Raw genomic sequence first — 72,089 nt, 5'->3', positions numbered from 1 at the left:
GTGTTTTTCTGAATTAATAGTAGTTCCTTTAATTTAGGTTTCTGTGACTAGTTCAATTAAGCTCAATGCCTATAGATTTAATTATATTCCCATAGGAATCTAGGCGGCCAACTTTAAGCCATTTTCTACACACAGCACTCATGTAAAAGCAAACCCATGAGGCCAGAGCAAATAATGGGGCTTTGTACAGACAAATAATAATGAATAATAGTTACTCATTTTCCACAGATGCCTACCACATGCTTTGCACTCTGCTAAGTTTTGATATAACTCATGTCATCTTAAAACCAAAGAGCAAGCTCTCATATTTCCCATGTTTACAGATGATCAAACAGAGGTTCAAATATAAAGCATCTATCTGACTTTGTATAGATGCTCTTTTCCTTTCACAACTGTGCATCTCGTTATAGGCACTGGTTAAGACACTGATGAGAGGGAAATGAATAAATGAATGAATGAAAGGGTGTAGAAATTAACTGAATGTATATTATCCAATTTTTATATATATCTGGTAGTTTAAAAATTACACATCTAATACTTCAATTAAAATAATATATATCAACTTTATATCTTATAACATTCATTTCAGTCATTTTAACTAAATCAACTATAATAACATTTTTATAAAATAAGTTTATTCAATGATTTTAAAAAGTAGAATATTAGCCTCCTCAAGTGAATTAAATACCATGGCTTAAATGTTGCTTTTACATGGTGAGAAATAACAAGAATAACAAGAATACAAATAGGAAAAAAAAAAGTTTTGTTTTGTTTTTTTTTTCCTGGATTCCTACCTTCACTTATCATGAGTCATGGTAAACAATTTTTTTTTTAATATCACAAGGTTATCTTTTCCAACATAAACAGAAAGTATTAAGAATATTTTAGGTTTCATTAAAATTTTACTAATTATCTGTTATGTATGTTTTGAAGTATATTTTATTGGAAATACTTGCATTCAAAGTCATAACACCAAAGTTAAAGTATGTAGAATATTTGCACATGTCTAAATACTCTAGTATAGGTGAGAAAAAAACAAGAGCACTCTTTTTTTTTTTTTTCATATACTCTAAAATTTCCACTTATATCTGAGGATAAATCTAATGTCCTGGATTCTGATTTTTAATCTTTCTGATAAATATTGTTAATTTTAATTAAGAGTTAACCTTCTAATATTGAGGGTGGGTTGTACGTTGATTTTTTAGTCACTTAGTAATTTGGGTTTGGAGAATATAGTTCATTTGGGCTTAGAGAATCTAATTTCATTTCTGCCATATTCAGATTTCTGTAAAATGAGCTGTCTTTTTACTGACAGAATGCCTAGCGCTGTTCAGGACAATTAGTACAAAATTGAGTGACTAAATTAACCAATGTTATGATCCTAATATTATGAGCTGTAGGTTTCATTATTTGAAAGAGTTTTAACTAACTGCAGATATTTATTGTGCAGTTGGGTTTTATGAAAACTTCCTGGCATAGTTAAATGTGTAAGTCAGCATATCAGTAAACGTAGTTGGAGGAGGTTAACAATTTATACTAATAAATTTGTCAATTGAAGTATTATTTATGTTTATGTTGTCACTTTTTGTTAAAGGACATTTCATCAAATTATAAATATAGTTCAGCAGAGACATTTGAATTTAATAATTTAAAAATTAGTTTAATCACCTTCAATTTATAGTTTTAAGGTTAAAACAGTATTCAAAAAAATAAACAGAATTTGTTCTTTCCTAATTTCACCCTTCACTACTATTTGGTTTTATACTATAGTGTTTATATACCTAAGATTTCTAATTTTTATTAAATCTTCTAATCAGCTCATTGTTGAGAAAAAAACTTCTAAAATTTTTCCTTTTTTTTTTCCATATTCCCAAAGTATGAGTTTCAATTGATGAATAAAGAAATATATTGCAATGGGTTTAACCATTCTTTGGTCAAGGTTTAATAACCCTATAACTTCTTCATAAGTAGAGATTTCCCTCATTTCCAGAAGCACATCAATACATATTTACAACATAAATCTGGCTGTTTACTCATCTGTCCACATTTGAACTCTATGTAATCAATGAAAAAAATATAATGAAATATAAGTAATTTTTGAGACTCAATTATTTGATGGTTTTATTATAAAATACAAACTTACCTTCAAAAGTGATATGAAATGATAGTGGAAAAAAACAAATATAAGATTTTTGAGAACAGAGACTTCCCAAAGACCTGAGAGAACAGATGTACAGTCAGCATCACTGTGTGAGTATCAGTACTCAAGAGGTACAAGCAGTAGATTTCTCCACCCTCTGCTGCTCTTGTGAGAACAAATCTCAAAATGCATTCCACAGAGATTTCACAAGTTAGTAGCCCATGCAAAGTATTTTTGGAGAAAACAGGAGGAGGGCAGAATAATAACAGAAGAAGTCATAGTACCTGGGTAACAACTACAACCTCTGCTTAAAAGGATACTAGATTCAATCAAATAATTGTGCATATTTGGTCAATGACCTTTTTATGTGAACATACAAATGTCATAATGATGTTTTGGAGAGACTTTGCCAACACTTTGTAACAATTAATACCAAATTGGTGTTGCTCATTATTCAGTGGGTAGGTCATGGCTTTGCTAGGCTCAGTTTAAAGATTAGCTGGGCTTGCTCAGTTGAAGTCTTTGTGTCAGAGGGTGGTCTACTTTATTTGCTCATTCTCTTGAAGCAGTGGCTTTCTGGAGCATATCCTTCTCAAAGTGAAAGGCAAAAAGGCAAGAGTGAAAACAAGACAATCAGAGCACATTTATCCCTAAACTGACCATGCTTGCTAATACTCCATTGGCTAAAGTAAGTCACACTTTGACATCCAAACTCAATGTAGTCAAGTTTACTCCCCTGACAGAAGGCAGCCATAAGAAAGATGAAAAACAAAAGATAGATTTTAAGCAAGCAATACAATTCTGCCCTCTTGGTCACAATGGTTTATTTCCCTTCTATTTGAAAAATACATTTGTTATTTCCCCAAATCACCAGAAAATCTCCCCCCATCATGGCAATACCCACTTACGGGGATGTGTGGGTATAAGGATAAGTGAGAATAAATGTAAAGCAACCAGCACACAGCCTCAGACATGGAAGATGCACTATGTCGCTAATAAATTAGTCATATGAATGCTAAACATATTTAATTTTATTGTAGTGTTAATACAGTTAAGCATTTTTCTCTCTCCTTTTTTTTTAATCTGAGGCATTATCACTATGCTATATTAGGGAATATTTTGTGTAAATATTCCAATATTCCAATAATATGCTTACTTTTTATTTACAAACACTACTTGTGACTTGTAACTTTTTGAATGAGGAGAGAAAGAGAATTCAATCAAGTGAGTTAGACAGATGTCTTACGACTTAACTTTCAAATGGAATTGATTCCCAGGGAATGCAAAATCCGTGCAAACACAGTAAGCGAAATTTGACTGTAAAATGAATCTTACTCACGCAGTGTACTCTAAAGCGATAAAACACAGACAACTATCCCCAGCAAATATAAACTTAGATGTATATACAGTCAAAGAGAACCTACTTCATGAATTAACAGACATAATAGAACTATTGAAAATGAACAAAGAATACATGAAGCACAATTAGCAACAAACAATTGGTGATATTGCCCAGTTTTAAAAAATGATTTAGTTTTCACATCCCATGCAATAATTGAAAATGTTATTTGATACTTTGGTTGTGCCCTAATCAACTAGCTTTCAAGTGATTAAAATTATTCCAACCCCCCCTTCCTTTCTTTTCTTCTTCCCAGCTGCCAGATGGGGATGTGTGCATTGGTCTCCACCACATCATCAACATCTCTGCTTAAATTCTAGTGAGCTCTGAGTGCTCCATTACCCATTGCATTCTGCCCCATTTGATCCAGGCGCATTTGCCACTTTGATGCCTTCACAGTACAAACAAGGTGCACTAATCAAAGCTTCCCCGTTCCATCCTGTGAGAACCTCTCATCATTGCCATGGTTTCAAATCTGGTGCACAACATTACCACTTCATTTTGTTCCCTTTGATCCTATCAGTCTGACACTTTGATCCATGCATTGCACTAACTGGACTTATCAAAGCTTTCCCACTTTTGTTTTTGATGGGTAGTGACAATGATTCCGGCAAGATAAGGGACTTTTACTTTTCCTGTTTCTGTTGAGTTTTCAGTATCAGTCCTTTCTTATTTAATTCCAGTTTAAGATTATGCTCATTAATTTTATCAGCATTGTATTTTTAAATGTATACTTATTTTTTAACTAAAGCTTGCCAGAAGCAATTAAATATATCCATATCAGAGTTGTATATCGCATAATTGTTTAATGCACCATGGGTGTTTAATCAATGATTCTAAAATGCCAGCAGCTTAATGGAAACAATTAGTGGTGTGTAAAGCAACTGGACTGATATGACCTAGAATATTTTAGAACTCCGTCTTAGGAAACTATGCATTATCTAGTAACCTTTATCAGAAAATGTGTTTTGCCTTACTGTGATATAATTAGAAAGACTTCTGCATGTGTTTTAAATATACTGACTGACCAACTAAGAATGGAAAAAAAATTGCTCATGATTAGAAGTTTAGAAGATTGGCTTGCTCTATTTTTCTTGCTTATACGTATTTATTTCAGGCCTTGAAATCTTGGTTCATGTATTTTGCTGCACAGCTTTTTCATGAGCTGTTTAAAGCTATATTTATCCAATAATCTATTTGACTTATAAAACACAGTGGAAATAAAAGCTCTAGGAGTCCTATAAGATCACCAGGGATTCTATCTTTTTAAGTCCCCTAATTCTTAAATACTAGTAATATAAATTCCCAAACAGACTCTGAAGGAATTATGAAGGGAAATTTATCTTCCAGTGAACAGGTTTCTAGGGCCTCAGGATGGATAGTAAATGACAAAAGTTTATTCCTTGGAGGAATACCATGTTCAGCTGTCTATAAGAGAAAGAAAGGATATCATCAGTGAATCTGCCACTGATAAGATTGCTCTACAACATTACTTTCTGTATTAATAGTAAACATGAACAATCTTACTACTGTTTTTACAATATGAGATTAAAAATATGAGAAACAAAATGACTAGAAGGTAAACTAATACAAGGAAGTATCACCATGTATACACTGATGATCTCTTGAGATTTTTTTGACATGAAACACAAGAAGCCACTAAACTAGTAGAAACTTAGGCAAGTTTGCCTTCTCCACTTAAAGTAGAACTGTCCACAACAAAATTTGTAATTTGCTCAGTGAAATATGATGAATGTAACATACTAGCTTAGTTATAGTTTTGTGCCTCCTGGTGGGTGGCCACATAACCTCACAAATGAAGTCTACCTGTTGACCCTGTGGAACGTTCATGCAGCTGCTGTGGCTGCTGCTTTTTTTGAAAAGAAAAAAAAAAATACTGTTTATTACTTACAAGTCCTGGTAATTGCACAGCACACCTGGTGCGACACACTGAGGTTCTGGATCGAGAGAGAGAGAGAGAGAGAGAGAGAAAGTAAGCATGCTTAGACTAGGAGTTCTTCTGGAGTTGAGGGTGGGGACTGATTTCTCAGTCTCATTCTTTATTGGTCACTTTAAAACATAAGAACTAGAATTTAAATTTCCAGAAGAGAAAAAACACAGCCCAATGATCACTTACTGCAATAAAACAAGATCTCCAACACAAAGGAGCCTCAATGGGGCAGGAAACCTTGCTCTTTATGCAAGTGGCCAAATGGCAGTTTGCTTATTCAACATAGCCTCTTAGAAGTGGATGTCTCCTGAAATGGATTTCTCAGCAATCTAAACTTAAGCCAGTCCCTTGCATGAGAAAGCTAGGAAAAAAAAAAGTAATAATAAAGCAACTGTCAGGGCTTACACTACAATCCACCCTGATGATGCCAAGGCATTAAAGTCAATGACAAGGACATTAACTGCCTCGGTAGAAGCTGAGATGCCAAAAGTCAGGGGTAGAGCACATTGTAAGCTAGAAAGTACAAATCTGAGGAGGTTTATAGTACAAGTCCTATAATCATTATGCAGCAATGGTCTAAAAGATAGTTTGTAGCCATTGTTTCAAACTCAAATGAACCCACGATAAAGCTATGTCTGTAATTTCAAGGTCCCTAAGAATTTGTTCAAAGATTTGTGAAATATTTTAACATCTTGGGCTATTGAATGTAAGTAAGGTTTAGGATTGTCCTGAGTTGGTATAATGGTCCATATCTCATTGAACCAGTCTCTTAGCTCTAAGGATAGGTCAGTTTAGTTAAAAGTTTATGTTTCATTTCAGGAAATAGTGATGCAGATGCTTCCCCAAATTAGGCCTATATGGTGCAAGCAATCAGGTATTTAATAAAAGTCATTTTGTTAGTTTTGAAATTCTGGAGAGCTCAAGTAGGGAGAAAAGGACAAATGTTTCATCTTTGTTCAGAAATGTGTATCTTACCAAATTGTTGATAGCTGTAGGAACTCAAGCAGGTTCTAACCATGAATACTGCAGAAAAATTCCCTTGACCTTCTGGAAAGGTGAAGGTAAAAGGAACCATGTTGAAACATTCTAGAGCATTCTAATATTCTTAACACATGCTTTTTGATAGGCAGTAGACAGGCCTACTGGTGATAAATTGTTCATAATTAACTAATATCTCTTCTCACAAAACCAAAATATATCGAAGAAAATATGATTAGTACCTATCTTTAGTAAGCTATGTCCTTAGATGAGAACAAGGGGGAATGTATGTATTAGTTAATGAGATAGAGAATGTCTAGAATATTCACGATAATTATGAAGTAATGACCTTAAGCAAGATCTCAAAATTCACCTAGGGCATGTTGCCACACTTATCTGATGGGAAAAGGAAGAAGAGCTAGAACAAGAAGTGTCTTATGGTTTCTTCTACCTGTCTGAGAAAAGTAGAGTCCAAGTTTCTTAACAAAGGCAGTCCTAAAAATGAAATGGCATACTTGTTTTGACCTTTTAGAGTCTTAGCCACCAAGAATAAGTAAAAGGCTAAGTTTCCAAGGGTTTTTTTTTCTACCTCACATAATTTTCTTTTGATATTTTCTTCCTTCCTTAATTCTGGTAGGACTGGGAGTTAAGTCATTACAGCTCTTTCTAGAGACGTTACTTGTCCAAAGCCAGTCCTCTGAGTATAGTGATTGGTTTGCTGGGCATATTCTCAAGCAGGGTCAGAATTCCATTGGGAGAATCAAATGGTTGGTAAGAGGGCCTCTACTTTTCTTTGATCAGGAGATATAAAAACAATGCAACCCTTGTGTATGTGTTTTGGGGTAGGGGGTAATCTATCTAGAAAGCTTGCTTAGAGAATCAAGTCTACATATTACAACACAGAGCTAAAAGGTGGTAGAACATGAGAGAAGTGATGGATAATGGGAGACATTAACTGAGCTGGATCCAGCTGTGTCGAACCAGTTTAATTCTGTATGTCTTAACTATTTAAACCCATTCTCTGACTTTTAACTTAAAGATAATTTGATACTAGTTTGATTTACCTGCAATTGAAAGCTTTATTTACTAAGTACTAAATTTACTGGAATGTTTATTGGACCTCATTTGTAATATTTTAGTTTTTGTAATGCTTCAGGATGATACAGTATTTTTAAGAAAAAAAGTGATTGCCAGATGGTTTCTCAGTGTGACAGGATAAATAGGGGACAAATAACAAACATCTAACATAGAAACTTTAGGACTGGAACCACAATAAAACTGGATTAATATACCTATTTAATAATAATCTAAAGATAAAGGACATACTTTCTTCTGTATATCTAGAGGGTCCAGGATTAAATATAGAATTCACTTCTGTATAATAGACTGAAAGATATTAGTCATGAAGTTCTACAGATAAATTACATTAGACTTGCCATCTGTCATTTTTAAACCCATAATTTAATCATTCAAAATATTATTTTCTTCTTATTCATTATGACAATTAATATAACCTACTTTGATTCAAAAGAAATACATATTTATTTTTTAAACTCTAGAAATTACCAAAAGAATGCAAATCAGATAATGAAAAGCGTGCAAGTCCTACCACCTAGAAACTGTTCTGTATAGCTAAGTCTTCTTTCTTTCAACATATAAATACATTTCTGTTCTTTATACAGATTATAGTTTTTTCCTACATAGAGAAGATTATTTATCTGTAGTAGGTAGATAATGTAATATGTGGAAAACATCACATCAAATAATTAGATAATATTTAAATACATGATTTCCAATATAACAATTGAAAATAGTGTCTCCTTGATATTTTAATTCATGTTTCTTTAATTAGCAGTGAATTTAACAATTCTTCATATGTTGTGGTCTTTTTCCATTTCCCCTTTATAGGTTAATCATATTAATTTTTCTATCAGTGGTTTTCTTCATTTCCTAAATGGATATTTTATTTTTGTTAAATTTTTATTATTTTTTAAAAGATTTTATTTACTTATTTGACAGACAGAGATCACAAGTAGGCAGAGAGGCAGGCAGAGAGAGAGGAAGGGAAGCAGGCTCCCTGTCGACCAGAGAGCCCGATGCGGGGCTCGCTTCTAGGACCCTGGGATCATGACCTGAGCTGAAGGCAGAGTCTTTAACACACTGAGCCACCCAGGTGCCCCCCAAATGGATATTTTAAATGGGAAGTAGTAAACTATCAATACTTATTGACAAAACTCATATTTAGTCCTATTACTGAAACACATTTAAAATTTTTCTTTTTACACATTTCTTTACTCTTTTTCTTTAAAGATTATAATATGCTTTCTCCTTATCTTTCTAGTATTTTAAAAATGATATGATCTATTTAAAATTTTATTAATGATTTAAATAATTCCTTTAACTCCACCCTATAATTTTCACCTTGTAATTTTCAAACTGGGATAAACTAAAATATTCATTATTTACCATATGTTAGTATTATGTAATATTATCATTTATATTATTATTATATTATCATTTACTTTATCAATGGTATTATCAATGATAGTCTGTTGACATAGTCTGTTGACTATGTGTCTACTACTGTAATTTGGATTTTTCATTTGAATTAATTCAATTGGTGATAATTGTTGACATTTACATACAGATTTCTAACAGATGAATAGTATTTTTCTAAATTTATTTATTTTTTATTTTAATTGCTTTAATACAGTGATTTCTTTTGCATTCTTAAGTTCCTAATTTTGATTTTTCCCACAAGTGGATTAACAAAAATACTTAGTTTATCTATTTTTTAGAAGAGTCAGTTGAATTGTGTTTCCTTGAAACCTTAAATATGTAAGAAAACTTTATGTCAAATGACAAATGTTTATGAATTACAATTTGGCTGGTCAAAATAATCTTAAATCACAAAATTTTCCCCAAACTCACTTTGTAGGCATTGCTTCACAGATTTCTCATTTGTTTATGAAGAGACTTGTAGGGCCACATTATATTTATTCCATTCTTATTGAAATGTGACTTGTTTCTCCCCTTATTTTCACTTCTTATAATTGAAAATATTTGATGGCATCGTGTCTGTGTCTCATTACCTCTCTCAGTTATTACCTTTAGATTATTGTGAATTTGTCAATTTGCATCCAGAATTTCCTTTTCAGTTCAGATGTACTCCATCATCATAGCCAATGCCAGAATGTCTGACACATGGCAAACAAAACAGTGCTTACAATATGTGTGGCCCTTTATAGTTGCTCAATATGTACTATCAAATGAATGAATGAATAAAAGTGATATCTATAAGTAAAGAACCAGAAGTGAGGGGATTAAAAAAAAAAAGATATCATGCTTACAGTACTCCTTCCAATCAGAGTGATCAGTTTCATTAATTCAAGAATCACTGAAAAAAATCAAGAATCACAGCAGTTTAGAAAAGAAAAAAAATCACCATATATTAATTATAAAATGACTGTTAGAACCTAGTACTGAAAGTGAAGTCATGAAGATAAAACAATGCTCAAGATTCAGATAAGAAAAGGGGAATTGTTTATCACAGAAGATAAGGATTTTCCATCTATTTCCTGCCAATTTGAAAACAATTAAAAAGTAACAATAGAGTCTAGATCAAATTTGTTTTTTTTAGGGGCAAATGATTTATAATAGTTATGATAGCTAATGTCTACTTGCATACTACTTTGTGCTAGGTGTTTTATTACATGCTTTTATATATTAATTCATGTTCTATTACATCTTTAGTCAACATTCCCTTGTCCTATATGATTTATCTACAATATTTTTTCATTCTGTTATCTTTTCTCATTGTTATTTTCTTTCACTTATTCATTGTTTAATAAATGCTGTATCTTCTTGCTTTATGAAATTTCCAGTTTTTTGAAGATTTTATGACTGTTACAATAAATAAATTTCATATAGTCTTTCTTCTTTTGAAACTTCAAAATGCAGTTTTTCCACTCTTCGAATTATTTCAAAAGGCTTATTTTGGACCTGTAGAACTTTGTGAGATCTGGAGGCCAACACATGCTTGGAATCCCATCTATATTTATTTCATACCCCTGTGGACTTTGACAACTTACATAACTTCTCAGTGTTTTAACTTTCTAAATTATAATTTAGTACCTTCCAAATAATGCTATAAAGAAAAATAAAGTAAGGATATTCTATACCAATTCTACTACTCATTACTTCATACCAGTTATTTTGTACTGTCCTGTCTCTGGATATATAATGAAAACTAATAGATTGGTGAGAGAGGAAGAAGCACATAAATATTTGGGGCTGTTGCCTCAAAATTGATTCTTATGAGGTATTTAGAAAAATGCTCTGTCCAGGCCCTGTTTTTTTTTTTTTTTATTTTATAGTGTTAGAATAATTCCTATGGTAAAACCTTAAAAAATTTTCATGATTCTTACATGGCCTCACTGTTATTAACATTTCCTATCCACTATTGTATTAGATCATCCTGAAATATTAGGTTCATGGTGCTAAGTATATCCATCATTTCTGCCATATTTTTATATAAATGAGTAGCTGAAATTTTGGAAGAAAATGTTAAACCCCAAATATCAACCTTATATTTTTTGCATATATTTAAGGAAAACATATCACACTTCCTTAAGAGTTTGTCAAGAATCTAATTCATATCGCTTATGTACATTTCATTTCCTATATATAATACAAAATACATATAATTCATTTTATTATCTTTTAGCACATGCCTGCCAAACCCTCTCTCACAGTAGCCTTGTGAATTGTCAGATATCATTTATAATTCATACTTTTTATAATTGTTATGAGGAACATTGCAACATTAGAATTTGTTTATTTGCACTCTTATGTATCTATGTATGTGTATAGATGTGCTTGTATATACATATATATAAAATATATATAATGTATACATATATGTCATATATATATTATATATATGTCTCTATGTATAGACAGACATACATGCTCACACAAAATCAAGAAGCTGTTTTGTTGTTTTTACCATATGAATGGAGAATAGTGAAGAATAAGATGATGCATGTTTATACAGTTAAAAGGATGAATCTCTTTTATGTTCTAACTATTGAACATACTCAAACATTTGTAATTTGCTGCAGTGTATAAAGATCTGGGTAAGATACTTACAAACAATCATTATTTTCTTAGGTCCTCAAAGACCTACAAACCCTTCTAATCTAAACCTTGTATTAAGGAGGGCACATACTACATGGAGCACTAGCTTTTATACCCAAACAATGACTCTTGGAACACTACATCAAAAACCAATGGCATGCAATGACTAATATAACATAATAAAAAAAAAAAGTAAATAAATAAACCTTGATGTATGTACATCTGTCTTTTTAATAATTGATGATTATGGAACCGAATACCTCTCAAATACATTTGAAAAAATAAATGATTACTTAATGGTCTATTGTTTATCACTCAGAAGAATATTGGCATAACCACTCTTTTCATAAATTACCTATGATTTTGCATAGAACATAAGCAGAAATTTGAATAAATGCCATCCATATGGAAAACTACTTTATTTTTTAAAGATTTTATTTATTTTTCAGAGATAGAGCACAAGCAGGGGGAGTAGCAGGCACAAGGAGAGGGAGAAGCATGCTCCCCTCTGAGCAAGGAGCCTGATGCGGGACTTGATCCCAGGACTCTGGGATCATGACCTGAACAGACGTTTAACTGACTGAGCCACCCAGTGTCCCAAAAAACTGTTTTAAAGAAGATAGTTGATTTACATGTATGAAGACTTCTCTAAGTGCTTATAACTAAGCATAAAATATTGTTTTTCAGGTAAAAAATTGAGAAATAATTTTAGACACCTTTAGGCATTAACATTTTTGAATAAAGTGATTTAAATGAACTCATCTAAAATTCTTTGTGAAGGGGCATCTGACTGGCTCAGTCAATTAAGCGTCCAACTCTTGGTTTTGACTCAGGTCAGAATCTCAGGGGCTGACATCAAGCCCCTTGTTGGACTCCATCCACAGTGAAGGAAGTTTGAGTATTCCCTCTCTCCCTCTCCCAGTGCCCCTCCCGACTCATGCATTCTAAATAAATAAACAAATAAATTTTTAAAAAATAAAATTCTTTGCAGGTGGGCTTTTACATAGAGTTTTACAATAGTTTCAGCAAAACTGTTTTAGTCAAGTTGGCTTTAAAATGTTACTAAATAATTACAACTATTGTTTACATAATTCTGAACTTAATATTTTTTTAAAGATTATTTATCTATCTGACAGACAGAGATCACAAGTAGGCAGAGAAGCAGGCAGAGAGAGAGGAGGAAGCAGGCTCCCTGCCAAGCAGAGAGCCCGATGCGGGGCTCGCTTCTAGGATCCTGGAATCATGACCTGAGCCGAAGGCAGAGGCTTTAACCCACTGAGCCACCCAGGCGCCCCTGAACTCAGTATTTTAATTGCACTAGAGCAGTTCTTTGATCTGAGCTTTACACATGGACAAGTACACACACAGTTTTGTTGGTAGAAAAGCATTTCAGCATGACTTTAAGAAAACTCAAAGAAATTACATCTTTCTTCTCTCTGTATTTCTTGCATGTATGATATTAACACGATGTGAACCCAGTATTTTTCCTTTCAACAAAGCATAAATCTAGATCCCTCTGAATCCTATAAAGAATAGAGAATGATCTTCTTTGAAGTAATGAGTTCATGCAAAAAAAAAAAAAAATCAAAAATAGTTTCAAAGATACTTTGTGACATATCTCATATGGTGAAGAATGTCTCCAATAAAACCTCAGTTTTGGTTTTCTTTTCTTTTCTTTTTTTTTTTTTTTCCTTTTCAGAGATGGTAAAGATGTTACTCATTTCAAAGCAGTGGTTAAGAAGTAGATGTTTTTGCTAGAAAATACTTTCTTGAAGCTTCACAACAAATAATTTTTGAATAAAAATGAGGTAAAATTTTTGAAGATTTCATAAATTTAAAACTCATTTAAAAGTTTGCAGAAGTTTTTGTTGTGAAATGTGCATACTGAAATATGTGATTATAGTTTAAAGGATGATAGCAAGAATACACCTTCCACATATTAGTAGACTAAGATAAAATATTGGGAGTATTTTAGGAGCTTCAAATGGTCTCTCAATACAAACCTTTTTCTTAACCCCACAAATGTGTGTTTTTTTTCTTTTTTCTATATAATTTTTCTAATAATTCTTATTAGTGTCCTTAATACACAGTCTTCATTTTTCCTGTTGTTGAAATTTATATAAATGGGCTTTACTGAAGGAAATCATCTATGATTTCAGTCTGTCAATCAATGTCATGATTAGGATATTCACCCAAGTGGATGTATTCTATAGTAATCCTTTTGATTAGAGTGGAATATTCCATTGTATGTATAAAAAACGTATCCATAATTGTGTTAAGAATTGTATAGATTGATTCCTATACTTTGGTATCTAGAAAAATGCTCCAAGGAGAGGTGCCTAGGTTAGCTCATTTAGTTAAACATCTGACTCTTGATTTTGGCTCACGTCATGATCTCAGGGTCATGATATCAAGCCCAGCATCAGGCTTGGTGCTTAAGATTCTCTCTCTCCCTTCCCCAACCCTTGCTCACACACACATTCTCTCTCTCTCTCTTTTCTCTTTAGAAAAAAAAAAAAAGAGAGAGAGAAAAAGAAAAAGAAAAATGCTCTAAAGAATATTCTTATATTTGTTTCCTAGTGCTGTGGAGTAGAATTGCTGTATTATTTGTCAGTTCTAGGAGTAATACTAATTTATTTTCTAAAATTGTTGTGTTAGTTTATACTATCACAGTTTGGAGTTCTCATAATTGCACATCATCTACAACCGAAGATATTGTTTGACCTTTACTTTTTGTAAATTTGATTAGTGTGAAATGACATACTATTGTGAGTTTTAATTTACAGTTCTCTGATTAACAGTAGGGTAAGTGATAATGAACATGTTTGTGTGCCATTTGTATGTCTTCTTTTTAAAGTGTCTATATATGTTTACCAACTCTCCTTTTGTTTTTTCTTACTATTGAATTGAATTTATGTTGTCCATTGCTAACTTTTTACTAATTATGTTGTCAATCTCTGATTTTGACTTCAAACATTTGCACTCACTTTATAATTTTTATGAACATATATTTTTAAGTTCAATATAGTTGAATAAAAAATCTTTTGTGGTTAGAAAATAATCAAATTTTTATTTCCTTTTAATTTTTTATTAATTTTATTACTTTTAATTTCATTTACTTTGCTAGCTAAAGCCTAAAGTAAATGTTGACTAGCTAATTGACATACTTGTTTTGTTTCTGATCTTAAAGTAAATACTTTTAAATCCTTAAATACTTTCACCATTTGATATTATGATTGCTGTAAGATTTTTGTAAATGCCTTTGTTAACTTAATAATGTTTATTAACACTTCCCAGTTTTTTTCTACCACAGATGTTGAATTTTATTAGATGCTTCTGAATATGTTGTGGTGATCATTTGGGGTTTTTTTCAAATTGTTTTTTAATGTTAAATGATGTTGCTCATGTCAGGAAACTTGTGTGTTTCTATACTAAATGTTTGTATTTATTAATTTTCTCTTTTTATTTTCCTCAGTTACTTCATTTCTTGTTATTTTTTCTTTTTTGTTTGTGTGCTTTTATTATCTTCTCTTCATATGTAGTTTTTAAGTCTGTATATTTCCTCTTAATGCTTTAGTTATACCCCACATGCCTTAATGTATAATATTTTTTTTTAAGATTTGTTTATTTACTTTAGAGAGAGAGAGAATGCACATGAGTAGGAGGAACAAAGGGAGAGGAAGTGAGACTCTTAAGCAGACTCGACAGTGAGGTTGGAGCTAAATGAGGGGCTTGATCTCATGACTCTGAGATCACAGCATAAGCTGAAACCAAGAGTCAGATACTTAACCCACTGTGCTACCCAGGTGCCCCAATCTATAATATTTTTCTTTGTAGATAAGCTCCCAGAATTTTGTAGCTTCTATCAGGATTTCTCATTTGATTCATGTTTGTAGAAGTATGTTTTTAAATTTCTGAATAAAGGGAGATTTTTTTTCCTAATTATCTATTATTTATTTCAAACTTAGTTACATTGGAGTCAGAGTTTGTGGTCTGAATAAATTCAAACTTAATAAATTATTGAAAGCAACATTTTGGACCAGCACATTGATAATCATTGTTCAGTGGCAGTTTTAGACAAATAGGTGTTCTCCATTTACGGGACTCAATATTTTATGTATGTCTAGCTTAGAAAGAATAACATTCAGTTCTATAATTTTACTGATTTTGCTGTATGCTGGATCTATAAATTATTGAAGCAGAAATACTAGTATTTTTAATGGTGTATTAGTCTATTTTTCTTGTAGATGTCAGTTCTTACTCTTTTGGGGGGGGTGAGAGGGAGAGAGAGAGAGATGTGAGGAGCAGAGGGAGAAGATAGAATCTTAAGCAGGCTCAATACCCACCACAGAGCCTGACATGGGGCTCAATCTCACAACCCTAAGATCATGACCCAAACTGAAATCAAGAGTTGGATGCTTAACCAACTGAGCCACTCAGGCTCCTCTCAGTCCTTACTCTTAATAACTGAGTCTGGTATCAGGGGCATCCACTTTTTAAAACATTATTTCTTCCTTGTGAATTGAAAATTATTATTATTATGTAGTAAGCCTTCTATTGCTAGTATATCATTTTACTTATTTTTTTCTGATATTAATATAGTCACCCTAGCTTCTTTTTGCTAACACTTATTCTTTTTTCTGTGCTTGACTTTTTTAGCATTTCCAAACATTTCAATTAGAAGGGCTATATATAGTCCTTATCATGTTAATCAACCTTACTTTGAAACTGGATATTTAGTTCCTTAATATTTATTTATTTATTTGTTTATTTTTTAAAAGATTTCTTTATTTTAGAGAGAGAAAGAGAGAGAGTTCATGGAAAGGGGAAGAACAGAGGGTGAGAGAGATCAAGAATCTCAAGCAGACTCCCCACTGAGTATGGAGCTCAGTGCAGGGCTTGATCACATGACCCTGAGATCATGACCTGAGCTAAAACCAAGAGTAGGGTGCTTAACCTACTGAACGACCTAGGTCCCCCAAATTCATTCATATTTATATTTGTAATTATATATATTACATTTATGTTATATTTAAACTTTTTTCATAAGATTACAAGCTTTCTATATGTTATACTTTTTATTTTTCTGCCTTCTTTTTTCCTGTCTCCTCTTAGGTTGATTAGATCTTTGTACTTTTTTCTTTCTTCCTTATTTATTTTTTGTTCTTTATTTTATTTAGCATTTATACAACTAGGTATATTCTCTTAGTGTTTTTAGCTACTTTAACTTTAAAATTTAACTGATTTTTTTTTAGGATTTATTTATTCATTTGAGAAAGAGAGAGAGAGCAGGAGCAGAGGGAAGCAGCAGAAAGAAAGGGAGAAGCGGGCTTCCCGCTGAGCAGGAAGCCCTATGTGGGATTCGATCCCAGGCCTGGGATCATGACCCGAGCTGAAGGCAGATGCTTAACCAACTGATCCATCCAGGCGCCCAAATATTTAACTGATTTTTAAGTGAATCCTGTGGTTTGGTTTCTCCTGATTAAAACATTGACTATGAAATACCTTAATTCTGATATCCTCATTTATATGTTATTAATGCCCAGTATTTTATTTTTACTTATTTCACTACACAAATTAGATATTACCATTGTTGTTTTTAAAAGATTTTTAAAATTCCCCAGGTTTGTATCTTTTTTGCTATCCTCTTAGCTTATGATGTTTTTGTTTGTTTGTATGTTTGTTTGTTTTCAGCCTGAAGGAAATCCTCTAAAAATTCTGTAAGAGCTGGTCTATGGTTTCAGGAACCTGTTATTTTATTTTTTGTTTGATACTATGTTAATTTTACTCTAAATGAAAGAGTATATAACTGTAAGTTGACAACTGTGTTTTTCTCTCAGAAAAAATGAAAGTATTAGTCCATTTCTTTGTATATATATATTTATATTTTAGGAATTAGCATTCATTTCTCATGGAACAGTCAAGGCCAAGTAAATCAGCACAGTCTTGGCTGGGGAGCCCTAAACAAGAGACTTGAGCAGTTTTTCAGTTGTATGGAATGAGGTGGTCAGAAGGATGTGGAGAAGAGGGAAGCCCAAGATTGGGGAAAGTAGTGAGTACTGAGTCAGAGGGAGGAAAATGGTCTTTAAGTTTTTCTGTCCTCTGCCAGTAAGGAGACTTCTAAATGGAAGCACATAGGTGGGAATAGAGATATGCTCAAGAGCAGGGCAGCCAGGGGGCCCCAAAGTCCATGACTGTAACACCGTCAGGGACTTAAGGCACTGACTGTGTACTAGGTCTGGTGTGAGGAGGCAGCTTACCTGGTGAGGTCTATCAGGAAAAGCCTTTGTAACTGTCTGTGTTTGGCCTGAGAACTCAGCAATAGTTTTTTGGCAGGAGCAAGACTCCTCAACCCCATTCCTTGACTTCTTAGAACCTGAGCAAGAAACATAGCTACCCAATCATGACTCCAAATAGAACTTTAGGAACTGTGATAATAACCGTGTTAATTTGGGTTAGGAGGCGATGGCAGTTAACAAGATCACTCACAGGAGGATAATCAGGTCTGCTTGTGAGATTAATGGTAACCATCAGGCCCAACAGTTATTAAGGCAGGAAAAGATGGATCATAGCCCATTAAGGTCTACTTTAGAGAACAAAGAAGCTCCTCAAATTCTATATGAATCTTTTTTGCCTGGTTTGAAGCATCAATTCTGCACAGCATAGCTCTGACCAATAAGTTGAAGCTGACCTGAAACCTTCCAGTTCTGAGGTTCTGTCATGGTATGGAAACACATACAGAAAGTATAATCTAAGAAGGCATATGGGGTAACCCTAGAAACAAAGAGTTTACAGCGTTAGGATACCCCCAAATAAGGCATATGTTAACAGGGCCCAATGTGGCCCCATTATCAGGTCTCCAGCCCTAAGCTTTCAGTCCAGTTTAAAAAAAAACAGCTTAGTTCTTGATTTTAGAAGGACTGCCTGTGACCATCAGCTTTGAACAGTTTTTCTTGTCCATGATATCAGACATTCAGCCTCACAAGTATAGACAACATCTGGAGTGAAGTGCTTTATAAGGAACACACAGTAGCTGTTGCTTCATAGTTGGCACTGTCAGGTGTGATTATGGGGTTAAAGTCAATCTGAATCCAAAACACTACCAGCAGCATTGTGTGTGTGTGTGTGTGTGTGTGTGTGTGTGTGTGTTAGAAGACAAAAGCTTTCAGGAGCAGTTTCTAAAACAAAGATCCTTAACGTCTTCTCTTCTCCCTTCTTGTCTCCTTAAGGACCAGGATCTTAGATTTTTTATTTGTTTTTCCTGCTAATATCAGTGTGTCTTATTTAATAATCAAAGTTTATTTTTTGAAATCATCCCATATCCTCATCCAAACCTTTCATCTGGAAAGGATGATTGCAAAAGGGACAAAAAGATATCTAGAAAAAAATAGTTTAATATAACTGAGAAAGGTACATTATGTTTAAGAATTTATTTATATAATCCTGATTTTTTTAAAGATTTCAAAATGTTCTTATATAGTCTCTTGTCCTTTACTTGATGAACATTTTGATCTCTCATATATTTCAGTCTTTAGAAAAGAACTTAATGGAATGCACAGAGTCCTTACAGGATTCCCCAGGAGACTGAGGTGTCAATAATTGTAGAAAAGCATTGTAAGGAAAGTGCAGGAAGGAAAGTGCAGACCACTTAACTGGACATGTGATGGAAATAAGAAGTGTCCTTTTGGAGAACTGCTGCATGGAGACACCAGGTGGCTTACCTAAGATGCAGTCCAGACTTGGGTTATCTTATTCTCTCCCATCAGTCAATGAAGTCTGTTCTTTAATTTCATCAAAACATTCAATAAGCCGGAGCGCCTGGGTTAAGCCTCTGCCTTTACTCAGGTCATGATCTCAGGGTCCTGGGATCGAGCCCCGCATGGGGCTTTCAGCTCAATGGGGAGCCTGCTTCCTCCTCTCTCTCTGCCTGCCTCTCTGCCTACTTGTGATCTGTCTGTCAAATAAATAAAATCTTTAAAAAAAAATCAATAATCCTTGGGGTGATATGGAGCAGTGGACATTATATTTCCAATGACTGAGCCCACTGATGTGTAGCATGGGCTGCAAATCTAGGTCTGGTGTCAGATGCAATGTGCTTAGGAAACCTCAACAGGAAACAAGTGTGATCTTGTAGGCACTGAATAAGTGCTGCCTGAGTCGGTGGAATGCTTGGGGGATGTCTAAGCCAAACCCAGAGAAAGTGCCAACTGTGGTCAGGAGCCCATGAAACACTTTGAATGGGAAATCTCTGTACTTTACTCTATTTTGCAGTGAACCGAAAACTGCTTTAAAAATACTGTATTTAAAAAGAAAATGGAAGTAACCACCAAGTCTTTAACCACTATTATATTAGAAACAGGAGGCTAAAATTGAGAAAGTGCTAGCTCCCACCCCACCCTGTTTCATTTTTCTGCATGAAAATGTACACTGGTGAAGGTCAGGTGGAGTGGCATAGACATGGAGGGTCCCTAGTGCTTAGCATACTTTTAAATAGTTTTTAATAATATTAAAAAAATAAAGCAATGTGATGACAAGCTACTAAAGAATTACAAAGTCAAAGGCTAAATAGCAGTGGAGACCCAGTGAGGCAAAGGTAATTCTGAAGGCACTTTACCCTAAGTACATTAGGGTAATGTTCTTACCCCAAGAACATTAGGGTAATGTTCTTACCCTAAGAACATTTCTTAAAAGTATAAAACGTAAGCTTTGTTTACATGAAGACGGAGACAAAAGCCAGCACTCATCCAGTGTAAAGTCCAAAAGTAGAAACTAGCTAGAACACTGGTACTTAAATTTCTATATACTGTCTAAGTATAAACCAGAAATAAACTCACCAGGACCATATCCATAATATGAAAACTACTCATATATGTGCTCAGTTCTTAAGCAAAGCAAGGCAGAAAGTCCTTTAGACTTTATAATTTCAGTATTAGCAATATATATTTGTAACTCAAGTTCATATTCCATGAGTGATCAAAAAATACAAAATAATAATTTAAAGATTACTAAATTAATAGTGCATCCAGGCAATTAAAACAGAATGTAAATACAAATCCTTTCAAGGAAACAAGGCAATAGAAGCCAGAACATGTGAATTAACAGAAAATAGACACAAAAATCCTTTAGATGTTTTAATTATCAGATACATTATGTAATAATTATATTTGCAATTTCTAAAAGATAAAAACTGGGCTTGAAAATACTGGATGGAGGGGGGAGGAGTCAAGATGACGGAGAAGTAGCAGGCTGAGATGACATCGGGTAGCAGGAGATCAGCTAGATAGCTTATCTAACCATTGTGAACACCTACAAATCCAATGGGAAATCGAAGAGAAGAAGAGCAACAACTCTAGAAACAGAAAATCGATCACCTTCTCAAAGGTAGGACCTACGGAGAGGTGAATCCAAAGCGACAGGAAGATAGACCCCAGGGGGAGGGGCCGGCTCCCGGCAAGCGGCGGAGTAACGGAGCACAAAATCGGGACTTTAAAAGTCGGCTCCACTGGGAGACATCGCTCCAGAGGCTAAACCGGGGGGAAACCCAGGCGGGGTCAGCATAACCCCAGGTCCTACGAGGTCACAGAAGGACCGGGGGTGTCTGAGTGCCGCAGAGCTCGCAGGTATTAGAGCGGGGAAGCCGGCTACAGCGACAAAGCCGAGGAGTGAGCTCTAAGCCCGGGGTTACCTTGTGCCGGTCGCAGGCTGGGTGGGCTCGGAGCGCGGCCGGAGGCCACAGAGACGGAAGCAACCAGGTACTTTTCGCCAGGTTCCAGCAACTGACTGCTTTCCTACCGGTGTGATCGCAGGCCAGGGAGGCGGGGCGGTTGGGCGCTTTGCTCTGAGGGCACGCTGAGGAGCGGGACCCCAAGCTCTCGGCTCCTCTGGGCCGAGAGATTGGGAGGCCGCCATCTTCATTCCTGTCCTCCGGAACTCTACGGAAAGCTCTCAGGGAACAAAAGCTCCCAAAAGCTCCCAAAAGCAAACCCGAGGGGATTACTTAGCCCGGCCCCTGGCAAGGGCGGTGCAATTCTGCCTGCTGCAAAGACACTTGAGAATCACTACAACAGGCCCCTCCCCCAGAAGATCAACAAGAAACCCAGCCAAAACCAACTTCAGTCACCAAGAACAGCGGAATTCCACAGCAGGAGAAAGCAAATCTTATCTGGACAAAATGACAAGGCGGAAAAACTCACCTCAAAAAAAAGAACAAGAGGCCATACCAAAGGCTGGAGACCTAATCAATACGGACATTGGTAACATGACAGATCTAGAGTTCAGAATGACAATTCTCAAGGTTCTGGCCAGGCTCGAAAAAGGCATAGAAGATATTAGAGAAACCCTCTCCAGAGAGATAAAAGCCCTTTCTGGAGAAATAAAAGAACTAAAATCTAACCAAGTTGAAATCAAAAAAGCTATTCATGAGGTGCAATCAAAAATGGAAGCTCTCACTGCTAGGATAAATGAGGCAGAAGAAAGAATTAGTGACATAGAAGACCAAATGACAGAGAATAAAGAAGCTGAGCAAATACTGGACCACGAGGAGAGAATTCGAGAGATAAGCGACACCATAAGACGACACAACATTAGAATAATTGGGATTCCAGAAGAAGAAGAAAGAGAGAGGGGAGCAGAAGGTATATTGGAGACAATTATTGGAGAGAATTTCCCTAATATGGCAAAGGGAACAAACATCCAAATCCAGGAGATGCTAAGAACGCCCCTCAAAATCAATAAAAATAGGTCCACACCTCGTCACCTGATAGTAAAATTTACAAGTCTTAGCGACAAAGAGAAAATCCTGAAAGCAGCCCTGGAAAAGAAGTCTGTAACATACAAGGGTAAAAACATTAGATTGGCAGCGGACCTATCCACAGAGAACTGGCAGGCCAGAAAGAACTGGCATGATGTATTCAGGGCACTAAACGAGAAAAACATGAGGCCAAGAATACTATATCCAGCTAGGCTATCATTGAAAATAGAAGGAGAGATAAAGAGCTTCCAGGACAAACAAAAGCTGAAAGAATTTGCAAACACCAAACCAGCTCTACAGGAAATATTGAAAGGGGTCCTCTAAGCAAAGAGAGACCCTAAAAGTAGTAGACCAGAAAGAAACAGAGACAATATACAGTAACAGTCACCTTACAGGCAATACAATGGCACTAAATTCATATCTCTCAATAGTTACCCTGAATGTTAATGGGCTAAATTCCCCAATCAAAAGACACAGGGTATCAGAATGGATAAAAAAACAAAACCCATCAATATGCTGCCTACAAGAAACTCATTTTAGACCCGAAGACACCTCCAGATTTCAAGTGAGGGGGTGGAAAACAATGTACCATGCTAATGGACATCAGAAGAAAGCTGGGGTGGCAATCCTTATATCAGATCAATTAGATTTTAAGCCAAAGACTATAATAAGAGATGACGAAGGACACTATATCATATTCAAAGGGTCTGTCCAACAAGAAGAACTAACAATCTTAAATATCTATGTCCCTAACATGGGAGCAGCCAACTATATAAACCAATTAATAACAAAATCAAAGAAATACATCAACAGTAATACAATAATAGCAGGGGACTTTAACACTCCCCTCACTGAAATGGACAGATCATCTAAGCAAAAGATCAACAAGGAAATAAAGGCCTTAAATGACACACTGGACCAGATGGACATCACAGATATCTTCAGAACATTCCATCCCAAAGCAACAGAATATACATTCTTCTCTAGTGCACATGGAACATTCTCCAGAATAGACCACATCCTGGGTCATAAATCAGGTCTCAATCGGTACCAGAGGATTGAGATCATTCCCTGCATATTTTCAGACCACAATGCTCTGAAGCTAGAACTCAATCACAAGAGGAAATTTGGAAAGAATGCAAATACATGGAGACTAAACAGCATCCTTCTAAAAAATGAATGGGTCAACCAGGAAATTAAAGAAGAATTGAAAAAATTCATGGAAACAAATGATAATGAAAACACAACAGTTCAAAATCTGTGGGACACAACAAAGGCAGTCCTGAGAGGAAAATATATAGCGGTGCATGCCTTTCTCAAGAAACAAGAAAGGTCTCAAATACACAACCTAACCCTACACCTAAAGGAGCTGGAGAGAGAACAACAAAGAAAGCCTAAACCCAGCAGGAGAAGAGAAATCATAAAGATCAGAGCAGAAATCAATGAAATAGAAACTAAAAAAACAATAGAGCAAATCAATGAAACTAGGAGCTGGTTCTTTGAAAGAATTAATAAGATTGACAAACCCCTGGCCAGACTTATCCAAAAGAAAAGAGAAAGGACCCAAATAAATAAAATCACGAATGAAAGAGGAGAGATCACAACCAACACCAAAGAAATACAAACAATTATAAGAACATACTACGAGCAACTCTACGCCAACAAATTTGACAATCTGGAAGAAATGGATACATTTCTAGAGACATATAAACTACCACAACTCAACCAGGAAGAAATAGATAACCTGGACAGACCCATAACCAGTAAGGAGATTGAAGCAGTCATCAAAAATCTCCAAACAAACAAAAGTCCAGGACCAGATGGCTTCCCAGGGGAATTCTACCAAACATTTAAAGAAGAATTAATTCCTATTCTCCTGAAACTGTTCCAAAAAAGAGAAATGGAAGGAAAACTTCCAAACTCATTCTATGAGGCCAGCATCACCTTGATCCCAAAACCAGACAAGGATCCCACCAAAAAAGAGAATTACAGACCAATATCCTTGATGAACACAGATGCGAAAATTCTCACCAAAATACTGGCCAATAGGATCCAACAATACATTAAAACGATTATTCACCACGACCAAGTGGGATTTATTCCAGGGCTGCAAGGTTGGTTCAACATCCACAAATCCATCAATGTGATACAATACATTAATAAAAGAAAGAGTAAGAACCATATGATACTCTCAATAGATGCTGAAAAAGCATTTGACAAAGTGCAGCATCCCTTCCTGATTAAAACTCTTCAAAGTGTAGGGATAGAATGCACATACCTCAATATTATCAAAGCCATCTATGAAAAACCCATTGCAAATATCAATCTCAATGGAGAAAAACTGAAACCTTTTCCGCTAAGGTCAGGAACACAGCAGGGATGTCCGTTATCACCACTGATGTTCAACATAGTACTAGAAGTCCTAGCCTCAGCAATCAGACAACAAAAAGAAATGAAAGGCATCCAAATTGGCAAGGAAGAAGTCAAACTATCACTCTTTGCAGATGATATGATACTATATGTGGAAAACCCAAAAGGCTCCACTCCAAAACTGCTAGAACTTGTATAGGAATTCAGTAAAGTGTCAGGATATAAAGTCAATGCACAGAAATCAGTTGCATTTCTTTACACCAACAACAAGACAGAAGAAAGAGAAATTGAGGAGTCAGTCCCATTTACAATCGCACCCAAAACTCTAAGATACCTAGGAATAAACCTAACCAAAGAGGCAAAGAATCTATACTCAGAAAACTATAAAGTACTCATGAAAGAAATCGAGAGAGACACAAAGAAATGGAAAAATATTCCATGCTCATGGATTGGAAGAACAAATATTGTGAAAATGTCTATTCTACCTAAAGCAATCTACACATTTAATGCAATCCCTATCAAAATCTCATCCATTTTTTTTAAAGAAATAGAACAAATAATCCTAAAATTCATATGGAACCAGAAAAGACCTCGAATAGCCAAAGGAATATTGAAAAAGAAAGCCAAAGTCGGTGGCATCACAATTCCAGTCCTCAAGCTCTATTACAAAGCTGTCATCATCAAGACAGTATGGTGCTGGCACAAAAACAGACATATAGACCAATGGAACATAATACAGAGCCCAGAAATAGACCCTCAACTCTATGGTCAAGTAATCTTCGACAAGCAGGAAAGAATATCCAATGGAAAAAAGACAGCCTCTTCAACAAATGGTGCTGGGAAAATTGGACAGCCACATGCAGAAAAATGAAATTGGACCATTTCCTTACACCACACACGAAAATAGACTCAAAATGGATGAAGGACCTCAATGTGCAAAAGGAATCCATCAAAATCCTTGAGGAGAATGCAGGCAGCAACCTCTTTGACCTCAACCACAGCAACTTCTTCCTAGGAACATCGCCAAAGGCAACAGAAGCAAGGGCAAAAATGAACTATTGGGATTTCATCAAGATCAAAAGCTTTTGCACAGCAAAGGAAACAGTTAACAAAACCAAAAGACAACTGACAGAATGGGAGAAGATATTTGCAAACGACATATCAGATAAAGGGCTAGTATCCAAAATCTATAAAGAGCTTATCAAACTCAACACCCAAAGAACAAATAATCCAGTCAAGAAATGGGCAGAGGACATGAACAGACATTTCTGCAAAGAAGACATCCAGATGGCCAACAGACACATGAAAAAATGCTCCACATCACTCGGTATCAGGGAAATACAAATCAAAACCACAATGAGATACCACCTCACACCAGTCAGAATGGCTAAAATTAACAAGTCAAGAAATGACAGATGCTGGCGAGGATGCGGAGAGAGGGGAACCCTCCTACACTGCTGGTGGGAATGCAAGCTGGTGCAACCACTCTGGAAAACAGTGTGGAGGTTCCTCAAGAAACTGAAAATAGAGATACTCTATGACCCAGCCATTGCACTACTGGGTATATATCCTAAAGATACAAACGTGGTGCTCCGAAGGGGCACATGCACCCGAATGTTTATAGCAGCAATGTCCACAATAGCCAAACTGTGGAAAGAGCCTAGATGTCCATCAACAGATGAATGGATAAAGAAGAAGTGGTATATATACACAATGGAATACTATGCAGCCATCAAAAGACATGAAATCTTGTCATTTGCGACGACGTGAATGGAACTAGAGGGTATCATGCTTAGCGAAATAAGTCAATCAGAGAAAGACAACTATCATATGATCTCTTTGATATGAGAAAGTGGAGATTCAAGGCGGGGGAGTTGGGGGGAGGTAGGAAAAGAAAAAATGAAAAGAAGGGATTGGGAGGGAGACAAACCATAAAAGACTCAATCTCAAGAAACAGACTGAGGGTTGCTGGGGGGAGGGGGGACGGGAGAGGGTGGTGGGGAAATGGACATTGGGGAGGGTATGTACTATGATGAGTGCTGTGAAATGTGTAAACCTGGCGATTAACAGACCTGTACCCCTGGGGATAACAATACATTTTATGTTTATTAAAATTAAAAAAAAAAAGAAAATACTGGATGGAGATATATATATATATATATATATATATATATATATCCATATATATCCATATATAATGTGTGTATATATATATATATATATATAAACCTTACAAGTAAAAAAACAACTAAACATCTGTTTAAAAAAGGAGCTAATATATAATTATATCTTACAACTCTGAAACCATAGACTTTTGAATGAGGAATTAAGTCCTAAATCTCCTGGACTGTCCAGGAATGATGAAGATATTAATTATATTAGAATTTGAAATCCTCACAGTACTTACCAAAGAATATATATAAATATATGATCTTCTGAAGTAGTAAATTAGGGAGAAAATGCAAGAGAATGAGAAAAAGTAACACATAACAGGACAATTAGAAAACAAAAATAAGTTAAAACCCAAAAGAATAATACAAAAATAAAATAAAATAAATATATGGCAGTACTACAGATATTAAGTAGATGATAAAAAGATATTATGAATAAATTTAGGCAATTAATTTGAAGACATTAATTGGATAATTTCTTGAAATGTAAAAATGTGACTACAAAAAAATAAGAAAGTTTACAATTTGTAATTTAAAAAATCACTATTTCAAAATAATTCACAAAGTCAAAACCCCAGAACCATATCATTTCTTGATTCATTGATGAATTCCACCAAATACTAAGGATACAAATAATTCTAATCTATGCAAACTTTTCCAGAGAATAGGAAAAGAAAAGTTTCCAACTTGTAAGAAAATTGCATAATCTTACACCAAATTCCAAAAAGGCTAATAGAGTAAATTAAATCTAGAATCCAGTGTCACTCATAAGACCAAAAATTATTGGCAAAATATTAGGTCATGGAATCTAATGTGTGTGTGTGTGTGTGTGTGTGTGTGTGTTTTATCATGTTGAATTTTGGTTTATACTACATATGACTAGAAAGTGTTTAAACAAGTGAAAATAACTCAGAAAAATCATTTGACAAAATTATACAGAAAAATAACTTAATGCAATTCAATACATATGTATAATTGATTTTTAAAGAATTTGGATTGACATGAAAGTCTTATCCTGATACAAGATATGCACAAGAAACTTAAGGAAACATAATAAGGAAATGTTAAATGCTTTTCTTTAAAACTGAGAATAATAAGATGCTTGATGTCTATTATCTGAGTTGTACCTTCTTATATATGTGGTCACAAGCATGTGTCCATGTATGTTCGGGTGTAGTGTGGGGGTTTGAATGCAATAAACGTGTGCGTGTGTGGGTTAAGTATGTTCTTTTGAGTGCAGTTGTTGAAAGGAAATTGTGTAAAGGTCAGTTTCCTCAAGGAAGTACTTTAATAGGTCTAATCTATGAACTGGACAGTTACCAATTTTATACCAATCTTTTGGTTTTGCTGTTCATTGAAATCACTATAAATTTTCTGTTGTTAAACAGAGTTGAAACTGAGGTTTATATTCTATTTTTTCCACCCGTGAGAAGGGGGACTAAAAGAAAAATGAGACCTTGAACAGCATTTTATTCCTTACTGTGATAATGGACTTAAAAACTTGTACCCAGCCCCCATGAAAATTTTACTAGTCTAAAATTATGTGAAAAATAAATTTAAAAAATAAATTATCAAAAGTGAAATAACAGGTGCTTATTTAGTATTAATTATTGTCTCTCTCTTATTAGAGGAAATTATCATATTCAGAACCAATAATACCTAATAACAAAACTCCTATTAATTGAAAAATTCTTTCATTTAATCACCACATAGATAACATTTTAAATCTGAATATTTCTGGAAATATTTGTTGAAATATTTTGTACTTATCCCTAGGAGAGAAAAGCCAAATCTATTTTTAAAAATTCAATTTGTCTCATTCTGGCTAGTTTTTTCCGTTCTGTCTCTCTATACAAAATGAACATTGGTATGTATTTATAAGCTCATATGATTGTGGAAGACTAAGTAAAATTTTACATCAAGTTATATAACATTATTTTCTGCCTTATGTCATATTTCCTAGGGATTCTTTCTATGGTAACTGTACATATTTTCCACCATTGATGAAGAAACAAATCCCATCCTCCCAAAACATCTGCTGAAACAGATTTGTCCGTAGAAATGGTTTCCAGATCTGAATTGCACTGTTCAAACCATTGTCAGTATTCAACTAATAGCTGGTTCCATTTCTGGGGCTATATTTAAGTATTCATTCTTGATTCAAGTTATCTTGTTCCAAATACAGAAGAAGTGAATTTTTAGATGCCCTAGCTAATTTTCAAGTCAAACTATCATAGTCTATTGCCCAGTTCTTCTAGAATTGACCTCTTGCATCTTACTACCTTTATCTTGGACACAATTTCTCACCTATAAAAGTTGTTTTCTATTGATACTTCATATGTCCTTCATATCCAAGCTATGAACTTTCTTGAACTGAGGGTTCCTTGTCTTATTCCTCGTTATTTCCTCAATATTTATCCCGCTGTCTTTGGAAAGTGTTCAACCAAAAGTAAATGAATACATGAATTAATATTGTGATAAAATAAGATAATTAAACCCAGAAATATCCATGAAGCTAAAGACGAAATCTCAGTAATTTGTATAGGACTCCGTCAGCTAATTTTATCAATAATTTTTTTTTTAATGTTATGTTTCCCAGTGACAATAGCAATAAAAGACATATGGTTAATATTATTGTGAAAAGAGGACATGGTTTAATTTTATTGAAAGTCTAATCTGTTCTGTGAACAATCACATGAGTTATTAAATGTAATATTATTTTCCTTGAATTATGTATTTTGATATTATGACAAGTATATTATTTGTATAAGTACTCTATAATGTATTCGTGGATAAAACTTTCTGTCCTCATTTTTATTTCATGAGATAATAATTCACAAAAATATTGCAAATAGCTCCCATTTTGCCGTGCTCTGAAGTCAGCAATTTGAACTGGAAATAGAAAGTGATTTTTTTAGGTAGATTGCTGAATATTTGCTAAATAGCACTTGTATTAGTTTGCTGAGGCTGCCATAACAAAACATCACAGAGTGGGTGGATTAAACCACAGAAACTTATTTCCTCACAGTGTTGGAAATTAGAAGTCCATGATCAAGGTGTCTTGATCTTGTTTCTCTTAAGTCTTCTCTCCATGGCTTGCTGATCACTGCCCCCACTGATTGCACAGGGCCTTTTCTCCATGTGCACTGCAACCCTCATGTCTCTCCCTCAGGTCAGACTGGATTAAGTCCCACCCAAGAGGTCTCATTCTAACTTAAGTATCTCTTTAAAGTCCTTATCTCTAAATACAGTCAATTCTAATATATGAGGATAAGGGTTTCAATTATATGAATTTTGAGGGAGACACATTTCCATCCATAATTATACTTAAACATATAAATATAAAAATTTGAGGAAAACAGGTAAAAATTACCACTAATTAGATTTTGATCCAATGTAATAAATGTAAATACACATATTTACATTTCGATTCTAAATGTAAGTATATGTATTTTCTTAATTTTTTTTTACATGTGGACATATTTTCTTAAAATTAGACTAAAATTTCTTTTGGACTTAAATATGTATTTGAAAATATTTATGAAATTGTAGATGATTATTCATAAATTAAACATTGTCTTTGAATTTAAAAATCAAATATTTACATTTATAATTAATTCTTTGTTGCTTTTTCAGAAATTAACAAGGCAAAAGAGAATGAGATTAATTATTGAGATGGTATCTTATATGTTTGCTTTCTAAAGCACGTTAAGTTCTATTAGAAAGTGTCTTTCAAAATAATATGTCACATTTAAAATAGTATATTTTTAGTACTATCTCAAGGTACAAGAATAATTTTTACTGTCTCTTTAAAGTACAAGAAAAAATAAAAATAATTTCTTTCAGCAATAAGAACTACATCTGACAATAATCTGATAAAATTTAGAAGATATTTTGACTAGTTTCAGTTCACACAAATTAAATTATATGTGAAGTTTATGGAGGTCAGAAAATGACAAAAATATATAAAATCTTAAAGTAAACAGAAATATATTTTACCCTTGCTTCTTGATTCAAAAACATTTAACTCTTTCTTTTTTGCTCTCCCTCTGTATCTCCTTCTTCTATCTCCTTCCTCTGTCTCCTCCCTCTCTGTCTCCTCCCACTCTGTCTCCTCCTTTTGTCTCCACCCTCTCTCTCCCTCACCCCCCACCTTTCTTGTCTGTATAGAGTAAGTTACAAGCTCCTGGTCAAGATTACTGCCACACCAAATGTGAAGACAGGAAGAATACTAGAATCAATTCATCCTAAGAAGCTGAATAATTTACTTTCTTAGAACATGTTCAAATAGTTTTTGAAAACACTTTTTTTTTCTTTTTCCACACGTAGTGGAAGAAACCATTAAATAGATGCTGGGGGTCAGGAGGAATGGGCAATCTTATTTAGTATGCAATGCAAATATTTTCTTTCCCTCAAACAGTGGAGGAGATAACTAAAAATAAAAGAGGATCTTTTTGCCTTTATAGAAGGAGGGACCAATTTTACATTATTAACATTTTTAAATCATTTTTATTGGATAATCAAGGCTCTTGATTCTTCATTAACAGATATTATATGGGTAAAAAAGTGAAAGATATTTCAGTGTGAAGATAACACATAATAAATTAGATGCTGACATGCAGCACCTGGGTGTGCTCAGTCGGTTAAGCACTGGACACTTAGACTCAGGACATGATCTCAGGGTCATGGGATCCAGGCCTGCATGAGACTGTTCTCAGTGTGTAGTTGGCTTGGGATTCTCTCTTCCTCTCCTTTTGCCCCTCCAGTTCATATTCTCCTCTCTCTTTCTGTCAAATAATCTTTAAAAAAATTAGATGATGACATAAAAGTAACATTTTTTTGTCATTGTTTTAGGGATAACTAAAGGTATAGAATGACTAACTTTCAAAAGTTTGAAGTATGAAAGAAAGAAACCTCAATCAAAACAGAATAAAACAGGAAGGTAAGATAGAAGATAAATAGGAGGAGAAAACACTGGGTTAAGATAAAATCAAATATAAAACACTGGGTTAAATCAAATATAACAGTAAACAATAATTGAGTAGATTGGTTCTTTTAACAAACTTTAAATGTATAATGTAAAAAAAAATAAAAGAACAAGGAAAAATTTTAAAGCCACAATTATATGGAGAGATTTCAATACATTTCTGTAAACCACAATTAGATAACAAACATTTAAGGTTATAGCCATTGTGATAAAACACAAGGAAATCTAATATGCATGTATGCATAAGAAATAGTAAGAAATAGATATTTTAGTTAAATAGTGAAATGTTAAAAACAGTACAGATCTGAGGTAAAAGCCGAATTTGAGGTTGAAGGCATATATCACCATCATAAAAAGAACACTTGGTGGTTAGAATACATTTTAAAAATTTTCTTTAAATAATAATTATTATACCTCTGGTTTTAACTATTAAGTTTCAATTTAAAATTTTTAATTCATTTACAATTATTTTTAAGCCTACTGCTCAATTACTTCTGCCAACACTATGTTGAAAATTTGAGACATTAATAAATGTTTGTTTAAAACAAGCCACTGGAGGAATACAAAGAAGTCAGTAATAACTCCATTTCATTAAAAACAACAACAACAACTATATTTCCCATAATCTCCTGTAGTTGATTCATAAAATTGGGTTCTAACCTATGAAATGCATATAAATTAATGGTATCCAAAGTATCATTCCTTAGATCTGCCTTGTGGAATATCTTATCCATCTGTAAGAAGTAATATTCAAAGATGTAAACTGCAGTTTCTAAAGTAGTGAAAAACAGAGGATAAAAACTTAAATATCCATCAAATTTTAATAGTTAAATATAATGTAGTATAATCAAAGAACAAAATACTATGTAGGAATTGAAAGAATGAACTTTGTGTATAGTGTATCAATCTCAATCTATGGCAAAACACATTTTTTAGTTTTTTTAACATTAAATTTCAGAAAAAGAAATATAATCTAAAATCATTGACCCACTACCAAAACAAATATATAAGAAGAAAAAATGCTAAACTGTGTAGGATAAAACTATAAAAACTACCTAAGGGTATCACATCCAAAATTATAGGTTTGGTCATTATTTAAAGAGAAGGAAAGAAGATAAGAATTCGTTGCATTTGATGGAGATTTTAAGCTTATCTTATATGTTCATTTCTTTTTTAATATATGTTCATTTCTTTTTTATTAAGAGGGGTTCATTTTATTTACACTTTTAAATTAATTATGAAATCAAGTATACATTGAAAGCATATAAATTCTCCCGAGTGGCTCAGGTTAAGCCTCCAAATCTTGGTTTCAGCTCAGGTCGTGGTTTCAGGGTTGTGAGATCAAGCCCAGCATCCAGCTCCATGCTTAGCAGGGAGTCTGCTTAGGATTCTTCCTGCCTCCCCAGCCACACCCCCTGCTCCTGGCCCCTCTCCCCTCTCATGCTCTCTCTCTCTCTCTCAAATAAATAAATATTTAATTTTTTTTCAAGTATATATCTATTACTCCTACAATTGTCTCATCTAGTTTAATAATTTTTAGTTGTCTCCATTTTTCCTTATATAATATAGTTTTATTTCTTCATTGTCTTAATATCACTTAGAACATCCTTTTTTCTATTCTTACATTCTGGTGTTACTAATAGATCATGCTATGTGTGCCTGGCTGGTCATCATTAAGCCTTTTGTTATCAGCAGTTGTCCCTCTGGGATCAGAAAGTGCGGTACTGGAATATCAGAATATCTAAAGTGAAAAGGGAATACACAGTGTCAAATATATGTTTAATATTATGGTATAATTCTAATAATATAAATTTCAGGAAGTTATAAATGATAAAAATCTTTGTGATGGGTATATGCAAACAATGGACTCTTTACCAGCAAATAAGTAAACAACAGCAACAAACTTAGAAAGCATTGCCAAAATTGTTTTTCTATACTCTAAGATTATCTTGCATTTATCTCAGAGTGTTCACATCTAGTTCTCTGTAGCAAAATCCCCCAACTCCTTTTCTACCAAGTTTCTTTGTTTTGAATTTATATTTGTTTCACATTCAAGGTACAGTTCTGCTATGGCCTTTTTTCCTGTTTCCTTTTTTTCCCCTTTACTTGCCATAACAAAACTCCTTTCAGAGTCTTCTGTTCTTAAATTCTTCTCATAGTCCAACCCCATTCTTCCTATGTAGAGCCTTAGATACCATGTCCAGAAATAAAAACTTAATTAAAAGAAAAAAATTCAAATTTATATATATATATATATATACACACACACATACACACACACACACACACACAAATATATATGCATATATATGTACATATAAAGAATCTTTTTGGATGTGAAAAAGAAAGTGGTGGTACATAGAAGGCAAAATATGGCAAAATCACCAATTTTAATGCTGTGATTTTCAGTGCAAGAATGAGTGAGATTATAAAAGGTTTTACCTGTTGGGAAATTTTTTCAAAAACTTTTTGGACTCATAATACTGTGCTTTCATAAGCATATAAAAAGGAATTCACATTAATTAATATTATAGATTGGTTTAAGGCATGACATCAAGAATAAACCTCACTGGAAGACATATGGGCAGTGAGTGGCATTACACTCTTGCATTTACCACACTTCAGTTACTGGTCTTCAGTTTTGTCAGCCTTACAGTTGAATTGTACACATAAAAGTAACAAACACTGGAGTGCCTGGATGGATCAGTTGGTTAAGTGACCAACTCTTGATCTCAGCTTAGGCCTTAATCTCAGGGTCATGAGTTCAAGCCCCACTTGGGCTCCACATTAAGTGTGGAGCCTACTTTAAAAAAAAAAGAAAGAGAGAGAGAAAAAAAAAAATGAGAGAGAAAGAGAGAGACCAAACTAAACAAATTAGACAACTGATCTATTTCTCTAATTCTGATTTTTTATATATTTACTATGTGTCAGCATAGTAGATATGCTCCTAGTTGCTTAACGAGTGGTGCAGCATTCTATACATATGTAAAACTAAACTAAAATGAGTTATCCCTACATTTAGGACAATCTGGTAAAATGTAGGTAGTTGGAGGTAGGACAAGAGAATTAAATTATGTAATTTGATTTGCAAAATTTTATACACAATTTTATTGTCCTCATATTACACATGGGGTTGGCTCCATTTATCTGTCAGTTCAGCCACCAAAGAATGTTCTTCTCATGGCATATAGCAGAAACACAAAAGAGGTGAAAAGGATAAGTAGAAACATACAAAGTTCCCTAAGTCTGGCACTAATGTGATAAGTGATAATTCACTTCTACTCATATTTCACTGGCTTTGCCAAAGACAGTCATTTGGCCACACTTGCTATCCAAGGAGTGAGAAAGTATACTGTGGCTCTGGCGAGCTTATGTAATACTACTGTAGGGAAGAAATAAAAACTTGTTCCTGGGGCACCTGGGTGGCTCAGTGGGTTAAGCCTCTGCCTTCAGCTCGGGTCATGGTCTCAGGGTCCTGGGATCAAGACCTGCATTGGGCTCTCTGCTTGGCGGGAAACCTGCTTCCCCCTCCCCCTCTGCCTGCCTCTCTGCCTACTTGTGATCTCTCCCTCTCTCTGTCAAATAAATTTAAAAAAAAAAAAAATCTTGTTCATAAGAATGCAATCTACCTCTGAGATTGTAGAATCTTACTTTCTTCTTTTTGCTTCTTTCTATCTCCTTCTTGTTGATGAGGTAATTGAGCTTAAACTGCAGCCAAGGAATGACAGAATTTTAGCATCCAAGTCACCAAACTCCTAGAAGGAATGTTTCTTTCAGAGCAAGATTTAGGTGTACTCCTATTAAATTGAAAGAAATACTAAATAGTGAAAGTCATAAATTAGAAAAAAAAAGTAAATGTAAAATTGAATTATGCTCACTGATACAACTGATTTTTTGTTACTAACAAAATTCCACAAAAAGGAATTTTAAGCAGTGTTTCAGTTGGATGGGCTTATTTGTTGATCAAAAGTATTTAAATGTTGCCTATTAAGTTTTAGACTAGGTACTTGAATTATAATCGTTAAAAAATCTAGTTGATCTTTGCTTTTATTGGAAAGTACAAAGGGAATTTAAATTACAACAAAGAGATTATTGGAAGCAATTTTTGAAATTTAGGAAAATGATAATGTGATTGTATAATATTGAAGGTAATGAGGATGATAAAATATGGACATATGAGAGGTGTAGAATGGATAAAACTGTGTGTGTATGATTTGAAGGACAGATTTCTAGGATAATCCGAACCTTCTTATCTTGAGGACATAAGGATATAGATGTGCAACTTAAAGAAATTAGTATTAATAAAGGAAGACATTTTCTGAAAGATAATGTAAGCTTTCATTTCTGAAGATGTGTAGTTAGAGATGGTGGTGAGAAATCTCAGGATAGATGTGAAGTAATGAGTTGAATCTATTATTTTGGACTTCAGAAAACAATTTGGAGGTACATATATACTGAAGTTAATCATCAGCATAATCATGACATTTAAAGTTATGACAGTTGACAAAATCAATGTAAATAAGAATGGGGGGTCAAAGGGTAGGTAGGAGATTTTTGTACTTAGTCCTGTTCCATAGGTATTTACTTGTCTGTTATTATAAAGAGGGTCTAGAAGTGTTGCTGAAAAAGAATAGACAGATAAAATATGTAATATTGTGAAGCAAAGAAAGAATAAATTTCAAGAAGTAGGAAATGGTCATCTTTGTATGATACTGTTGGGATGATTAAATGAACGACTATAATTGTAGCAAGGAAGGACAAAATGTAGCACAGACAGTGCTGGTGAAGTGGTAGACATTGATTCTGACATTTTTACTTTGCAACCAACCTAAAAAGTGTGAAGTGCTAAGGCATTTATTTGTTTATTTATTTTATCCCATAAATTTTAAATTGCATTAATATGGAAAGTCATTCCTGGGAAATATGCCCTGATAGAGAGGAGGAGTTGTAAATTGTAACTTTTATTTTCTCATCATGAAAGCCCTTGATATAAATAAAACCTTCATTGATCAGATATAAAATTACAACGTTAAATGTCAGTTTCACTAAAAAAAATACTTTTGGACAGTCAGAATGAAATGAAATAAAATTGCTTTTCCCAGACATGCAAATCTCCAGAGTAATACATTTACTTCAATATTGTATTCCATATTTCATGATTCAAACATATCCATGAAATTATTTCTGGGCTTAAATGTTTTTGGGTGGCAGAGAGAAATGAAAAATTTAGTTGAAACTGGGAATGTATGAAATTGTATTGCTCAAATAGGTTTCATTCAAATCTGTCAGTTTTCTTTTTGTTTCAGGAGAAAGTAATAGGAATATTGATCAAAAGTCCTCAATGTATCACTCTCCTTCATTTGCCCTAAACTTGAAAGACCCAAAGTTTCTGATCAAGTAGGGCAAGTGAATCCTTTATATCAAAAACCAAAACAGTTAATCTACAACCACACAATTTTTAGCAATCTTTGAGAAAAAAAAAAAAAAAAGGTATTATTAAGGTTTACTGAAGACATTTACGTGAGATTTTTGCTATAGTACTCTTCCCCTATTTTTCCCCTAGAGTAGTATTATCATGAGTTCTAATTTCCAAGACCTCAGGCCTCAGAGAATGGCTATGGTAGTTCTGCCAAACTCTAGTTTTGTACTGCTCAAGAATGTCTTTAATCAATGAGCTTGATGGAAAGTTTAAATCAGATTTTCAATAAGGAATAAAATGCTTGAGTTCACAGCTATATGTATAAATTTGATACATTCTCAAAACCAGTACCCAATAACATGTGTATCCTACCTAAGAAGCTGAAGGATACATTATGATCAATAATTTTAATAATTCAGTCTTAAAATTCATAATCACATTATTTTTGGCTTAACGTAAAGTTTCTTCTATCAATTCAAAAATCCCTTTGACTAGATCAATATGGCTTTTATTTGTTTATGTATTTCCAGAGTCATATAGTTCCTTTTTTCTATCAGTTTATTTATATAAAAGTATCATGCACATAAAGTAAAAATTTCAAACTGGACATAAAGCTGTAAAATGAAAAACAAAAGTCTTTTTTTAATAAAGTTATTTATTTATTTATTTATTTATTTATTTATTGGAGAGAGAGAGAGAGTGTGTGAGAGAGAATGTGTGTGTATGAGCAGGGTAGGGGCAGAGGAAAAGGGTGAAGCAGACTCCTCAGATGCAGGGCTTTTTCCCAGGACCCTGAGATCATGACCTGAGCTAAGGAGAGACACTTAACAGGCTGAGCCACCCAGGTGCACCAAAAGTCTGTTCAACAAAAAGGCCCTATCTCAAAATATACTGCTATTTTCTAGTTATCGTGAACACATTCTTTTTGACAATGAAAAATAACCTATTATTTTGGGATACCATACTTTATTTAACTAAACTTTCAGTGATGTTCTTTGAATTGTTTTCTGTGTTTTACTATTACAGATAATCTTGTAGTCATTTTCAAGGAGATTACATAGAGCTTAATGTAATGCTGAAAGTATATCTATATAGGAAATAATCAGTGAATTTGCTTGAGTAAAACTTGTATGTATGTCTGTGTGCTTTTAATTTTAATAATGTAAATTATTCTCTGGGATAGTGTTATCCAAAAGAACTCTCTGTGCTGATGAAAATGTTCTGTAAATCTGCATTGTCTAGTAAAATAATCTCTACCCATATGTGCTTTGAAATATGGCCTGTATGACTAAAGAACTGATTTGTAAATTTTATTTAATTTTAATTAATTTTAAATAATCGCACATGACAAATGGCTACCATATGGATGAACACATCTCTACAAAGTTGAAAATGATAATATTTTATTCCACAAACTTGAAAATGCTAAACATTATCAAACATTTTAACCTTTGCCCTTATTGTGGAGGGAAAAAAAAACATTTTCCCTTTGCTTTTTGATTTGTTTTATTTTAATTATCTTTGAGGATGAGCCTTGTTTGCATGGATTCAGTGGATAGTTTTTTTTCCTTTTTTGTTGGGCTATTCATCATTTTTATTATTAATATGTTAGATGTTTCCATTTTAATTAATTAGCTTCCTGTGATCTACTTGAAAAGTATTTTAAAGTCATCATTTTCCCACATTTGTAACATTTTTCTTAGGCAGAAATTCAAAATTTTCATGGAAGAAATTGATTAATCTCATTGCGGCTTTTGATATTTATGTTTTATTTAGAAAGAAAAGAGTTCCATTACTGAGATTATGAATGAGTTTAGATTTATATTTTCCTAATAATTTTATAGTTTTATTTTTTACGTTCAAAATTTAACCATCCATAATTTGTTTTTCAGGATTCAAATATTGTGAATTAATTAATTAATTAATTTAAAAATCCACTAACCAGTTTTTCTCCCAATAACTTTGAAAATTAATTATTATATGTTAAATCTGAATGCACTGTAGTCTAGTTATAACACATTTTGAAAAATTCAACTTATTCATTTGATTGCTTTTTACTCTCCCAAACCATAACTTTGTGCTATGTTGCAGAATCCAGTAGAGCTAATAATCCAATTTTTCCAATTATTAAAAAAAATAATTTTTCCAATTATTAAAAAATCAGGTCTCTGACAGTAACTACCCAGTGTTAGTGCAGACTATAAGCAAACTATAAGCAAAGTTCTTCATAAGAATGCCCCAGTTTCAGATGCCAGTTGCCAAATTTGCAACTGGCATCTGAACTTCTACTTGGCCATTTACAAATTTGAGGTCCCCCTATTGCCTCTTCAGGTTTGATAAATCACCAGTATAACTGTGAAGATGCCATTTTTGTGATTACGATTTTATTATGAAGGATGTGACACAGAAACAGCCAAGCAGAAAAGATTCGTAGGGCCAGGTCTGGGAAGGTTCTGGACATGGAGCTTTCATGCCTTCTCTCTAGATTCAGGGCACATCACCTTCCCAGAATACCACTGTGTTCATCAACCAGAGAACTTCACAGAGTGTGGTGCCCATAGTTTTTATTGGGATCTCATTAGATAGGCTTGATTGATTCATTCATTGTCCATGTAATTGAACTCAACCTCAGACCGCCTTTCCTCTTGGAGGATGGACTGGCTCAAAGTTCCCACCTTCTAATCATGTAGTTGGTCTTTCCAGTGACTGCCACCATACTAAAACTATCTAGAGGCCCAACATGAGTCACGTCATTTGCATAAACAAGACAGTCCTTGCTGCTGTAGAAATTCTCAGTGTTATTAAAGCTGTGTCAGGAACAGGAAACATGTCTTAATTAGGTTCATATTTAATTTATATATAAATCTGAGAGAATTAGCATCTCTGGTTTATGATGCCTTTTTCTGCAAAGCTGATGTTTATATTTATATTTTAAAACTTATTTATCTTAATAAGGCTTTAAGGTTATGGGATATTAATATTTAATATTTTAAATATTTTAATATTTTATTATTTAATATTTAATATATTTTAAGTATTTTAAAAATATAATATTTAAAAATATGAATTTAGTAAATGATACACAGACCTATAGATATCCTCTTACTAAAGAGTTTGTTGGATAATTATTTTTGGTTTTGAAAGTATACAGACAATGATTTTGCCTCCTACTACTTTGATTTGTTTTTGTTTTTTTTACCTCATTTTGTTTTGTTTCCTTTTTTAAAAATTTATTTATTTATTTGAGAGAGAGAAGAGAGAGATTGAACATACAAGTAGGTAGAGGGGTAGATGGAGAAGCAGACTCCCCACTGGGTAGGGAGCCGAGTATGGGGCTGGGTCCCAGGGCCCTGGGACCATAAACTGAGCAGAAGGCAGACACTTAATCAGCTCAGCCACCCAGACACCCTTCATTTTGTTTTCTTATGTAATTGTAGCCACTGATCTATTCTCCATCTGTATAGTTTCTTTTCTTTTCATCATATCACTTACACAAAATTATATAATATTTTTTGTCTTTGTTCACTTATTAAAAAGCACTTGACATCCAATCAATGTTTGTCTTAATGGTTTGTTCTTTTATTTTCTAAATAATATTTTATTGTACTGATATATCATCATTTTTTATCCATTCCCTGACTGAAGCACATTCAGTTTATTTTCAGTTCTGGTGATTATGTATAAAAGTACAGAATCATGTGCAAGTTTTTGTGTAAACATGCTTTTATTTATCTTGGCTACGTACCAAGTAGTGGCATTGCTGAGCCTTATTAGTTTTCTATTGCTGCTATAACAAATGACCATGTATTTAGCAGCTTAAACAACGAAAATTTATTATTTTACATTTCTGGAGGTCAGATGTCCAAAACAGGCCTCACTGGGCTGAAATTAATATGTCAGCAAGACTGCATTCTTTCTTGAAAATCTAGGGGAAAATTCATTTTTTTGTTGACTGCATTCCATTGGTCTCTTTCTCATTCTTCAAAAACAAGCATTGTAGCAGCTTCACATTTCTCCAATTCTGACCTAAACTTCTTTCTCTCTTCTCACGTTATAAGACCCTGGGGATGATATTGGGCCACCTGTGTAACCCAGTACCATCTTCCTATTTTTAGGTCAACTGATTAGTGATCTGCCACTTTAATTCCAACTTTCCGTGTAACTTAACATATTCACAGGTTCCATGGTAGGAAATTGACATTTTTAGTGGAGGGGGAAGAGGTGTCATCATTCTGCCAATGATATATGCTGAGTATATATTTAACTTCATAAGGAACAGCCAAACTGTTTTCTCAAGTGGCTGTACCATTTTGTATTCCTTCAAGCAATGTGTAAGGAAGAGTTCCAGGTGCTCTGCACTGGTATTGACAGACTTCTCAGTATCACTTCCAACGTCAGTTGTAAGTCTTCTCTTTTTGCTGCACCTCCAAATGGGTCTTCCCACATGCTTCTAGTTGTTTCAGCAGGTGGTATTCCATTTCCCTCTCACAGCTGCAATAGCTTATTATGAATTCTCTTTGAAAAATAGTATTTTCTTTCTTTCAGTGTGTTATGGCTTTGACTACCAATAGGAGGTGGAGAGTAACATCTAAGAACGTTTTTATGTCTTTCTTGCAGTGAATGCTGTAGAATTCTACCCAGTCCTTTGTCACAGGAGACCTTTTCAGGGCTTTCACCAATCGTTTCTGTGAGTGCCCATGTAAGTCTACGAAGAAAAGCCTGCAAGTGGGTATGGATTCTCTTTATATCTGCACCCCCAAGGCTTATATTATTTGACTAGACCACACCTGGTATTTACCATTTCCTCATTTTGAGTAACTGAACTGTACTTACTGGTGTCTAGTGGCATTTATTTTTTGTATATAAATTTCCACATACCCTTTTAGGTTCCTGTTTTTTCCTTAGATTTTAGGTTAGTTTTTAGTCTAGCAATGTCAGCCTCCTGATGAGTTCAGGAAACACTGTGAATGTTTATATTGTCTGGCTTAATTTTTGTGATTATTGAATGGGTAAGAACTATGCTCTCCCCAAGTTTCTATATCCTAAATATTTTTAACTCTGCAAAGATTTATTGGAATTTTTAGTACAAATTCATTATACAGTAGATTTCCTAATACTAAAAAAAAAAAACTGTATTCCTCGAGTCACTTGATTGTGATGATTCTTTAATATTCTGAATTCTACTTCCTAATATAGTATTACTTTTAATTCATAGGAGAGTTTTAAAATATATATGTATTTTAATGTATCATTTCCTCTAGGTTTTAGTATCATTGTTTTTAATGGATTGATGAAAAGTATTTGGATTTTGTTTTTAATCTCTGTATTCTTGAAAAATTTGAAGAGCACAGACATAATTTATTTCTCTGTGTTTTGTAAGAATTCCTGCCCAGGTCTATTTGGAATGCTATAACAAAGTAACTTCCTAAGTGGCTATAAAAAAACAGAAATTTATTTTTTATGGTCTGAATACCAACTAGGAGGCTAGGGAGGGGAGTTTAAGATCAATAGTATCTAATCAGAACCCATTTTAAAACAGCAGTGCCTGGGTGGCTCAGCTGTTTAAGCTTCAGACGTTTGGTTTCAGCTCAGGTCATGACCTCATAGGCCCTGAGATAAGAAGGCTTGAAGTTCAGCAGGGAGTCCACTTGAGATTCTCTCCCTCTGCCTCTCCCCTCCCCGACTTGCATGCCTGTGTGCATGCTCTATTTCTCTCTTTAAAACAAAAATAAATTTCAAAAATATTTTTAAAAAAGAAAGTTCTTCAAAATATTGTTTTAGTTGCAGGCATTAGGTCATTGCAATCTTCTTTGGAATATTTTTTTCCTTGAGATTTTTTTTTTTAAACCAAAATGTCTTAGAAAATATTTTATTTTGTCTAGGTGTTTAAGGATTGTTGCATAGATTTTAGAAAAATACATATTTGCCATTCTACTTTTTTTTTTTTGTATTGGTTTCCCCACTTTTTAATTTTAAGTATTTTTATGTTTTTTCTGCTTGTGTCTTTATTGTATTTTTGTTCATCCTTCCATAAGTATATTTTATTGCTTTCTTAGTAATATTTTCCTTATACTATCTTTACTTGATATTGAGTTACCCTCATAAGTTGCTTTATGCATTTTAGATAGTATTCATTTTTTTGATGCAAAAATGAGGAAATAATTTTAATACATATTCTGATTTTCCTTATTTTACTAATATTTTTACTTTTTTGGTTCAGGAGATTTATCTTACCCTACCCCATGTGACTCATTGTCAAGTATTTTTTTTTTTTTCCAGAAAAAGAGATTTATCTCTGTCACATATTATCCTCATTTTATATAATACGAGAATGATTTCCCTCTAACATGAAATAATAGATAAGAAATTAACATTAATATTTAAAATGTTTTCCTCCTATCATGGCATAATTGGTAAAAAAGAAACATTAGTGAAAATACAAGTTTATATTTTTAAATTTTTTATTGTTTCTATTTTAAGTTCATGGTGATTAGAAGATCTTATTTGTAAACAGATGCTTTTAAAACTTGTATAAAGTCTTTTGAAATATTATTAGATGCCTTTGCTATTTAACTTAAAAATTCTGTGTTTGAGAATAAAACATTTTAGAGATTTAAAAGTACACTTCATTTATATGATTTGTTATCCAAGTTGCCTTACTTTTTTCCTTGGGCATTAACTATATGATACCATTTCCAGTAATTCCATTACTACTATACAGATGAGAAAATCAATGCTCAGAGATTTAAAAAAAAAACAAAAAACAGTAAATAGATTCAAACCGATATGCTCAAACTGTAGTGTCATTATTCAAAACAATCTGATTAAACTTAAGTTTCTTTTTTCAGATATTATGTCTTTGGCTAAACATGTTATTTTTCAATAAGTTGCAACAAAGGTGTTCTATATTTTTAATAATCAAACTTAAATAATGCTTTCCTTGTTAGGATTTCTTTATAAACTTTTTTTTCCTCCTTTTCTTATCTCTTCTGTAATGAGGTTGTGTATAAAGTCTGTGCAAGGAAAATGAAAATATACCTATACCTATATGATATCTCTGTCAATGTTGTGTTTTAATATCTGTGTATATTTCTATTGATATCTGTGCTCAGTCTTCCTAGTGCCTATGGAAAACTAAATGATGTATTTTGATGACATTATTGATAAATGAAGGAAACAATAAGCAGCCTTAAGCAAACTGTTTACCAGACAGTTCACTTTTAGCCTTTGTAGTAAGAACACATTTAATGGCATTCAACACCATGCAAATAAATCCTTAAAATCTGTATAGTAAAAGAGGACATCATGAAGATATATTTAAAATGGATTCTTTGAATTCTAGCTTATGTTAAAAATTCTGATTCTATATACGAGTAACATCTTGTAATTTAAACTATCTTTTCTGAGTATGTCAGCAGAAGTAGAGTTCATTAAGTTGATATAGATCTTTTCCTAACCTTAACCAGACTCCCAAGTATAAGTTTAGCAGAGTATTCATATGGAAAGCATACTGAAACTGCTTACTTAATATAAAGTGCAACTTGTGCTATCTATTTCAAATTATGTATTTTGGGTCCCACTTTTTTGGAGGAAGAGCCTTATAACTCAATCTCCTTACTAACAATTTCAGCAGAATCTAACTTTAAACACTTCACAGATAAACAGCTGAATTTTGAAATTACAGCCTGTGACCACATAGGCCAGGCAATATCTAACAACAGCAAAGAAAAAAATAAAAAAGAGCTAATACAAAAAAGAGAGTGGCAGTCTTTATCCAGTATAGGCAAATTTTAATTTTAATGTTATGAAACAATGTAGAAATATGATAGTTTAATATTCATGTTATGAAACATTATGGAAATATGATAGTTTTATTTATGAGGCCATAAAACATTATAATTAATCACTTAACTAAAAATTGAAATGTGATCTTCCAACCCTTAACCAAATTGTCTTTACTAAACTTCTACTTTAAAACACTTATTTATTTATTATTTATGTATATATGTATTTATTTGTTTGATTTTAATAATCTATTCAGTAACTTCACCTTGTTCTCTCTTGTCTCTCTGTCCTATTGCATTCTATCTGTAAACTCTCTCCCTCTCTCATGGTATCTGGCTTGTCTTTAACAATAATTTACATTTCATCTATATATAGTTAACTCAAAGCTGACTGACAAATTTGGAATCATTCCCACCACCAATTCTTAACCTGTCCCTTTGCCCTGATTTATGTTTATTTTAAGATGGTGAATCTTGTAAGACTTTTTTGTGTAAATAACCTGACCAGTGTATGCTGTGATACGGTTGCTCTTTCCTATGAAACTTTACATTGCTCTGTCTTACTGCACAATTGCCTTGTTTTATTTTTTGTCAATGATTTGCCATGTTGGTAGATTTTAAATTCATGATATTAACTCTGCTCTGTTTTCTGACCATTCTTACTCATTCATCAAATATGGGCTTTTATTATTCATAGTATCATAAATCATAATAAAACTTTGTAGAAAAATCTGATAATTCTCTTCACTTAGTAAACAGATTAAGTCTTCCAGACTTTAAGTAACTTACGAAAAGGTCACTCACACAAAATGGGAAGATCTAGGATTATTCACCCAGATCAGTGTAATGGTTGAGTCCACACTTGTCTGAGTTTTAGTTGAGCCACCTGAGATTTCAGGTCTTAGCAAAGTTGAAACAATGAGAGGGCTGCGTGCAACCAAATATTTGAATTCAGTTTCAGAGTATGTGCTGCGTGCAACCAAATATTTGAATTCAGTTTCAGAGTATGGATTATCTGAGATTCACATAGATCTTTAAGGAAATCAATTTGTAAATGGCCACGCAGTTGAATCCTGTAGTAGGAAGTACTTGGAGTATGATTCTCTTTCCTGTTTGTTTTGTTATTCAGTGTAAGCAGTGAAATAATGATGTTTTCAGTGAAGGTAATGTGTGCACATGTGTGTGTGTGTGACTGTGTTTAATTTTTATTCCACTGAGGGGTCTAACCAAAGTTTGGCTTTTTTTATGGATTGAATGCCTTTTATACTTATCTCTTTTTTTAAAGTCATAGAAAAAGATAGATTAGGTAGTTTGGAAATGAAATTGAAAGCAAGATTCATATGCCTTTATATGGCTTATTGTCTATTGGGGGAATAAGCAAGTAAACTAGCTATTAATCCCAGTGATTAGTTAATTCCTGTGGCAGCTTAACCTTAAGAAGTACAGGAGGCTTTTTAATTAAATATTTCAGGGAAGAATAGCATCAAGGAATCTTTCTTTGTTAATGTAACATAAAACCACAGTTTGAAAGAATTATAGAAATGAACCAGGAAAAAAAGATGAAGTGCTGAAGTGTTTTTCCAGAGTCTGGATAAGAATATATATATATATATATATATATATATATATATATATATACACACACAAACACACACACACATATATATACACACACACACACACACACACATACACACACACACACATATGTGTGTGTGCGTGTGTGTGTGTGCGTGCACATGTGCGCATGTCTATAATGGCAGTTCCAGGATTGTTTTGAAGCCTGGTTGTTTTGTAGGTAGTGTAGAAATATGCAAGGCACCTGGCTACCCTACATATCCCACTATTCCTTGCTGTGCACTCTGCAATCTCAGTGGAGGATAAATCGCCACAAGATAAAGAAATGGGCTCATTATTAAGGAGCAAAAAATGTGGGAGAAAGAAAGGGATGAGTCCAACTTGCAACAATAGGGAGTCTGCCCATCAACTCATCTATAAAAACATAAGCTAAGGCCTAAACTATTGGGCATAAGCCAGGTTGCCATTAATAATGAAAAGAGCTGACTTTCATTAGAGATTAAAAGGCAAATTTACAAAGGAACAAAATTAGTTATCTGAAAAGCAAAGTCACTGTGAAACAGAGGCAAAAAATTGAACAATCTACAAATGAGGGGAAGACCAAACTCATAGAGCCTTGAGGACAATAATTAAACAAAAAGACATGATGAATATCCCCAGAAAGAATAAGAAGGATATTGAATTAATAAAGGGTAGTTGTAAGTTAAAAACTTAAGAGATATCGGAAAGAAGAATTAAATTGTTGAGGAAAAAATTAAATAATTTGGTTGCATAATGAGTAGACAGAGCCAAAGAATATTTTCTCTTTTTTATCTTATTGTATATTTCTATACAGTAAAATATAGTAAACTTAAGTGTATAGTTTGATGAAATTTGAGAATGTATTCATGCATGTTACCATCATTCCTTTTCCTTTTCCTTCACCCCAGAAGATGGCCTGCTGACCTCTTCCAGTTAATGCAATGCTCCTTGCCTCTCCACACACAAACATATGTACGCAGTCCTGGTTCTTATCAACAAGATTAGCTTTATCTGTTTTAGAATATATTATAAATAAAATTATACAATACATGCTATTATTGTGTGTCTTTTTTTCACTCAATTCAGTATTTTTAAGATTCATTTAAGTTCTATCAGTAGTAAATTCATTTTAGTAGCTGAATAGTGGTTTCATTGTACTGATAAGTTATAATGTGTTTTATCCAGTCTGATAGTTGACAGAAAATTGTGTTGTTTCCAGTTTTTTATATTATGCCAAAAACTTCTGTGTATATTCATATAATAGCATTTTTTGTTTGATTTAATAAACATTTATCTTGTGTAATTGTTGGATCTAAAGTTTGATGTGTAGAACTTTATTAGAAACTACCAGTCTAATGAGGTGGTTTTAACATTATACATTTCAATAGCAACATCAGGGCATTGGTTATTTACATTACCATTTTTTCTTTTAATTAATAAGCTTTATTTTTTTAGGGCAGTTTAAGTTCAGAGCAAAATTGAGTAGAAGGTATAGAGTTCCCACATATCAAATATCCCCAAATACCCACAACCTCTCCCCACCATCAACATCCCACACCAGACTGGTACATTTGATACAATAAACGAACCTACATGACCCATCATTATTACTTAATATCCATAGTTTACATCAGAGTTCATGCTTGGTGTTATATATTCTATGGCTTATGACATAATTATAATGACACATATCCATCATGATAGCATCATTACAGAATAGTTTCAAGTCCTACAAAACCTCTGTGCTCTGCCTATTCATTTCTCCCTCCTCTCAACAATTAACGTTTTTTCTTTCCATGGTTTTGTCCTTATACCATATATAGCCTTTTTATGCTGACTTCTTTCATGTAATATCATATAATCATATGCATTAAATTTCTTCCATGACTTTGCATGGCTTGATAGCTCATTCCTTTTTAACATTGGGTAATATTCCGTTATTTGTATGTACCATAATTCATTTATAAATTCACCTACTGAAGATCATCTTGGCTGGTTCCAGGTTTTTGAAATTATGAATAAAGTTGTAATAAGCATCCATGTGCAGGTTTTTGGATGGATGCAAGTTTTCAGCTTCTTTGGATAAATACCAAAAAACCCATTAATGGATTGTAGGGTAAGAATATGTTTAGTTTCATAAGAAACCACCAAACTGTCTTCTGAAGTGAATGAAACAGTTTACCTTTACACGAGCAATGAGTGGGAGTCTCTGTTGCTCCACGTCTTTGCCAATGTTTGGTGTTGTCACTAATCTGGATTTCAGAGATTCTGACAAATATTTAGTGTATTTCACTGCTGTTTTACTTTGCAATTCCCAAATAACATAAGAAACTGAATATTTTTTCATATGCTTCCTTACCATCTATAAATCTTCCTTGATGAAATGTCTATTGAGATCTATAGTCCAATTTTTAATTGTGTCATCATTTTCTTATTGTAGAGTAGGAGTTCTTTGTATATTTTGGGTAACAGTCCTTTATTAGATGTGTCTTCTGCAAATATTTTCTCTCAGTCTGAAGCTTGTTTGCTCATTCTCTTGACATTGGTTTCACAGAAGTATTTAATTTTAATAATCAGTTTGTCGATTCTTTCGCAGATTATGCTTTTGATGTTATATCTAAAAAGTTATCACCATACTGAAGGTTACATCTAGATTTCCTCTTATGTTATCTTCCAAGAATTTAGAGATGTGTGTTTTATATTTAGGTCTGTTACTTATTTTGAGTTAGTTTTTATGAGGTGTGTAAGATCAGTATGTAGATTCACTTACTTGCATGTCAATATCCAGTTGTGCCTGCACCATTTGTTGAGAAGACAGCCCTTTGCTCCATTGTACTGTCTTTGCCACTTTGTTGAAGAGCAGTTGACTATATTTATGTGGGTCTAAGGTTGAGTTCTCTAATCTGTTCCATTGATCCATCTGTTTGTTCACCAATATAATGCTATTTTTATTACTGTAGGTTTCTTATAAGTCATGAAGTTGGGGGATGTCCACCTTGTGACATTGTTCTTCTTCAATAAAGAGTTGGTTATCCTGGGTCTTTTGCTTATCCATATAAACTTTAGAGTTAGTTCGTCAATATCCACAAAATAGCTTGTTGTGCTTTTCATTGGAATTACATTAAATCTATAGATCAATTTGGGATGAAATGATATCTTGACAATATTGAATCTTCTTATTCATGAACATGGGGTATCTTTCCATTCATTAGCTCTTTTAGATCTCTCAGAATTTGAGATCTCTCATATAGATCTTGTACATATTTTGTTAGATTTATACTTAAATAGTTCATTTTTGGCTGCTAATGTAAATGGGATTGTGTTATTAATTTCAAATTCCATTTAGTCATTGATATATAGTTGATATATAGAAAAGTGATTTACTTTGGTATCTTAAACTTATTCTGCAACCTTGCTACAATAGCTTATTAGTTCTAGGAGGTTTTTTTTTTAAATTATTTTGGGTTTTATGCATAGACAATCATATCAGTTGTGAAAAAAAAAAGTGTTTTATTTCTTCCCTCTCAATCTGCATACTTTTTTTTTTCCCTTTTCTTGTCTTACCTTATTAGCTAAGACTTTCAGTATGGTATTGAAAAATACTGCTAAGGGGAGACATTATTTGCCTTATTCCTGATCTTAGTGGAAAATATTTAAGTTACTTACCATTAAGTATGATGATATTAGTTGTAGGTTTTTGGCAGATGTTATTTATCAAATTGAGGATGTTCCCCTCTATTTCTAGTTAGCTGAGAGGTTGTTTTTTTTTTTCTAATCATGAATTAATGTTGGATTTTCCAATGCTTCTATTGAAATGATCCTGTGCATTTTCTGTTTTAATCTGTTGATGGTATGAATTATATTATTTGATTTTTGAAAGTTGAACCAGCCTTGCATGCCTAGGATAAATGTCACTTGTTCATGACACATAATTTGTGCTATACATATTAACTAACATTTTGTTGAGGACTTTTGCATTTATATTTATGAGAGATATTGGAATATAGTTTTATTTTCTTGCAATGTCTTCATCTGGTTTTGGTATTCAGGTAATACCAGACTCATAGAATTAGTTAGGAAGCATCCCCTCTGCTTTTATCCTCTGAAAAGATTGATAATTTCTTTTTTAAATGTCTGGTAGAATTCACCAGTGAAGCCACTTGTTATTGGCACTTTCTGATTTGGAAGGCTAATGAGTTATTGATTCTGGAATTTTGTTTGTTTATTTTGTTTTTGTTTTTTAAGAGATATAGAACTGTTCAGATTGTTCATTTCTTCTTATGAGATTTTTGACAGATTGTATCTTTTAAGGAATTGGTCCAATTTATCCAGGTCATCAAATTTCTAAGTAGAGTTTTTCATCATATTTCTTTATTATGCTTTTAATGTCCATAGGGTTTGTAATGTCAACTCTTTCATTTCTGATATTAGTAATTTGTGTCTCCTATTTTCTGTTGCTTGGTATGGATAGAATTGTATTGATAATTTTAAAGAACAAGCTTTTGATTTTGTTGAGTACCTCCTTTGATTTCCTGTTTTCTACTGGTCTTTTTTTTTCTCAACACTATGTATATCACTTCACTCATTTCCATGGTTTTTGAGAAGTTTTTGAGAAGTTGGATACAAATTGTATATTTGTTCATCTATAGGTAATACATTCTTTTTCTTCTGTCTTCTTTCAGGATTTATCTTTGATTTTCTAAAATTTAAATAATATATGTCTAAGTTTAGGGTTTTTTTTCCTGCATTATCCCGCTTGGTGTTGTTTGAGTTTCATGAAACTGTGGTTTAGTGTCTGACATTAGTTAGGGAAAATTCTTTCATTATTGCTTATATCTTTCTTCTGTTTTTTACTCTGTCCTCCTTTTGATATTTTTATTACACGTGCAACATCTTTTATAATTATCCCACAATTTTTGGATTCTTTTTTTTGGGGGGGGGGGGTGTGTGTCTTTTGTTTGTTTTGTTTTTACTTAGTTTTTCAGTTTTTGAAGTTCTTATTGACATATTCTCAAGCTCAGAGATTCTTACTGCCGCTTTGTCCAGTCTGCTAATGAGTCCATCAAAGACATTCTTAATTTCTGGTACAGTGTTTGTGATTGCTTCATTTCTTTTTTGATTCCTTCTTAGAAATTTTATTTCTCTGCTTACTTTATTCATCTCTTCTTGAATGTTGTATATTTTTCACATTGAAGCCTTTAACATATTCATTATAGTCTTTTGAAATTCCTGGGCTGTTGATATCAACAGCCTTGCCATATCTGACTCTAGTTCTGATGCTCTCTCAGTCTCTTAAAAAAATTGTTTTGCCTTTTGTATTTTTCAAATATATGTTTTTTGGTAGGCAGTTGTGTTTATGTGTACCACATAAAAGGAACTATGGTAAACAGGCCTTTAATAATGTGCTGGGAAAATCTGGGGAAAAAATCCATAAGCCTTTGATTAAGGCTTAGTCTTTGGCAAGTCAAGTCTGTTTCTGGGCTGTGAATTTCAGCAGCTTCCAAGTCTCTTCAATGAAGCAGGATATTTAGGAGGAGCTAGAATTGAATATTTCCCTCTGTCCAGGTAGGTTAGGCTCTGATAAAACCCCAGTGTGTTAGCCTCTGGCAAAATAGCTCGCCCTGAGGGCAGGCCTTTTTAAGAATAAAATGGTCTCCTATATTTCAGGTTGATTTACTTTCCCTCCCTTTACTGGAATCACAAGGAGATTTGTCTCCAGTGTTTATTGTGGAAACTTAGTAACACCCCTGGAGGTAAAACTCACAAAACTATGGGAGCCTTTGATGACTAGTTCTCCTTGGAGTTTTAACTTTCAGACTTGTCCACACTGAGCCCCTGATGATTTTTCAATTCCAGTTTAGATTTTCCTATACCTGTACTAGTTCCTGTGGAGGGTTTTGGTCTTGAATTTCTGCTCTGAAAAACTGATTTGGGAGATACAAGAAAATATAGAAAATGACGGGCAAGATCTGTTTCTGGAGCAAAAACCAATGGATCTATAGCATGGTACAGACAAATGGCAATTTTGACAAATTGGTGCAAGTTGACAAGTTGCTGGAGCTTGAAAGTGAACAAACATGAGAGTGACACTCCTGGAAGCCTTGGGGGGACCCCAAAACTTTAATAGATTTTATCTCTAGAAATCTACCAGGTTTTCATGATAAAAGTACCAAAAATATCACCTTGTGGTTTTGGCTTGGGGTGGGGATAAAGAATCAGCTCAAATATGCCCATATTATTTTATATAGCAAAGGTGTACTGTCCTGGGAAAAAAACTTTTTAGAGCCTTATCCCTTCTAGGAGGAAGGGCACAAGAGTCCCTATTTTTCTTGTCTTACCTAGGAGAAACCAAAAAAAAAAAAAAAAAAAAAAAAAAAAAACCAAAACCAAAACCAAAAACAAAACAAAACAAAAAAACCCCTGAAGATCACTTGTGAAGGTCATAGCCTAGGGAATCAGAAGCTGCTGAAAAAAGTGATATTTAATCATAAGATTTTAAAATGCTTCCCTTCCTCCACACCTTACCCCATTGACAGGACTCCAATATAATAAAAGTGGATTACAACTAAAAGAACTCCAAGGCACAAACTGTGTAAAAAGGGATTACTTGGAGGAAATGAAAGACAGCAGGAAAGAAAAACAAGGACACTGGAAAAATTTGAAGAGTTAAACATCTAACCCAGACCACCTCATAGACAGATTAACATTCAAAACAAAACAAACAAACAAACAAAAAAACACCCCATGAAAGGCCTATCATATCAGTGTCCAGCTTTCAGTAAAAAAGTAAAGGCATTGTACGAAGAAAGAAAAAAACAAATTTGAGACAATGTAAACATCAGAAATAGACTCAGATATGACCTTTACATTGGAATTTTCAAACAATCATTTCTATGAATAATATGCTAAGGATTGTCATGAAAGAGATGGTATGCAAAAACAGATAAGTTATATAAAAAGAGAGGTACAAATTCTCAGATAAATCAAAAGAAATGTGAGAAATCAAAAACACAAACAAAATGCCTTTAATGGGCACATCAGTAGACTGAAAATGGCCAAGGAATGAATTAGTGAGTTTGAAGATATGTCAAGAGAAAAGTTTTCTTCTTCTTTTTTTTTTTAAGATTTATTTATTTATTCATTTATTTGACAGAGGGATCACAAGTAGGCAGAGAGGCAAGCAGAGAGGGAGGGAAGCAGGCTCCCTGCTGAAAAGATAGCCCGAAGCAGGGCTCAATCTCAAGAGTCCTAGATCATGAAGGCAGAGGATCAACCCACTGAGCCACCCAGGCACCCTAAGAGAAACTTCTTTAAGTAAAATGCTAAGAGATAAAAATAGTAAAAAAAAAAAAAAAAAAAAAAAAAAAAAACCAAACACCAGAATATCTAAGACTGGGGGAAATTAAAAAGGTAAAACATATATAAAAAGAAAAGTCAGAAGGGGAAAGAGAAAATAGAGTGAAAGTCACAATGGCTGAGAATTTTCCAAAATTAATAACATCATCTTGGATTTGGTGGTGAGTTTTTAAATTCAACAGCAATAACGTGATCCATGAAAGAAAACTTGGTAAGTTCGACTTTATTAATATTAAACATATCTCTGTGAAAGATACCATTAAGAGAATCAAAAATTAAAAAAAAATAAATAAAAAATAAAATAAAAATAATTTAAAAAATTTAAAAATTTAAAAAAGAGAATAAAAAATAAAACAACACAAAACAAGCCAAAACCGAGAGAGATTATTTGCAAAATATATGTCTGATAAAGGACTTGTATCCAAAATACATAAAGAACTCTCAAAACTCAAAAATAAGAAACATTGAAGACAGAAAAAAAATGGTTAAAAGATTTGAACAAGCATCTTACCAAAAAAGATATGATAGGAGACAAGCTTATGAAAAAAATATTTAACATCATATGTCATTAGATAATTGCAAATTAAAAACAATGAGATACCACCACACATATATTTAAAAAGCTAGGATCAAAAAAAAATTACAATACTGAAGAGGAGCTTGAGAAATAAACTCTGATTTATTGCTGGATGGAATGCAAAATGGCATGGTCATTTTGGATGGGGAGGAGGTGGGGTATATGTTGTGTAATTCCAATTATATGAAATTTACATAATTATATGAATACAATAATAATATGAATTTAATACATATAATAATTCTGGAAATGAGTGGAGAGAATGTAAGACTAAAGAAAAGAAACTACTACATATACTCACTGAACTCTAGTCGATGCAGTTGTTTTCTACAGGAATACAGTTAACAGTTACAATGCTATCATACATGTGTATCAGAATAGAACAACTAAGTAAGTGGATAAAGGATAGTGGAGCCAAATTTCTCACTGTTAGGAGTAAGAATGAAGCTGTCATGATCCATCTGATAATAAATTTTGAGTTGGAAATATTATTTAGAACTCATGTTTACTTAAACATAGATGTAGCTGGAGACATAGGAAAAATTTTGTTTGTTTTGGAAAAATGTTATACATACTGTCTATACAATCATACAAATTGTTTATACACATTATCCTATACACGTATTTTGCTTTCTTTTTATCCAAAATGTCTAAAAGCATTGTCCGCATAATAGCAACTTGCACACCTAATGCCTCAATCTTGTTTTTTTTAATCTCATTCTCCAAAACACCAAGAAGGACTTCTTAAAGAAATGGATGATTTAGGACTGAAAATGTTAAAGATAAGACTGCACCATCCTATAGTACTAGAAAGAGAGGAACTGTTAAAAAAAATCACACAAAAACAAAAACAAAAGATGAAGGGATGCAGGAGCAGAATGATAGAGCTTTCACTAGCCAGAACTGGAACCATTTGAGCAACAAAGGAATCCATAATGAATTATAACCCGACATATAAAATTAATATCGATGTGCCCATACTTATTTAAATAAAAAGACAATAAGCCAATAAAGAAAAATTAACAAATTGCCCATGAAGAGAATTCCAAATAATTCATAGAGATCCTTTTCCTGAAAGGAAAGGGAACAGGAAGGATTCCCTACCACTATAGAGCGGGATGTTTATGCTAACCTTCTTCCAAAGAATGCGTATGAAAAGGGAGGAAAAAAAATAGAGTAGCTTTACAGTGGAGTAATCTGAAAAAACACTACCTCAACCAGGTGGAAAAGATAACATCAACATTCATAAATTGTGTTGATAGTATGTACCTTTGATAAGATATGATGACCCCAGTCTAATCACAAGAAAAACCAAAGAAGTTTAAATTACAGTAGAGGGGAATCCTTAGCAATAACTGATGAGTACTCCTCAAAACTGTCAAGGTCATCAAAGCAAGGAAAGTGTGAGAAACTCTCACAGCCAAGAGGATCCTAAGTAAATATAACAATTAAATTTATGTGGTATGTTGGATGGATTTCTAAAAAAAATTCAAGGAATATTAGGTAAAACTAAGGAAATATGAACAAAGTATGAAATTTAGTTAACAATAAGGTATCAATATTGGTTAATTGTAACAAATTTATCATACTAATGTAAAATGTTAATAATGGGAAGAACTGAGTGCAAGTATATCTTCTCAATTTTTTGTCAATGTAAAACTGTTCAGAACATTATTGTATATTTAAAAAAAAAACAAAGGAAGGCATAGATCTTTTTTCTTTATATTGGAAATTTCATTTTAAGTTATTTTAATGTAAATGAGTATTTGTCATCTCCTCTCAAGACTTTTCATCAAATGTGAGCAGTGCTGCATGAAACATGATTCTTTTCCTTTCTGGGACATAAGTGCTTGTCTGCTTGTACTGAAGTTTCAAAAATGCGTTAATAAAAACATAATGAGTTGGATTTTGGAGGATCTGAATTTGATGTAAGTACAAATGGGAAAAGGACAATGTCCCCAGTTAAAGACTTTAAACTGCCAGATCTTCCTTCCCTTCCTCTGGGGGACATTCATTTCAATAGTAAAAATGTACTACTTTTTGGTAGGTAAGGCTCTCTGGCAAATTAAAAGTTCAGATTCAGATCCAGTTCACTTCTTATGCTTTTCTTCTTCATTCAGAATTGCTGTTTTAGCTCATGATCTTACAGTGTGTCTGAGAGGCATGATTTATTATTCATGTTGCTTACTTCCTCTTCTACTCATCCTTTTTCTTCTGGATCTTTCAATATAGTCATGGAAGGAGTAGGGATTAGGATTAGATTTAAGAAAATATTTATTTATCTGTTTATTTACTTACTTATTTTTAATGTAACTATTGCTGCTATCATAGTTTTCCTGGGAATATAACTGGGTTCGTGTAAACAATCCTTTGGGAGGTGTAGGTATAGGTTCTTGAAAGTCCTCTGAGCCCATGTACACTGCAAATTTACTTCCTATAGGCAGTTTGAGTCTAACTGATTTTTAAAGTCACTCCACCATCTTTAGATCTTGTCTTTCATGATATACCACAAAACTTCATATTGTTATATTCTTTTTTCTCAGAGAAACTCATAAATTCCGGCTATGACAAAAGGCGGGAGTTCCGGCAGCACTTTCCCTCATCCTGTCCTTGACAATAGTTCTACTCAGGTTTCCAGCTTTGGAGTTGCAATACAGGTGCAATACAGACGTCAATTTGTATGTTCATAAGTGCACCGAACTCCAGAGAACATGTGTCAAGCTCTCCTAAATGCTCTCTTACCATGCTGTTCTTTTTCTCCAAGACAATGACTTCCAAATCTGACATACTCCCCTACTTTAAATAAATGTCTGTGGTGGTATAGGGGAGAAAAAACTTGGCCTTTTTTTTTTAAACCCTTCAGGGGTTTTTTGGAAGTTATTCTGCACTCTTTATCAACTGTTGTTACAAACATTGGTACTTTAGCTGAAATGATGAGTCAATAGGAAAAGTACTTCAACATCCTGTGACATACACAGAAACTGTATGATTAGCATAAGCTTAACTGAGACTATAGTGATATAGTCTTCATAGGCCAGTTTGGTGATTAAATTCATAGAATCATAGATAGTCATATGGTTGAAAGAAGAGAGTGGAAATGCAGTTAGAAAGGGGTGTTTTAGCCAGTGGGTGAAGATACTTGGTGAAAGAGGAAACACAGTCTGTGCATTCTGAGATACTACTAACATGACTGTGATATTGGAAACTTAATTAAGATATGTTGTATGTATTCAACATTTCATATCCATGTGCATTACATGAAAATCATCTAAGATGACTGTAGAATACAATGTTTTGCCCTACCAGATGTTCTGAATTTTTAAATGACCTAAAATATCAAGTACAGTTTGTGAGGTCTTATTTTAAATAATAAAATGAAGTAATATGTGCTTAACATAAGAATCATATAAAATGTTTGAGGGTGATTCTGAAATTAAGATTTTGAAATATCTAAGTTAAAACATTATAGATTAGGTTTTTGTTATTCTGTACAGGCATACTTTGGAGATTTTGTGGGTTTGTTGCTAGACCATTGCAATAAAATAAATAGCACAATAAAGCTTGTCAAATGGATTTTTTAGCTTCCCAGTGCATATAAAGGTTATGTTTCGTTTACACTATACGGCAGTCTATTAAGTGTACAATAATAACATTTTTTTCTGAAAAAAATGTACATACCTTAATTTAAAAATACTTTATTGCTAAAAAAGCTAACAGTCATCTAAGCTTTCAGCATCTTTGTGGTCTTTTTGGTATTGTAATCTTTTTGCTGGCAGAGGGTCTTGTCTTGATGTTGATGGCTGCTGACAGATCAGGGTGGTAGTTACTGAATGTTGGGGTGGCTGCAGTAATTTCTTAAAATAAGATAACATGAAGTTTGCTGCATTGATTGACTCTTCTTTTTATGAATTATTTCTCTGTAGCATGTGATGGTGTTTGATAGCACTTTACACACAACAGAACTTTAAAAATGTGGCTTAGTCCTCTTAAATCTTGCCACTGCTTTATCAACTAAGCTTATGCAATAGTCTAAATTTTTGGTTGTCATTTAGACAATTTTGACAATATCTTCGCAGGAAGTAGTTTCCATCTCAAGAAACTAATTTCTTTGACTCATCTGCAAGAAGCAACTCCTCATACCTTAAAGTTTTATCATGAGATTGCAACAAATCAGTCCCATATTCAGGCTCCGTTTCTAATGCTAGTACCCTTGCTTTTTCCACCACATCTGAAGTTGGTTGTTTCATTGAAGTCATGGATCCCTCAACGTCATCCATGAGGCTTAGAATCTACTTCTTCCAAACTCCTGCTCATATTGATATTTTGACCTCTTCCCATGAATCACAAATGTTCTTCATGGCATCGAGAATGATGAATCCTTTCCGTAAGGTTTTCAATTGACTGCCCAGATCCTTCAGAGGAATCACTGTGTATGACAGCTATAGCCTTACAAAATGTATTTCTTCAATAAAAAGACTTGAAAGTTGAAATGACTTCTTGATCCGTGAACTGCAGAATGGATACTGTGTTAACAGACATAAAAACAACATTCATTTCATTGTCTAACTCTATCAGAGCTCTTGGGTGACCAGGTGCACTGTCAAAGAGCAGTCATATTTTGAAAGAAACCTTTTTTTTCTTTCTCCTCCTGTAGTATGTCTAAACAATGGGCTCAAAATATTTAGTAAACCATGTTGTAAATAGATGTTCTGTCATTCAGGCTTTGTTGTTCCATTTATAGAGTACAGGCAGAACAGAGCATAATAATTCTTAAAGACCACAGGATTTTTCAGAATGGTAAATGATCCCTGGCTTCAGCTGAAAGTTACCAGGTGCATTCGTCCCTAACAAGAGAGTCAGCCTGTCCTTTGAAGCTTTGAAGCCAGACATTGACTTCTCTCAAGCTCTGAAAGTCCTAGCCAGCATCTTCTTTTAATATAAGGATATTTCATCTACCCTGAGAATCTATAATTTAGTGTAGCCACTTTCATTAATGACCATAGCTAGATTCCTAGATAACTTGCTACAGTTTTGACATCAGCACTTGTCGCTTCTCCTGCACTTTGATGTGATGGAGATGGCTTTTTTCTTTAAACTGCATAACCAGCCTCTGCTAGCTTCAAGCTTTACTCCTGCACCTTCCTCACTTCTCAACCTTCATAAAATTGAAGAGAGTTAGGGCCTTCCTCTGAATTAGGCTTTGGCTTCAGGGAATGTTGCGGCTGGCTTAATCTTCTATCCAGACCACTGAAAATTTCTTTATATCAGTGATAAAGCTGTTTCATTTTCTTGTCATTTGTATGTTCACTGGAGTAGTGCTTTTAATATTTTTTAAAGAACTCTTATTTGCATTCAGAACTTGGCTGTTTGGCACCAGAGGCTTAGATTTCAGCCTATCTCAGCCTTTAACTTGCCTTAATCAAAATGATTCTAGATTTTGATTAAAAGTGAGAGATGTGCAACTGTTCCTCTCACTGGAACACTTAAAGGCCATTGTATGGTTATTAACTGACCTAATTTCACTATTGTGTCTCAGGGAGTAAGGAGGCCTGAGGAGACGGGGAGAGACAGCGGAACACCTGTTGGTGGAGCAGTCAGAACACACACATTTATCAATTAGGTTTGCTATCCTTTTTTTTTTTTTTTTTAAAGATTTTGTTTATTTATTTGAGAGAGAGAGAGTGATATATATAGAGAGAGCACAAGCCAGGGGAGGGCCAGAGAGGCAGACTCCCTGCTGTGCAGGGAACCCGACGTGGGACTCCAGCCCAGGACTCCGGGATCATGACCTGAGCTGAAGACAGACTCTTAACCTACTGAGCCACCCGGGTGCCCTAAGTTTGCTATCTTATATGGGTATATTTTGTGGAACCCCAAAACAATTGCAATAGTAACATCAAATACATGGATCACAGATCCCTGCAACAAGTATAATAATAATGGAAAATCTTAAAATATTGGGAGAATTACTGAAATATCACACAGAGATGCAAGATGAGCAAATGCTGTCAGAAAAATCTCTGCTGTTAGACATGCCACAGGCTTCTCATAAATCTTCAATTTGTAAAAAGCACAATATCTGTAAAATGCAATAAAAGCAAGAACTATAAAACAAAATACACCTGTAAGTGTTTTGATGACACCCAAACTTTCAGTTTGATAATTTTGGCTGTTTTATTTTGCAGAATGAAGGGAAGCTGGAATGTGGCAGAGTAGCAATTGCTAATTTTTGTAAACTGACTGATCATGGTATAATTTCAATTTGCCACTCTCAAAAAAAATGATGTCATTCATTCTCAAACATTATCTATTCAGCATGGGCTGTTAGTACATTTTATTAGAAGAGAGTAACAGTTTTCACCCCAGGAAGTAGCTTTTATCTAAAATGTGCCTTGCATCTAGCCAATTCTCCAACAAAACTGGGGCACTACAGGGGATTTTAAAGAATTCTGGCAGAATTCTGGAAACCAGTTCCATCCAAGATGGTGAAATTTACCTTAAAATCAATACTAGAGCTGATAGTACAGTGAAGATTTTTGAGGTACAGTCCTCTTGGCATTTGTTTTGATTGAGCCCAGCACATTTCTATCCTGATATTTATTCATTTGGCCAGCAAAAGCCAAAATATTAGATGAATTCTTGATTCTATTCACCCATGTGTAGGTCTGTAGAATGAATAATCAATGGAGGCAAGTACTATATCGATGATAGAAACCTAATTTCCTCTAGTGTGTCTAGTTGAATTTGATTGTCTACAGTTTGTCTACAAATTGTCTACAATTTGGTTGTCTACAATTAACTAAACTAACTATACAAGGATGTTAAATTTTAGATAATTTAGTTATAAAATCCAGTACAGACTTTCCTCTTCTGCTTTTGTGTATATATTGAACTAACTGATCCTTGAGTTATGAAAAAGTTATTCATGTCTAGGTTGATTTGTCAAATAAGTTTAATAGCTCTATTAAATAAAATATGATTAACAATCAAGATCCACATTTAACTTTTTGTTTTCATTAATGTCTTGTTTTATTTATCACAGAAGTAAAGAGAAAACAATGAGAGAATAAATTAAGTACATTGCCTTCATTCATTTTCTCTGTCTACTTGGTTTTCTAGCTATGTCATTTGAGAACATCATACAGTCATTTATTCTCTCCATGTCTTACTTCTCAGTCTTCCTGCAGGGAAATTATTCTTCTATAAATCCCAGTGTACTGTACCTTCTTCCTAAGCTTACAGGGAAATTATATGTATTAATGCGTATAAAGTACTTAGCATAACTCCTGGCTAAGTTAGTTATTGTTATGATTGTTAAGTCTTTCAAAAGGGGAATATTTTTAAAATAGCTATTTACTAACTGAATGAATCATATTTAGAAACACTTACCCAAGATTTATTAGATAATAAGTGAAAATACTTTATGACCAATAGCCAGAGCAATTTTTTCTTAGGTTCTATTAAATTTGTGTTCTGTGTGCATTGAATTGAATGATTTTTGATAGTGTGTCTTTCTAATATACTGTGTGCGGTACCAAGATGTTCGCCTCATTCCCCTTTTAGAACTCACTCTAAATTATAGGGTTAAATCTCATATCACATAATTTCTTTAAGAGTTTTCTATTCAGGAGGGTGTTGGTACTCTTTCTTAGTTTGTAGCTATACTGTAAATCAGTAATTGCCATAGTACTGCTCGTCTTCTCTGGTGTCAAGGAGTGTGTAGGAAAATGTATTATCCAGGCTGATTGAATATACAGCCTTTTTCCCTTAAGGTGCGTTCATGTGTGCACTTGTAGGGGGAGGGGCTGTTTTCTTTTCTTTTTTAAAGATACTATTTATTTATTTGACAGAGATCACAAGTAGGCAGAGAGGCAGACAGGAGGGGGGAAGCAGGTTCCCTGCTGAGCAGATAGCCTGATGTGGGGCTCGATCCCGGGACCCTGAGATCATGACCTGAGCTGAAGGCAGAGGCTTTAACCCACTGAGCCACCCAGGCGCCCCGGGAGGGGCTGTTTTAAAAGTCGCTTACTTGAGAAAAAATTTAGAAATCAAGAAGTTGCTTACTTGACCTTAGCACAAAGTCACAAATGAAAACATGTCACGAAGATATTTTTTCAAAGTTCCTAACATCTTTTTCCATGTTTTAGGGTTCACACATTTGCCACCCTTTACCATCTTCACATGAGAAATGCCTAAAAACCCATGAGGAATGGAATTAATCTGGGCCCATCCTTCTTCCCCATATGTATGTCATTATTCCAAAGCCATTCAGCCTGGGTTGTAACCAAGGATCACATCTTTTTTTTTTTTTTTTTAATTGTGTTATATTAGTCACAATATAGTACATCATTAGTTTTTGATATGGTGTTCCAAGATTAATTGTTTATGTATAACAGGATCACATCTTGAAAGTCAGTGATACCTATTGAGAGTTTTCCCATTATACAAAGCATTCTGCGATGAAATGTCTGAGAAACCAAGTGTGGGCAAAGTTGCTGCAAGTGAGCGTTCTTTTGGTCACTGTGAATACCTGCTCATCCACCATGTGCCAGCAAATTTTTAATTCTTGAAGTTTTCTAAATAAGCTATGCAAATGCACAAAGAAGATACAGTAAGTGAAGAACTGATCATGGAAATAATGAACAGCATAGGTCATAGTAAGAAAGAAATTTTTTCTTCAATTAGAAAATTTCCTGGAATTGAGCCCCGCATCAGACTCTCTGCTCAGCGGGGAGCCTGCTTCCCCATCTCTCTCTCTCTGTCTGCCTCTCTGCCTACTTGTGATCTCTGTCTGTCAAAAACAAACAAACAAACAAACAAACAAAAAACCACACACATGGAGAGGAGTATCCTTTAACCTCCTTTATGCCTTATATAGAAGTTTATTGGAATGAATGAAGTAACTATTCTTAAATGGATGTTACTTTTTTAATCTCTGGGAATCAATGATTCAAGGTTCTAGATAGGCTTTGAGCTTTCTCTGAGTGAGTAAATATCTATTTTGCCATTTCATTTAAAAAAGAATTTTATAGCTGTTTCTGAAAAAACATGAAGAAAATATATCTGATTTTGAACTGTGTTTTATGCCCAAAATGTATGCTATTGAACAGGAAGAAGACACTTGAAAATAATAATAGGCACAATGGCAGAATTAATAAATGATACAGATAAATCTCCTGGTAATTGAAACATTTCTTCAGTGTCACTGTCCTTTGGTAATACCATCCATGGGGAGCATCTCCTTCCTCCTATCATATTTGAGACTTTCCTCTGGGAAAGAAGATAGATATAGATAGAAGTGAAAATAATAGAAATAGATAAATATAAATATAGAATAGATAAAGAAAGAGTCCAGACTTACAGAGCTGATACATGGTAGGTGGAACAAGAACCAAGAATTTGAAGCCAGTTGTGTTTGACTTCAAAGCCTATAGAATTACATATTATTGTGCTAAAATACTTTACAGATGCTATTTCTTTTATTTCAACAAATTCTCTCAAAATTAGGTTTGTTCATGTATCAGAGAAGCTAAAGTGGCTCATGAAAACCCAGTTTTCTCCAATTTCATACTCAGGGGTGTCAACTATAGTTGATCATTGAATAACATGGGTTTAACTGTGCAGATCCATTTATACACAATTTTTAAATAAATATCATAAGTACTATAAATGTATTTTCCTTATGATTTTCTGAATAAAATTGCATTTTCTCCAGCTTACTTTATTATAAGAATACACCGTATAATACATATAACGTACAAGATATGTGTTAATCAACTCTTTATGTTGTTGATAAGACTTCCAGTCAACAATAGGTTATTAGTGTGTAAGTTTGGGGAGGTCAAAAGTTATACATGGGTTTTCAACTGCACAGGGGTCAGTGCCCCTAATCCACATGTTCTACAGTCAATTGTATTCTTGTCTGCTTTTTTTATCTTCTTTTTCTTTTTCTTTTTTTCATTTTCTTTTATTTCTTTTCCATGTTCCAAAATTCATCCACTGCTCCATGCAATACATGCCCTCCATAATACCCACCACCAGGCTCAGCCAACAACCCATCCCCTCCCCTCCAAAACCCTCTGTTTGTTTCTCAAAGTCCACAGTCTCTCATGGTTTGTCTCCCCCTCTGATTTCCCACAACTCACTTCTCCTCTCCATCTCCCAATGTCCTCCGTGTTATTCCTTATGCAACACAAGTAAGTGAAATCATATAATTGACTCTCTCTGCTTGACTTTTTTCACTCACAATAACCTCCTCCAGTCCAGCCCATGTTGATATAAAAGTTGGGTATTCATTCTTTCTGATGGAGGCATAATACTCCATTGTATATGTGGACCATATTTCTTTTCTTATTTTCACTTAAAACCCATCTTTGAACAATATCTTGAGAGAAATATAATTTTTAAAATAGGTTTTTTTTCTATCAACACCAAAGTCTTTAATGATAAACTCAGCATTATAAATTATTTTCTCTCTAAATGAACTTAAATGTTTCTTAGGTACATAGACTTAGGAGTGTGGCAGCAACTTCCTAAATATTCAGTAGTAAATATGGGTGTAGTTGGAAACAGGAATCAACTTTACTCAACTAAACTTGTTGTCTACTTTGGACATCAAGGATGGGAGGACTTATTCCTAGATAATTGTAAAGATGTAATACTGAAATGAAAGCTTATCATAGCTAACCTGAAAATCTCTAATAGATAATGCAGTCTATGATAAAATATAAAAAATATTTATATATTTTACATTGAATTTTAAATGCACATGATATGTATATATGACTGTGCCTAAATAGGTACACATGTGTTTATGTATTACATTTATATATATACTTAAATGTGTGTGTGTAGATGGACAGGTTAGATCTTATAGTTCTACAATACCTGTAGAGATTTACACTTTCTTGTAGAGAAAATAAGAGAAGATCCCACACAGATAATTTTGTCAAAGGATGTAAAACCTAACGAAGAACACGTAGTCATGTGTTTATTAACATGGGAGATGAATACCTAGAAATGTCTTTGAAAAATATCATGAAATACTCATAATTTTTTATTTACATATAATGTATTATTTGCTTCAGGGGTACAAGACTGATGTAAATCATCAGTCTTACACAATTCACAGCACTCACCATAGCACATACCATCCCCAATGTCCATAACCCAGCCACCCTATCACTCCCCTCCAGCGTCCCAGCAACCCTCAGTGTGCTTCCCGAGATTAGGAGTCTCTTAGGGTATGTCTCCCTCCCTGGTCCCATCTTGTTTAATTTTTTTCCTTCCCTACCACCCAAGACCCCCCACCCTGCCTCTCGAATTCCTCATATCAGAGACATCACATGATAATTGCCTTCCTCTGATTGGCTTATTTAGCTTAGCATAATACCCTCTAGTTCCGTCCACATCATTGCAAATGGCAAGATTTTTTTTTTTATTTTTATTTTTTTAGTTCAAGTGCATTGTGTTTTTTTTTTTTTTTATTTCTTTTCAGTGTAACAGTATTCATTGTTTTTGCACCACACCCAGTGCTCCATGCAATCCGTGCCCTCCCTAATATCCACCACCGGGTTCCCCAACCTCCCACCCCCCACCCCTTCAAAACCCTCAGGTTGTTTTTCAGAGTCCACAGTCTCTCATGGTTCACCTCCCCTTCCAATTTCCCTCAACTCCCTTCTCCTCTCCACCTACCCTTGTCCTCCATGTTATTTGTTATGCTCCACAAATAAGTGAAACCATATGATAATTGACTCTCTCTGCTTGACTTATTTCACTCAGCATTATCTCTTCCAGTCCCGTCCATGTTGCTACAAAAGTTGGGTATTCATCCTTTCTGATGGAGGCATAATACTCTATAGTGTATATGGACCACATCTTCCTTATCCATTCGTCCGTTGAAGGGCATCTTGGTTCTTTCCACAGTTTGGCGACCATGGCCATTGCTGCTGTAAACATTGGGGTACAGATGGCCCTTCTTTTCACTACATTTGTATCTTTGGCTAAATACCCATTAGTGCAATTGCAGGGTCATAGGGAAGCTCTATTTTTAATTTCTTGAGGAATCTCCACACTGTTCTCCAAAGTGGCTGCACCAACTTGCATTCCCACCAGCAGTGTAAGAGGGCTCCCCTTTCTCCACATCCTCTCCAACACACGTTGTTTCCTTTCTTGCTAATTTTGGCCATTCTAACTGGTGTAAGGTGGTATCTCAATGTGGTTTTAATTTGAATCTCCCTGATGGCTAGTGATGATGAACATTTTTTCATGTGTCTGATAGCCATTTATATGCCTTCATTGGAGAAGTGTCTGTTCATGTCTTCTGCCCATTTTTTTATATGATTGTCTGTTTTGTGTGTGTTGAGTTTGAGGAGTTCTTTATAGATCCTGGATATCAACCTTTTGCCTGTATTGTCATTTGCAAATATCTTCTCCCATTCCATGGGTTGCCTCTTTATTTTGTTGACTGTTTCCTTTGCTGTGCAGAAGCTTTTGATCTTGATGAAGTCCCAAAAGTTCATTTTCTCTTTTGTTTCCTTTGCTTTTGGAGACATATCTTGAAAGAAGTTGCTGTGGCTGATATCGAAGAGGTTACTGCCTATGTTCTCCTCTAGGATTCTGATGGATTCCTGTCTCACATTGAGGTCTTTTATCCATTTCGAGTTTATCTTTGTGTATGGTGTAAGAGAATGGTCGAGTTTCATTCTTCTACCTATAGCTGTCCAGTTTTCCCAGCAACATTTATTGAAGAGACTTTTTTCCACTGTATATTTTTTCCTGTTTTGTCGAAGATTATTTTACCGTAAAGTTGAGGGTCCATATCTGGGCACTCTACTCTGTTCCACTGGTCTATGTGTCTGTTTTTATGCCCGTACCACGCTGTCTTGGTGATCACAGCTTTGTAGTAAAGCTTGAAATCAGGTAACATGATGCCACCAGTTTTATTTTTGTTTTTCAACATTTCCTTAGCGATTCGGGGTCTCTTCTGATTCCATACAAATTTTAGCAGAAATCAATGAAGTAGAAACCAGAGATACAGTAGAACATATCAATGAAACTAGAAGCTGTTTTTTTGAAAGAATCAATAAGATTGATAAACTATTGGCCACACTAATCCAAAAGAAAAGAGAGAAAACCCAAATTAATAAAATTATGAATGAAAAGGGAGAGATCACAACTAACACCAAGGAAGTAGAAACAATCATCAGAAGTTATTGTCAACAGTTATATGCCAATAAGCTAAGCAACCTAGATGAAATGGTTGCATTCCTGGAAAACTATAAACTCCCAAAATTGAACCAGGAAGAAATTGACAACCTGAATAGACTGATATCTAGTAATGAGATTGAAGCAGTGATCAAAAACCTCCCAAAAAACAAGAGCCCAGGACCTGACGGATTCCCTGGAGAATTCTACCAAACTTTCAAAGAATAAATAACACCTATTCTCCTGAAGCTGTTTCAAAAAATTGAAGCAGAAGGAAAACTTCCAGACTCTTTTTATGAAGCCAGCATTACCCTGATCCCCAAACCAGGCAAAGACCCTACCAAAAAGGAGAATTTCAGACCAATATCACTGATGAATATGGATGCTAAGATTCTCAACAAGATCCTAGCAAACAGGATCCAACAGCACATTAAAAAAATTATCCACCATGACCAGGTGGGATTCATCCCTGGCTTACAAGGATGGTTCAACATTCACAAATCAATCAATGTGATAGAACAAATCAATAAGAGAAGAGAGAAGAACCACATGGTCCTCTCAATTGTTACAGAAAAAGCATTTGACAAAATCCAGCATCCGTTCCTGATTAAAATGCTTCAAAGTACAGGGATAGAGGGAACATTCCTGAACTTCATAAAATCTATCTATGAAAGACCCACAGCAAATATCATCCTCAATGGGAAGAAGCTCACAGCCTTCCCGTTGAGATCAGGAACACGACAAGGATGCCCACTCTCACCACTCTTGTTCAACATAGTATTAGAAGTCCTAGCAACAGCAATCAGACAACAAAGGGAAATAAAAGGTATCCAAATTGGCAATGAAGAAGTCAAACTCTCTCTCTTCGCAGCTGACATGATACTTTATATGGAAAACCCAAAAGACTCCACCCCCAAACTACTAGAACTCATACAGCAATTTAGTAATGTGGCAGGATACAAAGTCAATGTGCAGAAATCAGTGGCTTTCTTATACACTAACAATGAAAATACAGAAAGGGAAATTAGAGAATCGATTCCATTTACTATAGCACCAAGAACCATAAGATACCTGGGAATAAACCTAACCAAAGAGGTAAAGGATCTGTACTCGAGGACTACAGAACACTCATGAAAGAAATTGAAGAAGACACAAAAAGATGGAAGACCATTCCATGCTCTTGGATTGGAAGAATAAACATTGTTAAAATGTCTATATTGCCTAGAGCAATCTAATACTTTTAATGCCATTCCGATCAGAATTCCACTGGTATTTTTCAAAGAGCTGGAGCAAATAATCCTAAAATTTGTATGGAAGATTTCATTTTTTTAAGTGACTGCCTAGTATTCTTACTGTTTATAAGAACATATTGTTAAGTATTTCATTGTTTATGCACCACACCCAGTGCTCCATGCAATACGTGCCCTCCATAATACCCACCTACATGGGGTGTGTGTGTGTGCATGTGTGTGTGTGTGTGTATATATATATATATATATATATATATTCGGCTATTTTGGACATTTCTGCTATAACCATTCTGGTGCATGTGCCCCTTTGGATCACTACATTTATATCTTTAGGGTAAATACCCAGTAGTGCAATTGCTGGGTTGAAGGGTAGCTCTATTTTCAACTTTTTGTGGAAACCCCATACTGTTTTCCAGAGTGGCTGCACCAACTTGCATTCCCACCAACAGTGTAAGAGGGTTCCCCTTTCTCTGAATCCTCGCCAACATCTGTCCTTTCCTGACTTGTTAATTTTAGCTATTCTGAGTGGTGTCATGTGGTATCTCGCTGTGCTTTTGATTTGTATTTCCCTGATGCCTAGTGATGCTGAGCACTTTTTCATGGGTCTATTTGCCATTTGGATGTCTTCTTTGCAGAAATGTCTGTTCATGTCTTCTGCCCATTTCTTGATTGGATTAGTTGTTCTTTGGGGGTTGAGTTTGATAAGTTCTTTATAGATTTTGGATACCAGCCCTCTATCTGATATGTCATTTGCAAATATCTTCCCCTATTCTGTTGGTTGTCTTTTGGTTTTGTTGACTGTTTCCTTGCTGTGCAAAAGCCTTTTATCTTGATGAAGTCCCAATAGTTCATTTTTGCCCATGCTTCCCTTGCGTTTGGTGATGTTTCTAGGAAGAAATTGCTGTGGCTGAGGTGAAAGAGTTGCTGCCTGTGTTCTCTTCAAGGATTTTGATGGATTTCAGTCTCACATTTAGGTTCTTTCATCTACTTAGAGTGTATTTTTGCATGTGGCATAAGGAAATGGTCCAGTTTCATTGCTCTGCATGTGGCTGTCCAATTTTCCCCACACCATTTGTTGAAGAGACTGTCTTTTTTCCATTGGACATTCTTTCCTGCTTTGTCAAGTATTGGTTGACTTGGTTAACCATAGAGTTGAGGGTCCATTTCTGGGCTCTCTATTCTGTTCCATTGATCTATGTGTCTGTTTTTGGGCCAGTACCATACTGTCTTGAAGATTACAGCTTTGTAATAGAGCTTGAAGTCTGGAATTGTGGTGTCGCCAATTTTGGTCTTCTTCTTCAACATTCCTCCAGCTATTCGGTGTCTTTTTGGGTTCCATATAAATTTTAAGATGATTTGTCCCATTTATTTGAAAAAAAAATGATGATATTTTAATAGGGATTGCATTAAATGTGCAGATTGTTTTAGGTAGCACAGACATTTTCACAATATTTGTTCTTCCAATCCATGAGCATGGAATGTTTTTCCATTTCTTTGTGTCTTCCTCAGTTTCTTTCATGAGTACTTTATAGTTTTCTGAGTACAGATTCTTTGCCTCTTTGGTTAGGTTTATTCCTAGGTATTTTTACAGCTGTAAATGGGATCGGCTCCTTTACTTTTCTTTCTTCTTTTTGTTGGTGTTTAAAAATGCAATATAATTTAATATGCTATCTTCCTAATAAATTAGGAGTTAGAATATCAATTCTATGCTTGTTATATATAAAAACTTGTTTACCTAAATGTTGCATTTGCACTCAATTTGAGAGTTTTAATTATTGTTTTTTTAAAGCATAGGACTTTGAAAGAGTTTTTAATATTAATGTTCATAAAAATAAGATTAAATATATTTAGCATAACATGTTTTAATGCATTGTCCCACTTCACTCTCTTTCCTACACACATACCTTGGATTCGTCTTTGTGATAGGAGAACATTGAATTATCCAAGTTAGTTTAAAAATATTGTAGAAAATGCTCTAAATATATTAGGACTAAAGAGTTGCAGAGCTGACCTTGCCTTATCTGTCTTTGCAGGCTTTTAAAATCAGTTTGGGGGTTTCTGTTCTGTGAACTAAAATTTAATAACGTGTTTTTAGAAGGTGAAGGTCCCAGGCTAAAAACATTTCTCCTTGAGAAAACTAAGAGTATATATTTCCAAGTAGTAACTTCCAGACTAATTTTTAAACACTCTTCAATCTTTTGTCTCTTTAATGGCTTATGTTTAAATTGAATTGGATACTAAAAAGTTGAAGCATTTTATATCTAGATCTACTATTAAAATTTACCAGTATTTTGCCTGCATTTTAAAAGTTATTTAATTATTAAAATTATTTTTTCTGATGAAAAGAATATATCTCACATAACTTTCATGCACTCTGTTCTGTATTTTATTAAATGGCAATTTACAGTTAGCTTATTAATTAATGTGATTTAAAAGACAATTAAATTCATTAAATCACTTTCATTGATTGCCTTTTTGTATATAGCAATAAGTGATTCACTAGATAAAAATATAAAAATGGCTGATTTTATATATATATTCCATATTTTATATTTACATTTTCATAAATACATACAAATTATACATCAGTATGTATATACCTATGTATATATACCACCCATATACGTATGTATGTATATACATACATATATGTGTACCACATATACATATATATATACCACCCATGTATGTGTGTATGTGTGTATATATATCTCTATATATACACATACCACCCTTAAGAAGTCTGTAGTCCCTGAATTATTACTTTTAAAATTAAGATACCTCTAATACAATACACATATAGAGGAAAATGTATAATAGTATAGATTCTAAGTTTTAATCTAGTCTCTTTATTTGAAGTTAGAAAAATGGGCTGAATCATAGTTTTAAGATGATGGAAATTGACACAGAAACCTTTGAATTATTTCAGTTCAATTCCAATTTGATGACCATAACATACCTTTCTTTTAATTTAGGCATTTCTATATCTTCTATTCAAGATTTCACTTTATAT

Source organism: Martes martes (genome assembly GCF_963455335.1).
Source record: "Martes martes genome assembly, chromosome: 2".
In the NCBI taxonomy this organism is placed as follows: domain Eukaryota; kingdom Metazoa; phylum Chordata; class Mammalia; order Carnivora; family Mustelidae; genus Martes; species Martes martes.
The sequence above is the reverse complement of the archived record's forward strand: the minus strand, read 5'-3'. Positions refer to the sequence as shown.